The sequence below is a fragment of the Rattus norvegicus genome, chromosome 20 (genome assembly GCF_021556685.1).
Source record: "Rattus norvegicus strain SHRSP/BbbUtx chromosome 20, alternate assembly SHRSP_T2T, whole genome shotgun sequence".
NCBI classification, from domain to species: Eukaryota; Metazoa; Chordata; class Mammalia; order Rodentia; family Muridae; genus Rattus; species Rattus norvegicus.
This window is the reverse complement of record NC_141553.1, coordinates 1,869,637-1,941,725: the sequence shown is the minus strand read 5'-3', so window position 1 is coordinate 1,941,725 and position 72,089 is coordinate 1,869,637. Positions and strand designations below refer to the sequence as shown.

General features: G+C 43.8%; 8 pseudogenes; 7 read left to right on the top strand and 1 right to left on the bottom strand.

Moving 5' to 3' along the window:
* RT1-M7-ps (RT1 class I, locus M7, pseudogene) lies at positions 2,552 to 4,735 on the bottom strand (annotated as a pseudogene).
* RT1-M8-ps (RT1 class I, locus M8, pseudogene) lies at positions 5,151 to 6,368 on the top strand (annotated as a pseudogene).
* On the top strand, positions 7,921 to 8,111 carry 3252a3 (RT1 class I pseudogene 3252a3; annotated as a pseudogene).
* Positions 13,717 to 13,901, top strand: 3258a2 (RT1 class I, pseudogene 3258a2; annotated as a pseudogene).
* On the top strand, positions 31,563 to 31,807 carry 3281a3 (RT1 class I, pseudogene 3281a3; annotated as a pseudogene).
* On the top strand, positions 36,431 to 38,038 carry RT1-M10-ps3 (RT1 class I, locus M10, pseudogene 3; annotated as a pseudogene).
* On the top strand, positions 48,920 to 49,182 carry 3298a3 (RT1 class I, pseudogene 3298a3; annotated as a pseudogene).
* RT1-M10-ps4 (RT1 class I, locus M10, pseudogene 4) lies at positions 57,420 to 59,549 on the top strand (annotated as a pseudogene).

Here is a 72,089-nt window from a genome sequence, read left to right as displayed (position 1 = left end):
TGAATAGGCCTCGATGTAATTTTGCATATATGGATGTTTACCAATCAATATTTTCCCTGCTGTGAACCAAGAGACTTGAGACATTTGCTGCATCGAAGATTTTGTAACTGCTTGAATGCAAGAATGATATTTTAAAAGAGAACCAACCATTTTTTAAGCATAAATAAGGTGGAAAAAAGATCTTTTTTGAATGTTTACATTTATATTTTATATGAATATTATTAAATTATCATTATAATTATTATATAATTGCTAATAATATTAATTTATGGTTAACATTGGTATTAATATTAACATAATGCTAGTAAGTATTTGTTAATAATTAATACTATTATTGTAATTATTATTTGATTTTATTAAATATTATGTTTATTTTTTACCTTTATATTTCTCACTAAATAATAGTTGGCTGTGTCTTTAAACTTTGTTCCTATTTCAATTTAAGAAAATGAAATTTGGGGCTGGGATTTAGCTCAGTGGTAGAGCGCTTACCTAGGAAGCGCAAGACCCTGGGTTCGGTTCCCAGCTCCGAAAAAAAGAACCAAAAAAAAAAAAAAAGAAAGAAAGAAAATGAAATTTAACAGAAACATAGGTTATATAGTATATATTATATTTTTTTATTTATATTTATAACTTGTAGCGCTGTGTGTGTCTTTTTGTGTCTCTCTGTTTGCCACTGTCTCTCCATCTCTGTCTGTTTCTCTGTCTCTGTCATGGTCTCTCTGCACATATGTATGTGTAGTGTGTATGTGTATATGAGTGGAGGGGGAGTAATAGAGTCATTTCATGTAAAAGACAAAGTGTTCACCATAAACAGTGGAAGTAGAATTATAGAAGCTTATTTGTGGCTTAAAGTCTGTGCCAGGAATGCAGTGCTCCCCCTTTTCAAGAACAACAACTCAATTTCATTGCTAAGCCATCTTGCTAACAATATTTTAGTAGTACTAAATCTTTGTTTTTTAATAATTTAAAGTACATTATGTTATAAATAAATATTTTATTAGTAATCATCAGAAGGTGGGATTTTTTGGTTTCTATTTTTATATTTTATTTATTTGTTTGTTTGTTTGTTTGTTTGTTTGTTTGTTTTGGAGATAGACCTAATTATAGAAAGTTCACTGACCTGGGACTTCCTAATATAGATCTGGAACACAAAGATCCCTTTGCCTCTGCCTTCTCAACACTGAGCTTAAAAGCAAAAATATGAAACTGGAGAGGAAGTTCAAGAGGTAAGATCACTGCCTCCTCTTCCAGGGAACTTGTGTTAGATCCTAATATCCACATGACTGCTTACAACTCTTGGTGTCCCCTATTCCTGAGGACCCTATTCTTTGTTCTGGAGTTTTTGTGGTGCAGAGACATACATATAGGGAAAAAACTCAGGCACTAAAAGTCATTAAAACATCAAGATAAATTCCAGTCATTACGCATTGTGTCTGGTTTCTCATCACATGGTGCCTTCTCTTCATACCTCTGATTGTGACTATGTGTCTGTCTCCCCTGAGCACATTGTAAGCAGGTCCTGGAGAGCAACAGTCCCTGGTTGGGTATCACATTGGGTCACCTGTCTTAACCTGTAGATAAAACAAACATGGAAGAAACCCATATGTGTCTTTAAATTGCATCACTCAATTAAATGGTCCTAAACCCAAGAGTCCCTATTCCACAAGGTTTTATCCTCTGCCTGGTTCACTGGTGAGCACCAGGCCCTTGTGGGTGTCACTTTTTAATGCTGTAACAGAAAGCTGAGCATCATAGAAGTTTCACCTCACAATGGAAAGCAAAGAACACTGGGTTGCTCTTTTCTATATTAGTGCTGGCTTCTCATGGATGAGCCACAACTATGATTACTGACTAGACTGAACACAATTCTTTCGTGTTTAATCTCTGGCGATATGCTTTCTATTGAAAATCATAGAGACAGCATAGTAAAGATGGCCTAGAGGAATCTCCTGATCTTTATCTCAGATAAGTGTCCGGAACTGTAACTCCAGATCCAGATAAACATGCTAGAAACCTGAACAAGAAATGTGATATCTGTAACACTGGGTGTTTATTCTAAATAGGAAATTTCTCTCTGACATCTGAGAGATGAGAATGTGTTCTTTTCCATCTCTGTCATTGTAGTTGTGATTCTGTTTATTATTTTCTTTATGCTTAACAGTGGAGTTACTCTCAGCACATCTGCCCTGTATGAATTATAGCTGCGCGGAAAAAAAAAATCTGCTGTCATGTGGCAGATCACTCACACAGCTTGGGCTTGTTATATGTGTGGAAACATAAACTAAGACCCTGCCTGTTGGGCACGATGCCCTTGAAACCCTCCATTATTGATGTTAATATTATGGTTAGAATTAAGTATGACTGAGTTCATGGAAAATCCCCAGCCAGATGCAGAAGACCAATACAAATCTGGTGGTCAGGATGAATAATGATATGATTAAGTTCTGACTTTTCTGAGAAGTACATTTGACGTCAAGATACCCAATGTGATGACCTGTAACCTTTCTGAAAAAACCAACATCCTGCTGACTAATAATAAGACAAACCTATAACCTTTCTGCAAAACCAACATCCTGTTGACATCAGCTGACCACACGAATATTGTGTCCTTGGCCTGCGTAAATGTTTCCCACTTACCCCTTTCTCTGTTACCCCTGTTATCGTATAAATTCAGCCTTGGGAAAAAATAAAATTGTCGCCTTGATCAGACTCTTGTCTTGGCATCCTTCTTTGTGTCTCTTGTCCCCCATTCTCTTCCAGGCACCCTCAGCACCCTCGTTGACACCTGCCCTTTCTTACCTCTAGCCATCCTCTTCCATATAGGAAAAGTAATCACTGCCCCCACAAGCAGAGCTCCAAGAACCACAGCAATAACACCAGCCATGATGGGGACCTGGGCTAAGGAAGCTCTAAGAAGGAAATGAAGGGAAACAGAGTGAAATTCCGACTTGCAGCTCTCTATCTTGACCCTGCTGTAGCTATCCCTGAGAACACTAACTCTCTCAAAACAGTGTTTATGTTCACTTCCAGTCCTTACCCCATCTCAGAACAATGGTTTCAGCCAGCCCCCCATGCCCCAAGATTCTGTGATTTACATGACATGTGTATCTGTGCTCTTCTCCAGGAGAGCCCACTTCAGGAAGGTTCATCCCCCGAAGGCCTGGTTTTGGACAGCTCCATATCTGAGGTTTGGCTTCCCCATCTCTTTCAGGTTAGGGTGATTACATCAGGGTAGAAGTTGAAGGCCCAGCACCTCAATGTGATTTTTTTGTTGGGTCTGACCATATGGATCACATGTATTTTAGGGGTGTCTGCAGGAAATTTAAGGTATTTAGCATTCTTCCTGTGGATCAATCAATGCACATGTAACTTTGTGTGAATAGAGGAGATTTATCTTGAAGGAGAGATGCCAACACCACCCAGCAACCTAAATCAGGATATTGATGGGGTAATCTGTTCCTTGGAATGTTTCAGAATCATGAACCAGAACAGAGGAGGAAATGCTGTATCTCCCTGAAGTAATATTAAATTCTGGTTCTGATTGGGAGGAAATTAAAGACTCAAAAACACTGGGATAGACATCAAAGGCATTATTCATTGACAGTGAACAGGCCTGAAAGAGATCATGATCCACAAATTAAGGGAAGAAATTGTTGCTTAATTCCCAGACTGAAATCTCCTGAGAGAATGAATGCTTAACACTAGGGAGACTCTCTTTCATGAAGATTCAGGAAAACCACAAGCTCTCATTGCACTTTGATGCAAGACAGAGTTAGTATTCCAGCTTCTCCCTGATGAGGGGAAATTCTCAGGGGACAGAAGCTCCAGTCTCAGAACAGGTGGAGCAGTGTGTGTTCTTGCCTGTTCTCAGCAAATATGCCTGCCCATATTCCAGCTCTGTGAAGAGTAAATCCACACAACTTCCCAACAGGTAAGTCTACAAAATGTGTGCAAAATCTGATGAATTCCACAATACCTAAGCATCAAAGCAACCTTGCCAACTGTGATCCAAGTCCTCAGGTCTTCATTCAGCCTGATATAATCATGGCCATTGAAGGCCATTTCAAAAAATCCATGACCGAAGTCACATTGAAGCAGGGTGTAGCAGCCATACCTACTCTTGATTGTGTGATATTCTGAGCAAGAACACACTATCAGCCACTCCTACAGGTCCCAACAGGTGACAGGCTTCTGCAGAGAATTTGTCCCTTCGATATGCCCTTTCTAAGTGGACTGATTTGGTATTAAAGTGGACAGAAATTCAGAAGAGTGTCCCATGGCTCTCTAGTGCCATGAATCACTTTTTCCAGGGGAAATACTTGAACATGGAAGTCAGGAACAACCCCATGGAGAGCTGGAAATGTGGGAATTCTGACTGGGGCTTGCTCACCAGTTGCATTGAAATTGTAGATTCAGAGCATTCTTTACAGTCACTCTCTGAATTCCTGATAATAGCCCAAAACAATGTCTGTGTTATTCTCCCAATACTCTGGTTTCTTTTGATCTACACATGGTGCACACTGCTCCATCCACTGAACATCTTTTCTGTTGTTGAATCTCTCAAATTGGTGTCATCCAGAAAACCAACACTGATGAACTGAGGATCAGGAAGCCCAGGCCAGGTGAAGAGAGTTTGGTAAAAGCCAAGAAAGTGTGTACCTAGGTATAATGAGTCTTCAGGTGTTAACCCCACACTAGGAACCTGTGATGCTCCACAAAAAAAGCCCCCAAGGATAGCTGGGATTAGGGAACAAGGTGCAAGGTTACGAAGTAATATAAAGAAGCAAACATAGGTTCTAGCTGGACAAGGGAGAAGACAGAGTTTCCTGATCCCCCACCCCTGTGGATGGAGTCTTTTGTTGCTAAAGTACTTTCCTTATGGACAACACCACTCAGCCTTTCAACTGGTTATCAGGACCAGCATACTTTGCATCAGCAGGGGGAGAGCCTTGGGAACAAATATCTTCATCTTGTCTCAAGAGTGGATACAAGAGACTCAGACGCTGCTATTGTGTGTTTGTTTCATAATCTTGAAAGGAGGAGCCTGATTGGTTTGTTAAGAATTTCCAAAGGTAGTGATAGAGGTCATTTGGGTTTAGTGATGGAAAGATAAATGCTAGGAATAGAAATTTCTAGGGCCCTTCCTTTACAGCTCCGATGTGCTGCCCCTAGTGAATTTCAGTCATTGATTCTTAGAATTCTTAGTCATCAATGGGCCTGATGATATCATGATGAATGAAAACCTGAGCACTTGGACCACAGTTGGCCAGACAGCTGAGATATTCAGACAACTGTGGGAGGGGTTAGATTATGCATAAAATATGAAAACTTACCTGGAGATTGAATGTGGGAAGTCACTCCTCTCACAGATGGACTATGGGAAGGAAATCTTGTTCAGATGAGGACAGAAAATGTTTCATGTGTTCTAAGACTGGAGCTCCTGTCCTCTGAGGATTGGTCCCAGAGGGCTAAACCTTCACTCAGGACAGGTCAGTATGTCAAATAAACAGCAAGTTCTTCCATTTACTTTGGGAATCATGATCTCTCTTAAACCTGTTCTAATGTCCATGCACAATGACTCTGTAGTCTGACTCCAATGTTTCTGAGTCTTTCAACTCCACTCAGTCAGTAAGTCCATATTCCTAAAGGGATATTCATCATCTCCTCTTTTCTGGTTCATGATTCTCAATTACCCCATCCATACCCTGAATTTTGGCTACTGTGTGGTGTTGGTACTCATCCTTCAAGCCAACTCTCTTGTCCCTTCATAAAAACGTAACTTGAGCACTAATGGAACCTCTGGAAGACTGAAAAAATGCCTTTTAAGTTTTGAATTGTTTTCCTCAGACATACTAAAAGTACATGTAAACCCTAGGGACAGACCTGACAGGAAAATCACCCTGAGGTACCGGGTGCTGAGGTGCTGAATGTCTCTCAAAATGAATCAACCCTAACCTTGCAGAGGTATGAGAGCAATCAGACCCAGGACATGGAGGTGGTACAGCATAGGCCTGCAGGGGATGGAACCTTCCATAGAAGAGCAGTGTGGTGATGCCCTGGGGAAGAGCAAAGATATAGAAGTCGTGTGAATCATGAGATGAGCCCATTACACCAAGATGTGGTAAGGATTGGGAGTGAGCACAGAGACTATAAAGAGGGAATGGGGATCTGTTGGATAACTAGAACAGGGTCGAGATGGAGAGCTGGAGGTCAGAGGCCTCATACTTGCTTTCTTTCCTTTCACTAACAAGAGCTGCCCCTGTGTACCTTCTCATTCATGGCTATTGTGACTGCTCTGGTTCTTAGAGCCCTGCTTATGGGAACAGTGGTGACTTTTCTGATAGGGAAGAGAAGTCCTAAAAGTAGGCAAATGATGGAATCATAATTCAAGTCTCCATGGGAATATCAAACCTGAGATGAGCATGTACCATGCCACATGATAACAGATTTCCTCTGCACAGTTGCTAATTTAGCCTGTGGTTTATGGGCTGACATCAACTCCATTGTGAAGCATGAAGAAAATAGTGGACAGATTCATAGCTGCAATGACAGAAGTGGCAGAGATGTGATGTTCAAGTTCTCAGAAGTCTGAGGAAAATTTCCTACTTAGAATAAAATCCCATGTGGCCAATTATCTCTTTATGTACAGTCTTCCATCATGTTTATTTGAATCTGCAGTCAGAGTTCTGGATACATATCTGAGATAAGAATCGGGAGATGTTTTGAGGCCCTCTGGATACTGCTGCTCCATGAGCTCTAACAAAAGGGTTTATTTCCAAGGGTAAAACAAGAGACAGCTGTGTTCACTCTTGCCAGTAATAACAGTGATGGCTATTCCCTGCACTACTTAGTACAGAAAGGAGCCCATGGAGAATCTCAGCCAGCCAATATCCCCTCATTTAGTTCTCTCTTCAATGGATTTGACATGGACTTAACTTTCTTTCCACTGGGAGATAAAGTTCCTAGGATATCCAGCTTTCTAATACAGCATTAAAAAGTGATACTCTAAAGGGGCCTGGTATTCAGGAGGAAGCCAAACTGAGGAGAGATCCCTGTGGTAGAGAAACTCTTGGAATTAGGATAGTGTGCAACTTCTTACCAGATTGTGTAATTGACTCAAATGACTCATGCACTGAGAAAAATTTGTAGAGAAAATATAGGCTCAGATCATTATGAATTCTTTGTTTGTTGTGATAAATCCTTTGTGGACAAGGCATAGGTTGTTTTGTGGAATCAAGTCAGGTCATGCAGAGTTCTCTCCTGAAGTATTTTTCATGGTTCTGTAGAGTCAGTGACTTATGGAGTGTGTGTGTGTGTGTGTGTGTGTGTGTGTGTGTGTGTGTGTGTGTGTGTGTTTGTGTGTGTATGTTTGTATAAAGGGAATTTCTTGTAATGACTTACAGTCTGCACTCCAACTAATCCAACACCTGTGAATGGGAAAACCAAGAAGATATTAGTTGCTCAGTCCCAGGAGGCTAGATGTTTCAGCTGGTCTTCTGTATAAGCAGAATCCTAAAGAAATGAGTTCCAACAGCTGTACTGGCAAGCACATCCAAGCAGATGAAGAATAGCCTTCCTCTCTCCTTTGTGGTTATATACATGGATATCATATTCCCCATAGGGACAGAGCACATACATTGCTTATGTTTGACATCCCAGTTAAAGAAATCATGGACCTTGACCACACTTTGCCTTTATTGCCCTTCTTTATCACACAATGACCACAGCTGCAAGAACCTGCCAGACACACTTGCCATGATGGAGATGGTAGGCTGAGGGGCACAGAAGGAATAGTGGTTTTTTTTTTACCTCTTTCTCTCAATCCTGACTCTGCTACAGTACTTTCAGGGGCTCCCACTTTCTCAGACGATGAGCTTTGTGATCATAGACAGTACTGTCCCTTCTCAGGCTGACAAGTTCAGTTAGCAGTGCATGACTCACATGACATGTACCTTGCCCCTCCCAGGAAGCCACAACCACAGCTGTCCACTAAATGAAGTTTCCATCCCTTACAGCCCTGGTCAGCACCAGTTCCAGGTCATGAGTGTGTTTGTTCCCATCCCTCTACCAGCTCAGGGTGAACACAGGGGCTAATACATCAGGCTAATTTTCTTAAATACACAAGTGTGTGTATCACAAGTGTTTGAAGGGGGTTCTTAAGAGAAAAATGGGTAAAATTAAGGCAATTAAATTTTATCCTGGAAAGCCAATAGTGCTCCCAGGACCATCCCTAAAGAGAAAGGAAAAGCTAGGCTGTAGGAAGGGTGCATGCTCCACAAAGCAACCCAAAGCATATATTCAGTAAATTATACGAAGAAATGTACAGAATCGGCATTAGCACACAAAGATAAGGACATTCTATGTCATAAAAAAAGAAAAAAAGGACTCTAAAAACAAACAAACAAACAAAAAACTGACTTCTGGTTCTCTCTGAGCACAGGCTCAAGAGACAGAACAATCCAGGAGTCAGACTTCCAATGTCATTATGTTTGCATAGGAAACAGTCCTGAGAGAGGTCACGTTTCCAAGGCAGATGGAAAGGAACTGCTACTTAATTGACAAGGTAAACTGAGCTGAAAGAAGTGTGATCTCTCTGGAGAGCTCCTCTCTCCTGTTGAGTCAGGATACCCATGATTGCGCTTTCCCTTTTATGCTACTCATAATAACTACTCAAGCTACCCACTTCTGAGCATGAAGCCTCAGGAGACTGGAGCTCCAATCTCGGAGCAGATGTGAGAGTTTCCTTCCTTACCTTCAACTTGGGGGAGGAGCATAGTATCAGGCTGTCAGAAATGCTGATGGAGAAGTAGCTTAGAGCTCCTATGACCTGCAAGCTGCAAGCAGAGAGAGACAATATTTTGCACTATGCTTAGTGTGCTCTTTGAAACTCCCAAGCCCTCCACTCTGACACACCTCACCCGTCAAGGCATATCTCCTAATCTTTCACAAATTGTCCCAACAACTGAAACAAAGCATTCATGTGATCCTATGGACTCCATCTGATTCAATCTACCACACATAGCATCTCTGGACAGCCACCAAGCAGCCACCTATCTTTTAGACTGTGAACGTTCCTGTGTTAGATACAGAAGTCGTGTCAACTACATGGCCATGCTATGTCCTTCACTCCTGTGGGATTTAAACACAAACTAAAGTGGAAACTAAATCATGTCCCAGGAGCATTCAGGTCCAGGGTCTTTACAATTTCCACAGCCTAGGGCCTAACTTGAGAATTAAATTCCAGGTTATTCCCTCAAGTTTTTGGTGTGGGAGACTTCTGTAGCCGGTCATACTCACCGTCTTTAGTTTGGAACTAGTGGTCTACAGGCTACCTCTCAAATTATTCAGGTTGTCTTTGTCTCCTGCTCCCATTATGCAGGCCCCTACTTCATCTAACCAGGCATTTTGCTCTTTTACTTGAGTTCAGTCAGTGTTGGTCCCGAACTTTTCATGATCTATTAAATTCTAAGACAACAAAACTAGGTTCTCAGAGGCTCTGACTGAACCCAATGATGTGTAAATACCTCATGGAGTATGAACTGGAAGCAGTGTAGACAATGAGACGCCAGCTCTACTCCTGGGAACCCAGGCAGGTTCGCTAGCTTGAAGAGGGATAGAGCTCACAGCTTGGAGAAGGGGTGGAAAAGAAAGCTGCACAGGACTGACCAGCAAGCAAACCCACAAGAGTTAGGTAAGGTGACAGTGGAAGGAAGGCTTGTTCGGTGGTATATCTCCTCAAGCCAATTCACTTCAGCTGTGACACTCACAGGCTTTGGTTTGGTTCTGATTTAGGGTCATCTTGCTTTAAAAGTGGAGTCATGAAGCATAGTGAACCTCAACGTAAGTAATGAGTAGAGGTCAAATCACGACAGTTTCCATTTCATTTCAGAAGCCTGACATCATGGATGCCCCTATCCTTAGAATTTTCTATGAGAGTGATATGGACAGGTGTGCGGGTAATAGAAAGATGAACTCCTGGGATCTTTATCAAGGAACAAGTTCCTTACCAAAATCCTTGTGCTGAGCATGTTTACATCATCTTTCTGCATCCATCCTGGGGGAGTGTTCAGCAATTCTCAAACATTTTGATGTCAGGATTTCTACATATGTAGGAAGTGAATGGACTTTGAGTAATTTTGCATATATCAATGTTTTCTCATCCATATTTACCCTGAACTGAACCAAGTATCTTGTGATGTTTGTTATATTGAAGGTATTATATCTGCTGGAATGAAAGAATGATATTTTAAAAGTGAGTTTATCGGATAAATGCAAATCAAAACAACCCAGAGATTCCACCTCATACCAGTAACAATGGCTAAGATCAAGAACTAAAGGGACAGTAGATGCTGGCAAGGATGTGGAGAAAGAGGAACACTCCTCCATTGTTGGTGGGATTGCAGACTGGTACAACTCTGGACATCAGTCTGGAGGTTCCTCAGAAAATTGGACATTGAACTACCTGAGGATCCAGCTATACATATCTTGGGCATATACCCAAATGATACTCCAACATATAACAAGGACACATGGTCCACTATGTTCATAGCAGCCTTATTTATATTAGCCAGAAGCTGGAAAGAACCCAGATGTCCTTCAACAGAGGAATGGATACAGAAAATGTGGTTTATCTATACAATGGAGTACAACTCAGCTATTAAAAACAATGACTTCAGGAAATTCATAGCCAAATGAATGGAACTAGAAAATATCATCTAACCCAAACACACACACACACACACACACACACACACACACACACACAGAGAGAGAGAGAGAGAGAGAGAGAGAGAGAGAGAGAGAGAGTAAGTATACACTTACTGATAAGTGAATATTAGCCCAAAATCTAAAATTCCCCAAAATACAATCCACAGACCACATGAAGCTCAAGAAGAAAGACGACCAAAGTGTGGATGCTTCAGTCCTTCTTAAAAGGCAGAATGAAAATATTCATAGGAGGAAATATGGAGACAAAGTTTGGAGCAGAGACCGAAGGAATGGCCATTTCAAAGCCTGCCCCAAATGGGAATAGAGCCCATATACATAAAGCCACCAAACCTATACTACATTACTGAAGCCAAGAAGTGCATGCTGACAGGAGCCTGATGTAGATGTCTCCTGAAAGGCTCAGCCAGAGCATGACAAATACAGAGGCGAATGCTAGCAGCAAATTATTGAACTGAGGGGAGGGTCCCAATTGGAGGAGTTGGACAAAGGATTGAAGGAGCTGAAGGAGTTTGCAGCCCCATAAGTACTACAATAGCAACCAACCAGAGCTCCCAAGGACTAAACCACTACCCAAAGACTAGGCATGGACTGACCCATGGCTCTAGCTGCCTATGTAGCAGAGGATGCCTTGTTGGGCACCAATGGGAAGAGAAGTCCTTGGTCCTACCATGGCTGGCCCCCCAGTGTAGGGGAATGTCAGGGCGGAGAGGCAAGATGGGGTGGATATTTGGGGAGGGGAAAGCCCTGGTAAAAGAAAGGGTAAGAAGATGGGATGGGGGTTTATGGACAGGAAACCAGGAAAGAGAATAACATTTGGAATGTAAATAAAAAGTATCCAATAAAAAAAAAAACTGTGAACGGAGTTCAAATAAAAAAAGAGAGGAACCTGAGAGACACAACCAGAGCACGTCAAATACAGAGGTGAACACTAGCAGCAAACCACTGAACTGAGAATGGGACCCCCACTCGGGGAATTAGAGGAAGGATTGAAAGAGCTGAAGGGGCTTTCAACCCCATAAGAACAACAATGCCAACCAATCAGAGATTCCAGGGATTAAACCACTACCCAAAGACTATATACATGGATTGACCCATGGCTCCAACTGCATATGTAGCAGAAGATGGCCTTGTTGGGTACCAGTGGAGGGGAAGCCCTTGATCCTGCCAAGGTTGGACCCCCAGGGCAGGAGAATGTTGGGTGGGGGACTGGTTGTAAGGGAGGATGAATAGGGGGAACACCCTTATGGGGGAGGGGATAGGAGGCTTTTAGACAGGAAACTGGGGAAGGGAATAACATTTGAAATGTAAATAAAGAAATATACCCAATTTTAAAAAAGACAGAAGTATGAAATTGATGTAGCTCAGTGAAAGCTAAGTTCAATCAGGAATAGAGATGTCTCAACTTTGCCTGTGGTAAATACACAGAATAAGGGTAGGGAGGGGGTTTATTCATGGCCCTGACCAGCTTACATTGTGGCTAGAGGAGACAGATACATATTACAGTCAGATATAGAAAGAAAAGCCACCATGTCTTGAAGCCACAGTGGAAGGAGGATACAGAACAAATATTATATGGCTCAGTACCACCTTGGATCATCTGTCTTATCCTATAGATAAAGAACAAGGAAGAAATTCTGATCGGTGTCTTTAACAGGTGACAGACTGAACAGTCCATGACATATTCAAACTGTCCTAATTCCCAGAGTTCTCCTCCTCCAGGGTTCTATCCTATGGTTCTCCCCCTTGAAACACACCAGGGGCCTTAACATGTTACTTTTTGATGCTGTAACAGAAAGATAGCCATCCTAGAAATTTTACCTCGCAATGGAAACTAATGAAGACTAGGTCAAACCTTTGAAGATAGAAGTAAATGAGTGATTTTGGGCTGGCTGAGATTCCCCCATGGGATCTTTTCGATATTACTATAAGTTCCTCAGGGATGACCCACCAGGATTATTACTGATAAGGCAGAACATAGGTGTCTCCTCTTTAACTACTGGAAATAAACACTTTTATTAGAGCAAATGGAAGCAGTAGGATCTAGAGGGCCTAAAGAATCTCCTTGTCCTCAACTCAGATAATTCCCATAACTGTGACTGCAGGTTCAGAGAAAGATGAGGAAACGTGATAGAAGAGTATACAGGAAACCAGATAACTGGAATCTGGGTATCTATTCTAAATGGGAAAGTTCCCTCTGACCTCTGAGAGCTGAGACAGGTCTGTGCCTCCTCCATCACTGCACTTATGGATCTGTCCATTGTTTCCTTTATGCTTCACAATGCAGTTGATATTACCACATCATCCCCAGGCTGAAACCTGCTGTCATGTGACAGGGCACACTCACAGCTTGTCCTGATCTTCCCATGAAGACACAAACTAAGACCCTGCCCTGTCTTTACCTTTAATCCTCCTCTTCCATATCAGAGAAGTCACCACTGCTCCTGTAAGCAGAGCTCCAAGAACCAGACAAAGAACAATAGCCATGACGGGGATGGTGAACTGAGGAGGCTCTGAGAAGGAAGGGAAGGGAAGCAAGAGTGAGGCCTCCGACCTCCAGCTCTCAGTCCTGACCCAGTTCCAAGATTCAGAATCAGCATGAGCCAGCACAGAGCAGGAGATGCTGAATCTCCCTCTGGAAATATGAACTTCTGATTCTGACTGGGTGGAAATAAAACACTCAGAAACACTGGGTCAGACCACAAAGTCATTGGGCATAGACAGTGAACAGGCCTGGGACAGGTGGTGATTCACAATGTAAACAGAAGGAACTGCTGCTTAATTAACTAACCTAACTGTCCTGAGAAAATGCTTAGCCCTCTGGAGACTCCCTCTCTCTGGTTGAATCAGGAAACCCATAAGCCCCCTTCCCCCTATTATACATGACTGAATTAATATTCCAGATGCTCCGTGTTGAGGGAGAATCCTCAAGGGTCAAGAGCTCCAGTCTCAGAGCAGATGGGGTAGTTTTTGTACTTAATTTTTCTCAGCAAAATCTCCTTCCCATAATCAACTCTTTGAGGAGGAACTCCAAGCATTTAAGCTCCAAATAATTCTCTACAAGTTGTGATAGTTTGACTCCTCATATACTTGTTTGGGCATCTGAGCTGCCATGGCAACTGTGGTCCAAGTCCTCAGGTCCTCATTCAGCATGATGTAATTGTGACCACTGAGGAAAAAGAATTTTCAACAAATGGGACTGGTTCAACTGTTTCAATATCTAATATCAGTCCGGTTGTTCCTCAGAAAATTGGACATAATACTACCTGAGGACCCAGCTATACCACTCCTGGGCATACACCCAAAAGATGCTGCAACATATAACAAGGACATATGATCCACTCTTTTCATACCAGACTTATCTATAATGGCCAGAAGCTAGAAAGAACCCAGATGTCCTTCAACAGAGGAATGGATACAGAAAATGTGTACAGTTACACAATGGAGTACTTATTCAGCTATTAAAAACAATGACTACTCTGCTCCCAAACCCCGTGGGAGAGAGACCTCACCGCCTGGTCAGGTGGGCACTCCTGAGGCTGCAGAGCGGAGGAGACCACCAACACTGCCCACCCCTGCCCACATTCCCGGCCCAAGAGGAAACTGTATAAGGCCTCTGGGTTCCCGTAGGGGAGGGCCAAGGAGCGGCAGGACCCCTGCGCCTGAGACACCGCCGGAACCTGAAGGAAACAGACAGGATAAACAGTTCTCTGCACCCAAATCCCGTGGGAGGGAGAGCTAAACCTTCAGAGAGGCAGACATGCCTGGGAAACCAGAAGAGACTGCACTCTGTGCACATCCAGACGCCAGAGGAAAACACCAAACGCCATCTGGAACCCTGGTGCATGGAGGCTCCCGGAAAGAGCGGCGCAGATCTTCCCGGTGGCTGCCGCCTCGGAGAGGACTTAGGCAGTACCCCACGAGCAAACTTGAGCCTCCGGACCACAGTTAGGACCAACTTTTCTGCTGCAAGTGACCTGCCTGGTGAACTCCAGACACAGGCCCACAGGAACAGCTGAAGACCTGTAGATAGGAAAAACTACATGCCCGAAAGCAGAACACTCTGTCCCCATAACTGGCTGAAAGAAAACAGGAAAACAGGTCTACACCACTTCTGACACACAGGTTTATAGGACAGTCTAGCCACTGTCAGAAATAGCAGAACAAAGTAACACTAGAGATAATCTGATGGCGAGAGGCAAGCCCAGGAACCCAAGCAACAGAAACCAAGACTACATGGTATCATCAGAGCCCAATTCTCCCACCAAAATAAACATGGAATATCCAAACACACCAGAAAAGCAAGATCTAGTTTCAAAATCATATTTGATCATGATGCTGGAGGACTTCAAGAAAGACGTGAAGAACTCACTTAGAGAACAAGTAGAAGCCTACAGAGAGGAATCACAAAAATGCCTGAAAGAATTCCAGGAAAACATAAATAAACAAGTAGAAACCCATAGAGAGGAGACACAAAAATCCCTGAAAGAATTCCAGGAAAACACAATCAAACAGTTGAAGGAATTAAAAATGGAAATAGAAGCAATCAAGAAAGAACACATGGAAACAACCCTGGATAGAGAAAATCAAAAGAAGAGACAAGGAGCTGTAGATACAAGCTTCACCAACAGAATACAAGAGATGGAAGAGAGAATCTCGGGAGCAGAAGATTCCATAGAAATCATTGACTCAACTGTCAAAGATAATGTAAAGCAGAAAAAGCTACTGGTCCAAAACATACAAGAAATCCAGGACTCAATGAGAACATCAAACATAAGGATAATAGGTATAGAAGAGAGTGAAGACTCCCAGTCAAAGGACCAGTAAATATCTTCAACAAAATCATAGAAGAAAACTTCCCTAACCTAAAAAAAGAGATACCCATAGGCATACAAGAAGCCTACAGAACTCCAAATAGATTGGACCAGAAAAGAAACACCTCCCATCACATAATAGTCAAAACACCAAACACACAAAATAAAGAAAGAATATTAAAAGCAGTAAGGGAAAAAGGTCAAGTAACATATAAAGGCAGACCTATCAGAATCACTCCAGACTTTTTGCCAGAAACTATGAAGGCCAGAAGATCCTGGACAGATGTCATACAGACCCTAAGAGAAAACAAATGCCAGCCCAGGTTACTGTATCCTGCAAAACTCTCAATTGACATAGATGGAGAAACCAAGATATTCCATGACAAAACCAAATTTACACAATATCTTTCTACAAATCCAGCACTACAAAGGATAATAAAGGGTAAAGCCCAACATAAGGAGGCAAGCTATACCCTAGAAGAAGCAAGAAACTAATCGTCTTGGCAACAAAACAAAGAAAAGAAAAGCACACAAACATAACCTCACATCCAAATATGAATATGACAGGAAGCAATAATCACTATTCCTTAATATCTCTCAACATCAATGGCCTCAACTCCCCAATAAAAAGACATAGATTAACAAACTGGATACGCAACGAGGACCCTGCATTCTGCTGCCTACAGGAAACACACCTCAGAGACAAAGACAGACACTACCTCAGAGTGAAAGGCTGGAAAACAACTTTCCAAGCAAATGGTCAGAAGAAGCAAGCTGGAGTAGCCATTCTAATATCAAATAAAATCAATTTTCAATTAAAACTCATCAAAAAAGATAAGGAAGGACACTTCATATTCATCAAAGGAAAAATCCACCAAGATGAACTCTCAATCCTAAATATCTATGCCCCAAATACAAGGGCACCTACATACGTAAAAGAAACCTTACTAAAGCTCAAAACACACATTGCACCTCACACAATAATAGTGGGAGATTTCAACACCCCACTCTCATCAATGGACAGATCATGGAAACAGAAATTAAACAGAGACGTAGACAGACTAAGAGAAGTCATGAGCCAAATGGACTTAACAGATATTTATAGAACATTCTATCCTAAAGCAAAAGGATATACCTTCTTCTCAGCTCCTCATGGTACTTTCTCCAAAATTGACCATATAGTTGGTCAAAAAACGGGCCTCAACAGGTACAGAAAGATAGAAATAATCCCATGCATGCTATCAGACCACCACGGCCTAAAACTGGTCTTCAATAACAATAAGGGAAGAATGCCCACATATACGTGGAAATTGAACAATGCTCTACTCAATGATAACCTAGTCAAGGAAGAAATAAAGAAAGAAATTAAAAACTTTTTAGAATTTAATGAAAATGAAGGTACAACATACCCAAACTTATGGGACACAATGAAAGCTGTGCTAAGAGGAAAACTCATAGCGCTGTGTGCCTGCAGAAAGAAACAGGAAAGAGCATATGTCAGCAGCTTGACAGCACACCTAAAAGCTCTAGAGCAAAAAGAAGCAAATACACCCAGGAGGAGTAGAAGGCAGGAAATAATCAAACTCAGAGCTGAAATCAACCAAGTAGAAACAAAAAGGACCATAGAAAGAATCAACAGAACCAAAAGTTGGTTCTTTGAGAAAATCAACAAGATAGATAAACCCTTAGCCAGACTAATGAGAGGACCCAGAGAGTGTGTCCAAATTAACAAAATCAGAAATGAAAAGGGAGACATAACTACAGATTCAGAGGAAATTCAAAAAATCATCAGATCTTACTATAAAAGCCTATATTCAACAAAACTTGAAAATCTACAGGAAATGGACAATTTCCTAGACAAATACCAGGTACTGAAGTTAAATCAGGAACAGATAAACCAGTTAAACAACCCCATAACTCCTAAGGAAATAGAAGCAGTCATTAAAGCTCTCCCAACCAAAAAGAGCCCAGGTCCAGACGGGTTTAGTGCAGAATTCTATCAAACCTTCATAGAAGACCTCATACCAATATTATCCAAACTATTCCACAAAATTGAAACAGATGGATCACTCCCGAATTCCTTCTATGAAGCCACAATTACTCTTATACCTAAACCACACAAAGACACAACAAAGAAAGAGAACTTCAGACCAATTTCCCTTATGAATATCGACGCAAAAATACTCAATAAAATTCTGGCAAACTGAATCCAAGAGCACATCAAAACAATCATCCACCATGATCAAGTAGGCTTCATCCCAGGCATGCAGGGATGGTTTAATATACGGAAAACCATCAACGTGATCCATTATATAAACAAACTGAAAGAACAGAACCACATGATCATTTCATTAGATGCTGAGAAAGCATTTGACAAAATTCAACACCCCTTCATGATAAAAGTCCTGGAAAGAATAGGAATTCAAGGCCCATACCTAAACATAGTAAAAGCCATATACAGCAAACCAGTTGCTAACATTAAACTAAATGGAGAGAAACTTGAAGCAATCCCACTAAAATCAGGGACTAGACAAGGCTGCCCACTCTCTCCCTACTTATTCAATATAGTTCTTGAAGTTCTAGCCAGAGCAATCAGACAACAAAAGGAGGTCAAGGGGATACAGATCGGAAAAGAAGAAGTCAAAATATCACTATTTGCAGATGATATGATAGTTTATTTAAGTGATCCCAAAAGTTCCACCAGAGAACTACTAAAGCTGATAAACAACTTCAGCAAAGTGGCTGGGTATAAAATTAACTCAAATAAATCAGTAGCCTTCCTCTACACAAAAGAGAAAGAAGCCGAGAAAGAAATTAGGGAAACGACACCCTTCATAATAGACCCAAATAATATAAAGTACCTCGGTGTGACTTTAACCAAGCAAGTAAAAGATCTGTACAATAAGAACTTCAAGACACTGAAGAAAGAAATTGAAGAAGACCTCAGAAGATGGAAAGATCTCCCATGCTCATGGATTGGCAGGATTAATATAGTAAAAATGGCCATTTTACCAAAAGCGATCTACAGATTCAATGCAATCCCCATCAAAATACCAATCCAATTCTTCAAAGAGTAGACAGAACAATTTGCAAATTCATCTGGAATAACAAAAAACCCAGGATAGCTAAAACTATCCTCAACAATAAAAGGACTTCAGGGGGAATCATTATCCCTGAACTCAAGCAGTATTACAGAGCAATAGTGATAAAAACTGCATGGTATTGGTACAGAGACAGACAGATAGACCAATGGAATAGAATTGAAGACCCAGAAATGAACCCACATACCTATGGTCACTTGATTTTTGACAAAGGAGCCAAAACCATCCAATGGAAAAAAGATAGCATTTTCAGCAAATGGTGCTGGTTCAACTAGAGGTCAACATGTAGAAGAATGCAGATTGATCCATGCTTATCACCCTGTACAAAGCTTAAGTCCAAGTGGATCAAGGACCTCCACATCAAACCTGATACACTCAAACTAATAGAAGAAAAACTAGGGAAGCATCTGGAACACATGGGCACTGGAAAAAATTTCCTGAACAAAACACCAATGGCTTATGCTCTAAGATCAAGAATCGACAAATGGGATGTCATAAAACTGCAAAGCTTCTGTAAGGCAAAGGACACTGTGGTTAGGACAAATCGGCAACCAACAGATTGGGAAAAGATCTTTACCAATCCTACAACAGATAGAGGCCTTATATCCAAAATATACAAAGAACTCAAGAAGTTAGACTGCAGGGAGACAAATAACCCTATTAAAAAATGGGGTTCAGAGCTAAACAAAGAATTCACAGCTGAGGAATGCCGAATGGCTGAGAAACACCTAAAGAAATGTTCAACATCTTTAGTCATAAGGGAAATGCAAATCAAAACAACCCTGAGATTTCACCTCACACCAGTGAGAATGGCTAAGATCAAAAACTCAGGTGACAGCAGATGCTGGCGAGGATGTGGAGAAAGAGGAACACTCCTCCATTGTTGGTGGGATTGCAGACTGGTAAAACCATTCTGGAAATCAGTCTGGAGGTTCCTCAGAAAATTGGACATTGAACTGCCTGAGGATCCAGCCATACCTCTCTTGGGCATATACCCAAAAGATGCCTCAACATATAAAAGAGACACGTGCTCCACTATGTTCATCGCAGCCTTATTTATAATAGCCAGAAACTGGAAAGAACCCAGATGCCCTTCAACAGAGGAATGGATACAGAAAATGTGGTACATCTACACAATGGAATATTACTCAGCTATCAAAAACAACGAGTTTATGAAATTCGTAGGCAAATGGTTGGAACTGGAAAATATCATCCTGAGTGAGCTAACCCACTCACAGAAAGACATACATGGTATGCACTCATTGATAAGTGGCTATTAGCCCAAATGCTTGAATTACCCTAGATCCCTAGAACAAAGGAAACTCAAGACGGATGATCAAAATGTGAATGCTTCACTCCTTCTTTAAATGAGGAAAAAGAATACCCTTGGCAGGGAAGGGAGAGGCAAAGATTAAAACAGAGACTGAAGGAACACCCATTCAGAGCCTGCCCCACAGGTGGCCCATACATATACAGCCACCCAATTAGACAAGATGGATGAAGCAAAGAAGTGCAGACCGACAGGAGCCGGATGTAGATCGCTCCTGAGAGACACAGCCAGAATACAGCAAATACAGAGGCGAATGCCAGCAGCAAACCACTGAACTGAGAATAGGTCCCCCATTGAAGGAATCAGAGAAAGAACTGGAAGAGCTTGAAGGTGCTCGAGACCCCAAAAGTACAACAATGTCAAGCAACCAGAGCTTCCAGGGACTAAGCCACTACCTAAAGACTATACATGGACTGACCCTGGACTCTGTCCCCATAGGTAGCAATGAATATCCTAGTAAGAGCACCAGTGGAAGGGAAAGCCCTGGGTCCTGCTAAGACTGAACCCCCAGTGAACTAGACTATGCGGGGAGGGTGGCAATGGGGGGAGGTTTGGGAGGGGAACACCCATAAGGAAGGGGAGGGGGGAGGGTGATGTTTGTCCGGAAACCGGGAAAGGGAATAACACTTGAAATGTATATAAGAAATACTCAAGTTAATAAAAAAAAAAAAAGAAAAAAAAAGAAAAAAAAAAGAAAAAAAAAAGAAAAAGAAAATTGGACATTGAACTGCCTGAGGATCCAGCTATACCTCTCTTGGGCATATACCCAAAAGATGCCCCAACATATAAAAAAGACACGTGCTCCACTATGTTCATCACAGCCTTATTTATAATAGCCAGAAGCTGGAAAGAACCCAGATGCCCTTCAACAGAGGAATGGATACAGAAAATGTGGTACATCTACACAATGAAATATTACTCAGCTATCAAAAACAACAGCTTTATGAAATTCGTAGGCAAATGGTTGGAACTGGAAAATATCATCCTGAGTGAGGTAACCCAATCACAGAAAAACATACATGGTATGCACTCACTGATAAGTGGCTATTAGCCCAAATGCTTGAATTACCCTAGATGCCTAGAACAAATGAAACTCAAGACAGATGATCAAATGTGAATGCTTCACTCCTTCTCTAAAAGGAGAACAAGAATACCCTTGGCAGGGAAGAGAGAGGCAAAGATTAAAACAGAGACTGAAGGAACTCCCATTCAGAGCCTGCCCCACATGTGGCCCATACATATACAGCCACCCAATTAGACAAGATGGATGAAGCAAAGAAGTGCAGACCGACAGGAGCCGGATGTAGTTCTCTCCTGAGAGACACAGCCAGAATACAGCAAATACAGAGGCGAATGCCAGCAGTAAACCACTGAACTGAGAATAGGACCCCCGTTGAAGGAATCAGAGAAAGAACTGGAAGAGCTTGAAGGGGCTCGAGACCCCATATGTACAACAATGCCAAGCAACCAGAGCTTCCAGGGACTAAGCCACTACCTAAAGACTAAACATGGACTGACCCTGGACTCTGACCTCATAGGTAGCAATGAATATCCTAGTAAGAGCACCAGTGGAAGGGGAAGCCCTGGGTCCTGCTAAGACTGAACCCCCAGTGAACTAGACTGTTGGGGGGAGGGCAGCAATGGGGGGAGGGTTGGGAGGGGAACACCCATAAGGAAAGGGAGGGGGGAGGGGGATGTTTGCCCGGAAACCAAAGAATTATTATTAAGTATTAAATAAATTAAAAAAAAAAACAATGACTACGTGAAATTCTTAGACAAATGCATGGGACTAGAAAATATCATCCTGAGGGAGGTAACCCAGTCACAAAAGAACACACCTGGTGTGCATTTACTGATAAGAGTATATTAGCCCAAAACCTTGGAATACCTAAGAAAAAAAATCCACAGATCATATGAAGCTCAAGAAGAAGGAAGACCAAAAGGTGGATGCTTCATTCCTTTTTAGAAGCGAGAATAAAATACTCACAGGAGGAAATACAGGGACAAAGAGTGGAGCAGGGACTGAAGAAAAAGTCATCCAGAGACTGCCCCACCTGGGGATCCATCCCATATGCAGCCACCAAACCCAGTCACTATTGTTGATGCCAAGAAGTGCTTGCTGACAGGAGCCAGATATGAGTTTCTCCCGAGAGGCTCTGCCATAGTCCTACTGATACAAATGAGGATGTTTGCAACTAGCCATTGGACTGAACAAGAGAACCCCAATGGAAGAGTTAGAGAAAAGACTGAGGGAGCAGAAGGGGATTGTAACCCCACAAGAAGAACAAGAATATCAAACAACCAGACCCAGTGAAAAATCCCAGTTACTAAACCACCAACCAATGAATGCACATGGAAGGACCTATGACTCCAGCTGTATATGTAGCAGAGGATGAGAGTGACCAGCGGCAATAGGAGGGTTAGGGTTAGGGTTAGGGTTAGGGTTAGGCCTTTGATCCTGTGAAGGTTCATTTCCCCAATGTAGAAGAATGCCAGGATGTTGAGTTGGAAGTGGGAGCATCCTCACAGAAGCAGGAGGAGGCAGTATGGATGGATGGGTGGAAAGGGCATAACATTTGAAATTTAAATACATTAAATATCCAAGAAAAATAAAATTTAAAAAAAGAAATAACAAATAGGAAACAGGGGACACTTTATATTATAGTAGAAACATCATAGGGTTCTTAGGTATGTTGCAAATACCTACTTGGTGGGCAGGATGAAATACCCACTGTGTGTGGCAGGGGTTGTACGGTTTCCCTTTAAACAAGCATTGTTCACTTAGGGACTTTGCTTTTGTGAAGGTTCCTGGAATGTTTTTCACTCTATGTGAATGAGGAAGTCCATTTTGGCAGACACACAGGTGTGGCAGATTAGCATGAGCCAGGGGACCTGAAATGCTGTGGTCCCATGCGTGAAGATGGTTCTTTTACTAAGTACTTACTTTATTTATTTACATCCCAAATGCTGCTCCAACTCCCCAGCCCCCACTCCCACCATCTCTGCTGGTTAGGTGCATGAGGATGGCTCTTGATCCTGCATAATGACCCATGTCACTCTGGGTCCTGCCTTTGTTTGGAATGGTGGAACGGGATCCTCCACTCAGTGACGGGAGCTGTGTGGGCTGGTTTTGTGTGTCAACTTGACACAATGTGGAGTTGTCACAGAGAAAGGAGCCTCCCTTGAGGGAATGCCTCCATGAGACCCAGCTGTAAGGCATTTTCTCAATTAGTGATCAAGTGGGGGGATGCCCAGCACATTGTGGGTGCTGCCATCCCTGGGTTGGTAGTCCTGGGTTCTATAAGAAAGCAAGCTGAGCAAGCCAGGGAAAGCAAGCCAGTAAACAGCACCCCTCCAGGTCCTCTGCATCAGCATCTGCCTCCCCAGTTCCTTCCCTGTGTGAGTTCCAGTCCTGACTTCCTTAGGTGAAAAACAGCAATGTGGAAGCACAAGCTGAATAAACCCTCTCCTCCCCAACTTGCTTCTTGGTCACGGTGTTTGTGAAGGAATAGAAGCTCTGACTAAGACAGGAGCTGCAGGGCTTTCAGACTGCACTGCTCCCGTTATCCCTTCTCTACCCACCATTCCTCTGACTGACCCATGGTTTAGGTTTTACTGCTATGAAGAGACTCCATGACCAAGCCAACACGTATAAGGACAGCATTTAACTGGCGCCAGCTTAGTTTCCAAACATTCAGTTTCTTATCCTCAAGCAGGAACCGTGGCAGCATTCTGGCTGGCATGGTTCTAGAGAAGGAGCTGAGAATTCTACATCTTGTTCCAAAGACAAACAGGAGAAGACTGGCTCCCACGTGGCTAGGAAGAGGGTCTAAAGGTCACACAGTGACACACTTACTCCAACAAATCCATACCAACTTCAACAAGGCCCGACCTCCCTATTGTGCCACTCCCTAAGTCAAGGATATCCAAAACACCACAGACTGTATCATGGGAATATGTCCCTCATTCTATAAAACAACAAAGTAAAGGTTGTTGATTTAACTGAAAGTAATGACAGCAGTCTCTAGGAGCCCAGTTCTGTATAGTAAGATGTAAAGAAAACACAGAGATTGTGAGCCTAGAGTTGGCCAGTGCTGACAGCCAGACTCTCCCCTGAGCCAGATACCCAATAGGTGAAAAAAATCAGGAGGGGTTCAGGGCAGGAACCTGCCTGGCTGAGATAGCAGGAGGCTCTGGTTGGCAAAGAGCAAAGAAACTTCTTACCTTGCACCCTTGCTCAGCTCTGCCGAGGATTTTCCTCTGGACTCCCTCCTGTGTCCGATGTCACATTTATGTGAGACTTGGAAGACAGCACATTTCTTCAGTGCACTGCAAAGCGATGCAGGGTGGGCAGGAAGGAGAGCAACCACAGCAAAGGGAGCCACTGGCTTCAGAGGAGAGGGAAATGGTCATCACCATGACTGCTGGGTCAAGGCAGCGGCTGCACTGCTATCGTTTTAACTTACACTCTTGACTCCAGTGAGGTTGAATGTTTTCCCTAAAATGCCCCAGTGCGAGTGACGGGGATCTGTGGCACTGGGTAATGGAAAAATTACCTCCTGGGAGCAGCATCTCTAGTGTCCTGATTCCCCACCTGAGATCCAGGCCTGGAGCCTGTTATCCTTGAGCAGTATCTGGGGACACATTGCTTCAACTGATATCTGTCCTCATGGTTCTTCTAACAACATCCTTCTGAGTTCAGGCTGGATGCCAGGAAGTCAGCTTTCTCAAATTAGTTGGCATCGGGATCTTTACATTGGCCTAGAAGTTACTTGGATTTTCAAAATGGCTAATATCAAAAACTCAAGTGGCAGCACATACTGGTGAGGATATGGTGAAAAGGGAACATTCCTCCATTGATGCAGGAAATGAAAACTTGTAAAAATCACTCTGGAAATCAATCGGGCAGTTTCTCAGAAAAATGGAAAGACCCAAGTCCCAGCTAAACCACTCTTGGGTCTATACCCAAAAGATGCTCCACCATAACCCCAAAGACATGTGCTCTACTATGGTCATAGCAGTTCTAGTCATAACAGCCAGAAACTGGAAGCAACCCAGATGTCCCTAAAAAATGGATACAGAAAATGTAGTACATTTACACCGTGGAATACTATTCAGCTATTTAAAGCAAGGACATCGTGAATTTCATTGGCAAATGAATGGAACTAGAAAATATCATCCCGAGTGAGGTAACTCAGGTGCAGAAGGACATTCATGGTATGAACTCACTAAACTGTGGATATTAGCCAAAAGGGTTTAGAACACCCAGGATATACCCCCTCAGACCCAAAGAAGTGAAACAAGAAGGAAGGCCTAAGTGATAATGCTTGAGTCCCAATTAAAAGGGTGAACTAAACGGTTATGGGAGGCCGAGAGAGGGAGTAAGGAACCTGGGTGAATAGGGGGAAGGGAAGGGGGGAAATGGGGCAGGATAAGGCATGAGGAGAGACAGGATAGAGGCCCAGAGGGCCAGGAGAATGAATAAAAACACGAAGCTGCTGGGGATAGGGGTGCAGGATTATTGAGGAAGTCCCAGAGATCCAGGATGAGGGAGGCTCTCAGGAGTCAGTGCAGGTGACCTTAGGGAAAATGCCCAACAGTGGGGATAAGGAACCAGAAGAGACCACATCCAGTAGACAGACAGGATGTGCAGTGGAAGAATGGGGACATTAACCCACTTACAAAACGTATGACCCCAAATTGGTCCCATCTAAAACGAATGAAGGACAAAGATGAAGCAGAGACTAAAGCAATGGCCAAAGAGTGACCAGCTCATCTTCAGGCCCATCCCATAGGCAGGCACCAGTCTCTCGCAGTATTAATGATGCTATGTTGACCTTGCAGACAGGAGCCTAGCATATCAAACCTCTGGGAAAAACTGCCCAGCAGCTGACTGAGACAGACGCAGATACACACATTAGACAAACATTGTACAGGACACTAATGGAGAAGTTAAGGGGAAGGACTGAAGGCCCTCAAAGAGATTGCAACCCCACAGGAAGACCAAGAGATCAACTAACCTGGACACTTGGGAGCTCCTGGAGAGCCAACCATCATACACTGCTGGCTCGAGGCCCCCAGCACATAGGTAGCTGCCTTGTCTGACCTCAGTGGATGAGCCTAATCCTGACGAGACTTGATCTACCAGGTGAGGGATACAGGGTTGGGGCTGCCCTCTCAGAGGTGAAGAGGAGGAAAGATTGCTGGGAGGAACCCTGCAAGGGTGGATTGGAAGAGGAAGCAGCATTTAGGATGCAAATAAATATTTATAAAAAGAAAGGAAAAACAAAGATGGGTTTCAATAGTAAGTATATGGATGTCAATGCGTGCTCGCCATGTTAAGGACTCAGAATTTTGAGACGTTTGCTTTATGAAGATATTATTAGTTGGTTGTATGCAATCTATTTCAAGAGAGAAAGAGCTATTTTCCAAATTACATTGATACGATAGATAATAACTAGAACGTTAACTTCTGTGCATGTCCTCACCTTTTCCATTTGTATATCCTTGCTTAGCTTTCTGGATCTTTTGAAAAAATCAGGAATGTACGTGTCCACAAAAGTATGTCGGAGGAATGATCTATACACATTCGGTTTTCAGTCCGCCACCTCCACCTTGTGTTTGTATGCGAGTATTACAGCTGCCCTTAATGGCCAGAAGAGGGCGACAGAACCCGTGAACTTGGAGTTTCAGGGACTTGTGGTTTTGGGAAGCCTGGGGCTTATAACCCCATAAGAAGAACAATATCAACCAACCAGACCCCCCCCCCAGAGCTCCCAGGGATTAAACCAACATCCCAAGAGAACCCATGGATGGAACTATGGCTCCATCCGCATATGAAGCAGAGGATGGCTTTGTCGGACATCAATGGGAAGAGAAGCCCTTGGTCCTGTCAAGGTTTGATGCCCCAGTGTAGCAGAATGTCCGGGCAGGGCGGTGGGAGGGAGTAGGTGGGTGAGGGAGCACCCACATAGAAGCAGGAAGAGGGAAGTGGGAAAGGGGATAACATTTAATATGTAAGTAAAGTAACCGATGAAAGAAAAAGATTTAAAAAAATTTTTTTAGGGGTTGGGGATTTAGCTCAGTGGTACAGCACTTGCCTAGCAAGTGCAAGGCCCTGGGTTCGGTCCCCAGCCCCGAAAAAAAAGAAAAAAAAAGAATACTCTGGTCCAGAAGAGGCGCCAGTGTTTCTCGCTGTTGAACCCTCTGTCCATACCAAGGAGGATTTGTTTGCATGAACATCTTCAGAGGTTCAGTGGAGTGTGGTTTATTTGTTTTGTTTTTCTTTTTGTTGTTTTGTTTTGTTTTGTTTTGTTTTTGATACAGAGTATCACCACGTATCCCTGCCTGATCTGGAACTAGCTATGTAAACCTGGCTGGCATTCAGCACTGAATAATACACCTGCACCTTAACCCAGTGTTCTAGGATTAAAGGCATGAGTTCTAGCTCCGGCTCACCGTGCATCTTTACCTCGACACTTCGGTAAAGTGGCACAGATGGCGTTTTTCAAGGCTTTTTAACCGTGAACCTGAGGCGTCAACGAACTCTTCACAGTCTGCTTCCTTCCTGTCCGCCATTCTATTTCTGCTTCCTGGAGCCCACCCCACACCCACCCATTCCCCATTCCCTCACTAGCTACCTAAGCTCTGCAGGTATTATAAATGAAACCCACATATATCAATCATCAAAGCTGGCATCCGCAAAGGAAAGAAATACACAATATTCACTTTTCTGGGTTTGGATTCCTTCAAAACGATTGTTTCAACCATTTCCTAACATTTCATAATCTTTTTCCCAAATGAAGTATTTATTTGAAGTAAAATTTATTATTTCATCTGCTTTATTTCTTCATTCATTTCCTACTTTATTCTCTCATAAATTATATCAACACTGTTGTTTTGCCTCCCTCCTCTCCTTCCAGTCCCTACCCCTCACCTACCTTGCCTCTCTCAACAAACCAAAGATCGGTAAAGACTAAGAAAGGAGACCAATGAGGCATTGCAAAGCTACCTATGCAAGCACACCATCACTGTCCGTTGAGTCCTATTATACTCTCTCCAAACATCACATGTCCTGCCACAGGTCTTGCCTCAGCAAAACACCAGGGGAGTCTGCATGAAATGGCATATCCAGAAACTTCCACTTCAGTTGCACAAGGCCAGTTGCACAAGGCCTTTGGAGGCCTCTGACTGCAGGAGTCTCCATAGTATTGTCATCCTGCGTAAGGTCAAAGATTGCTGTCTGGCAGCCCTGAAGAAACTAGGCTTGGCCATCCATCCATAATAAGTCACCTAAAGAGACAAGGACTGTGAAAAGAACTGGAGCCTCACTGGAAAGGTAAGCTGTGAGGGAAAATCTGCAGGACAATGAATCCAGCTAGATTTCAGTCTTAATGACATGTAATGTCCCCTAGAAATGACGACAACTGGAGAACAAGTGTTCAAAAATTTGAGCTGATAGAGGACATTTCTCAATCAAAGTACCACAGGACATATCTGTAAACTTCACAATCAACAACAACAACAACAAAAAAAAAACAAAAAAAACAAAAAAAAAAAACAAAAAAAAAAAACAAACCCTTGATTTTGAACACGCCTTCTTTTAAGATCAATTTTTATCCTTTTTTTTTACATGAAAGTCAATGTATGTATGAGGAAATACACAGTAACACATGGTATACTAGATGTCCCAGTAGCTGGAGCAAGAGGTGTTTGTGAACCACCTGTTGATAGTGCTTGGAACTGCTAACCCAACAAGCTTATAGTAGCCACTCATTCAACTCTATGACCCCAGGGACACAATTTTGGAACCCAAGACATGAAACACGACCGGGCAGATGATTGACCCCCCCAAAACTTACTGAGGACTAAATCTCAGGAGCAGGGTGTGGCTGCCTAAAGACGGACCAGGAACAAGAACATAGTGGGGATTGTCTCTCTCACATGGACATGTGGGACATCCTATTTATTCCCAGGTAAGAGACCTTGTCCCACAAGTTTTAGGACCCCTGGCATACCTGAGACACAGCACTGAACCTCCGCACAGGAAAAGAAATCTGAGTCACAGATTACCTTATACCTTGGGTAGTCAGAATGGAGAGAGCATCTCAGGTACAGGAAGTCCTCCTCATCCAGAGTTCCTGCTGCATCCCAACTCTGAGCCCTACGAAAGTCACAGATACACATGCATGGAAGCTGCCCCATGCCACACCCCAAACTAGGGCACCACAATTAGGGGCCAATATCTCATCAGGACCAAGGAATGATGATTGTGAAGACATGGATGTGACAAAGTAAGTCCACATCTGCATAGGACCCAAGAGAGTGAAAAGGTATAGGGTGACTGGATCCTTACTCTGAACTGTAGAATCATGATAATTGAATTCACAAGGTAGATGGTCTGTGTCCTTTAGGTCTACCATGCATACAAGGAGAACTGTGCTATATCTTCATTTGGAGGTTTAAGCAGGGATCATATTGGTGTCATGGAAGGACAATGAGTTCATGTCTGGGCTGGGACTCATGAGACACATTCCAGTACCACATTATCATTCTCAGCTCATGCTGTTTCTAATCTAGACTCTCTGAAGGCACAGTCTCCATGACTAATGACAGAGCACCCAACTTGCATCCCAATGTCCTTTTTCTCCCTTAGATCCTTGTGATCTAATATAAGCAGAAATCCAAGGCTTAGTGTAAATATCCTGGAACCGCCAAAGAAAACATCACATTGTGGCACAGTAAATAAGACTACAAGGACCCCAGAATCAGGGACCAGAAATAGACATAGTCCTCACTTCCCCATTCCTAATTTGATTCTGTCTACCATACCTGCATCTGGGATTGGAGCCAGAGGATATTGTGAACAGAAGAAGGAGACAAGGATCCACGTAAAGGAACTCATCCCCAGATACTGCTCCCAGGATACCAGGCCTAAGACCTGGCTCTAATTGAAGAAGCACTGCTCTAGAAATGCTGCTCCCAGGAGTTACTCTTTAGACTACTGAACCAACCACACACTCTGTCCTTCCCACTGGAAACATACTACACCTTCCGCCCTTCTTCTCATCCACACAGCTCCTCAAATTGCAAGGGCAATGACCCTGAAGCTAGTAGCGTGGGGTCATGAGTCTCGGGAGGAAGGATTGAGAATGAATCTTCAGAGAAGACTTGTCTCTATTTGCCCCACCACATCCTCCCTGTTCCACCTGTTGGGTAGCACCTGAGTTCCCAGAGCATCCTGCTCCCCCCTAGATTCAAGCCTCAACAAGGTGTGGTAGGAGAATGGGGTCTTACCACATAACTTCCCAAGGCTTACAATCACTGCTGTGTGTCTATACCCTCTTGTCAGATGTGGGCCTCATGTAGAAGCTATGTGGATGGTACTCAGTTTGCAGAATTCCACAGAAACAGGACTGAGTCACTGGGACCCTTAGTACATAAGGAGAGGCAAAGGGATTAGAAGGAAAAGGCTCAAAAAGTCCTGAAAACCACAGGAGGTATTGAAGAAAATTTGAGAAAATTGCTCGACTTCTACAACCATAGCTCTGCAGGTGAGTGACCCCAGTTTAGAAGTCAGGACCCCTCCTTATCCCAACAGACAGAACAAAGCCATCAATTTCACACTACTTAAGGGCAAGGCTCCATCAAATAGACTTGTGGATACTCTGGAACATGAAGGGACTTAGTGACCTCAACAGGTTTGACTGCACTTGAGTCGGAAAGGGTTGATGGTGTGGAGGAGGCAAGACTGACATTGTGTGTGGTATTGGCAGGCAGATATTCTGACCTGAATGCCAGGACTAGGATATCATATTCTGAAGAATATGCATGGCTGTGAATTGTCCACAAAAGGGTGCTATCCATGAAGGTGCTATGAATGGGCCTACCCTAGTCACATGAGCTCCTAGACTGAAGAAAGCGGGACAGCTCAGGTGCTCAGGCACCAGAAAGACTATGGTGACTTGGCCCACAGCTGAAGAGTTACCAGAAGGGAGGTGGATGGTGAGTCCCACACAAATGCATGGAGATGCTCCACACAAGGCCGGGGATTCAGTAGGAGATGTCTCTGCTCACAGATAAGGGTGGCAATGAGGAAATCCCTCCATTTTCTCTCCAACTGGGGTTCAAGTATCCTAAAAAGAAGGACAATGTGATAACCTTAAATACTGATTCTGTCTCTCATCTAAGAGGGAAGAGGTCTCCAGGGGTTTCTGATTCAGCATGAGGAACTCCCCAAGGGGATCACCCTTCCCCAAGAAAGTGTCTACCAGCCCATCTGTCACAAGCAATTCCCTTCAATGTGCATTCCAGGTTGAACCATGACCTCTCAAAAGCCTGAGTTCTGACCAATCACAATGCATTTAGAGTTTTGACTCTAGCGTGACCATGTCTTTCTGAATCACCCACTCAGAACCAGCAGTCTGTTAGTCCTAGAGGGAGAACCAGAGTCATCTGCTCTGTGACGGCTTATGATAATTCACAAACTTTCCAAGGAATAGAGTATCCAGAAAATGAGTCAGAGTCTGCACTCTCCTCAATCCCAGACTACAACATGACTGACGTTCCAGTTCTACTCCCCAAACTTACCCGAAGACACATAGAACCCATCAGATCAGACCTGCAGGTGATGTCACTCCTAACTGTTCAGCTCACACTCGGCAGGCAAAAGGATGGGAACAACCATAGCAAGGACATGGAGCTGATAGACCCCAGTCCTGGAGAGGAGTGAACCTTCCATAAGTGGCAGCTGTGGTAGTGCTTTCTGGGGAGGAGCAAAGATTCCAATGTTATGTGAACCATAAGGGGCTGCCTGAACCCCACACCCTGAGATGTGTAAGGACTGGGAGTGAGCACAGAGCCTAATCACAGCGACCATGGGACCCATTTTAAAGAAGCTGAGCAAAGTCAGGACTGAGCTAAAATCAGAGGTTCTTCGGCCAACCATCTCTATCAAGGCAATTGTTCTCACCCTGATCCTTAGGTCTGTCATTATGTGATCTGTTGTGATGGTTCATAAGAGGAGGAGTAAAGGTAAGGAAGGGGTAGGCTATGAAAACTAGTCTCTCTGGGGATTCGAAGTATGAGCTATGGGCAAGATCTGCCCCATAAGATAAAAGAGGTTTGTACACACAGAAACTTACTGCTGGGGCCTGCACATGGGGATTTACTCTACTGTAAAGAAAAGCCTTGATGGATTCATCATTCTGATGATGGAGGTAATAAAGAACTGATTCTAAGCAGAGGTTATGCTGGAGGTCCCCATGGATAACAGAAATCCAGGAGGCAGCTAGTTAGTCCTCTTAACATACAATCCCACATTCTGTTTTCTTGTCCTCCCCTGAGTCTACAGTTACACGTCTGGAAACTTCTCTGACATAAAGGCTAGGGGACTCCTCTGGACTACAATGAATCTGTTGTCTCACAAAATGTTTCCTTCCCAAACATGAAATATAAGGAGCCTATGCTCAGGTCAACAGTAAGTACTGAGGGGGCCGGATATCTTGAGATTCACGGTAGAACAGACAGGAGCCTATGGAGGAGCTCAGGCTAACATTAATCCATCTCCTGCCACGTTTCCTAAGCTCATGGTTCATTTGGTCCCAGTCATGACCAATGACTAAGATACAAATGTTCCTGTCAACGTTTTATGACAATGTGACCATGAGGGGGCTATGGACTTAGGGGGAGTCCTAGAATGAGGCCATGAATTATCCTGACTCTCAGGACAGGAACAGTTTGAGCATGTGATGGGCTCCTCGAGTGTCACCACACAGAGACACTGATGTGAGTTTATTCCCTGCGCTTTTATTTTACAAGATGGGAGATCTGCCTTGTGTCAGAATGAGCCATTGAGGATGTTCAGGTTTCCCCTTTCCCATGCTACTTCCAAAGCTCCTGTGTTTTCTCTCTGCAATACCTCTGTCACTGTCTCCAAGTATCTGTCCTCTTCCATCAGCACAATGTTATCAAGAGAGGAACCAAGGATGGTTCAGAGCACTGAACCCTCCTGCTGACCTGTGCTGTTTCCCAGCCATCTCTCCCTCCCTCCCCCTTAAAGGGGTCTGGCAGTGCCCCCTTTAAGAACTCTGGACTTTTCCCTCCTGCTTTATAAAATTTCCTTTTATTATTTGCTAATAAGGTGCACGATTCTTGCCACCACAAACTGCTTCTAATGTTTTTATCCAAGTCACCATAGCTTACCCATGGCATATTTTTCCATGTGTGTCCATGTGTCCCAGCCCCATCCAGTTTTGCTTCGTGCTTCTACAGAGAGTTAGACAGGTGTTCAGTGCTGCACACAAGGCAGGTGTCACTCTACTGTTCTTAGAACAGGGAAAAGGAAAAAAAGAAGTCAGTGACTGTTGCCTACCCATCAAGTTCACCTGTAGGTTCATAACATGAAGGTTAGCTTTAAGTATAGGACAGAGAGGAGTATTCCAGGTATATTCTATATCATTATCTGTATTTCTTTACTAAGAAGTTAAAGGTTTTGAGCCATCATTCACTGCCTCTGATCACTATTGTATAACATTCCCCAGTTCATTCTCCTGCGTCTTGTGAACCTGTGTCTTCCCTTCCATCATAGATCTCTGTGGTCTTGAGCTCCTGATCCTCCTGTCTGCCACTCCCAAGTGCTGGGTTTGCTTGGGTATGTCATGACAACTCACCTGATATGATCTGAAGTATGACTACTCATCTGAGTTGAGACAAGATTGCAATAACTTTTCAAAGGAGGTTGGTAAAGAGGGAGTGTTTAGTTGCCCTGTGAATTTTTCTCATTGTTTTTGCCCTTGGAAAAATGAATCTCCTCAATCTTAGGAAGGCCTTAAAACCCTCTGCTCCCCAATCATTAGGATTACAGTAAGGCACCATCGTGTTCTGCTACATTAGAAGAATTCTGTTAGAGAATTTTTTTAGCATTAAAGAATATTTTATATTGTCTTAGGGTTTCTATTGCTGTAAAGAGACACTGTAATAGTCTTATCTTCATGGAATCCATGCCAATTTAAAAGAATCAAAGAGAAATTAGGATTCCCTGGTCTTACATACATAAATACGACTTAGTTCTTAAGAATGACACCACAGCACTTTAAATCAACGGTGCTCGACAAGAAGGTTGCCACCACATTGGCAAACCTCTGTAACCAAAGTGCTTTCAGTGTGATCAAAATACAAATTACAGTTATGAAGTAGCAACAAAAATAATTTGATGGTTGGCGGGGGGATTTCAACACTACATGAGGAACTGTATAAAAGAGTCCCAGCATCAGGGAGGTTGAGAACCACTGCTTTGGATCACACACTGACTAACATTTGCCAGCAGCAGTGGGAAGGCGAGTAATAAGAGATCAGAAAACAAAACAGGTTCTCACTAGGGAATCGCTGAAGCTTCTTGCAAGACTCACAAAAGGGAAACCTCACCTACAGTCCAACTTACGGATTGCTGGAGCCTGACAAGTCAGAGCAGCATTTTCAGCCCTGGGCACGAAGCTGGTGACCAGAACTGAATCGTGATCAGCCGGGACTGAACTCAGAGACCCAGAACTGGAAGTGACATGAACAGAGGTTTAAGATAACCTCCTCACAGAACCGTACGGCAGTCAGTTTGCACCTCCCCTCACTCACAGGTAGTGGATCTCATCCCAAGATGCTGATTCAAGGACCTGCCTAAGTAACAATTATTTCCCCAAGATGTGAATCCTCCACCTGCTTCCACACTGGGCTCCTGGAGCTCTTCTTCCTGCCCACCCTGAACTCCTGTGCAATATACCTAGAAATGTATTGTCTTCCTCCTACAACATAAAAAGTATAAAAATTCACTCATTGTCCACCAGTACGTTCCCCTGTTGACTACAACTAAGATACTCTCTAAGCTCTTAAGAAAGCATTAGTGATTTTGAGCAGTTGACTTCTGTACCATCAAACTAAGGGCTTCTTTATGCTTCCAAGGATTTCTGTATAAAATATGTGATTATATTAATGACTGTGTTTTTGACAATTTGTACTAAAAGGGCTTTGTCAAAGAACATCCTACTCCAAAATAACAATTATTAATATTAACCTAGCATCCATTCACTGTGTGAGATCCTTTTATGGACATGAAGGCAGCCAATAATGAAAGATTCAGTGACGTTTGAAGTCTTGTGGTAGACAACACTGAGGAAGTGCTACCTGTGCCCGTTTAGTGACTTACCAATGAGAAACATTTACAATTAGCCCACTTGGTTGGCAAATTCCTTTAACCCCAGCAATTAGGAACCAATAGCAGATGGATTTCCGAGTGTTAGTCCAGCCTGGTCTACATAGTCATTTCCAGGGCAGCTAGGGGTACATACTGAGAGGCTGTCTCAAAATAAAACTAATGTGAAAGGACCTTGCTGCTCTTGCAGAAGACCAGAGTTGATTTCCCAGCACTTGTCTGGCAGTTCACACATTCCTGAACTCCAATCCAGGGTTTCCCACTACCTCTTCTGCAACCCATGAGTACCTACCCCTTGCATACACAGAAAGATTCACAAAAATACATGCAAATGAAACGGAGTCTTAAGATTCTTTCTCCTAGAAGCCCTTGGTCCTGCCAAGGCTGGATCCCCCAGTGTAGGGGAATATCAGGGTGGGGAGGCCGGAAGGGGAGGTGACTGGGGAGGGGGAACTCCTTTATAGAAAAAGGGGAGGGTGATAAGATAGGGGGCTTATGGACAGGAAACGAGGAAAGGGAATAACATTTGAAATGTAAATAAAAAATCTCCAATTTTTAAAAAAATAATCTAAAGCTGAAAAAAGAAAAAAAAAGATTCTTTCTCCCAAAATATATCAGTGAAACCGCATTTTTTCAGTATTTCAAATTAAAAAAAAATACTACTAAAAGGAAGACACAAAATCCTATGATCTAGGATGGGGAAGTTGAAAATAAGGACTCCCAGAAATGTTAAATATCCAAAATGCTCTGCTGAGAGTACCTTTTCATATTGGAGAAGGTTCCCATGGTTTTCTCTCTTGGTACTCAGCTTACATCCAATTAGTTATCAATATCTGCATTGAATCAAGACTCTCAAAATCTCCAGTTCCTACCATGAGAGAAGAGGATTGATATAATCCACACAAGTGCAGTCACCCCTGAAGAGTACCAGTGTCTAAGCGTGTACGAAGATTCTGACATGTAAACTTTTGACAATTGCTGACTCACTGGCTTTCTAGTACTAAAAGATGTTGTGACCTGGACCAAAAGGACAGATTTGTGCTTAGACCCTAATGACAGACTGCAGCCCTGAGTGCAAGGTGGGGAAGCAGGGGTATAGAAATCCCTCCACCCCGAGGAATTAATCTCTCCCACCCCATCAGGTCTACGTCACTACCTTTGGGAGATCGAAGAGAAGCCAACCAGCATCAGCCACATCAGGGTTATAAAGTGAAGAGATACCAGTCCCGATCGAGACTCCATTTATCTCAGAGGATGAAGAACCGTGGATCCTGGGCCTTCCTCCTCCTCCCCTTGGTGGCCTTGGACCTGGCCAAGTATTGTGCAGGTAGGTGAGGGGCTTGGAGAGAAATGGCCTTTTGGGGAGCAGGACACATCACCTGGAATTCGCATCTGTGCATCTTCTTCCTCGGCTAACCAGACCCACCTGATCCCCTAGCTACGTGACCCCTGACTCTCTCCTTTATTTGAACTCCAGAGGCCGACCCCCACCCCTGCTCAGCTCCTTACCCACCTGCTCTGGGTCCAGGCTGGAGTCAGGGTTTGAATGTGCACCACCTACAGGTTCACACTGGCTGCAGATTTTCAACGCTGCGATTTTGGAGCCTGGCATGGGGGAGGCCCGGTTCATCCAGGTCAGCTATGTAGACTCCATCCAGTTTCAGGCATTCGACAGCAAAGCAGGGATTATAAGGATGCAACCTCGGGCTGCTTGGATGGAGCAGGAGCCACCTGAATATTGGGATAAGGAAACAGCACAAGTTGTGCACTTGTCACGGAAAGACAGAAAATTTCTTCAGTTCCTGGTGAAAAACAATAAGGACAGCAATGATGGTAAGTCATCTCAGGGATGAGAACATGACCCCTCAATGCCCACAAAGGTCTGGTCCTCAAGACAGTAATCAGTCATAGTTGATGGGACTTCTGGAGACCTTTGATCAGAGAGAACCACAAGAACCTGATTAGGGGTTTAATTTGGGACAGAATCCTGGGAGGGGGAGAAGCCTCACAGTAACCAGAGGCCGAATGGGGTTGGGGCAGAATATCACACCCTGCAGGAATTGTTTGGCTGCAATGTGGCAACTGATGGGACCTTCCTTCGCGGTCAATACCGGTTCACCTACTATGGCTATGATAACATCACCCTGAAGGAGGACCTGAGCTCTTGGATTGCAGAGGGCCAGAGAGCTCAAATTCTGAAGCGTGCCTGGGAGCGTCATGGTCTGACTGAACAATGGAAGACTTACCTGCAAGGGGAGTGCATAGAAAAGCTTCTTAGATGCCTGGAACTTGGAAATGAGACTTTGCTGCGCACTGGTAAGAGAGGCCCTTGCCAACTCCTGCTTCTGAGATTGGAGCTCTTCTCTCCCTGAGCCCTCCTTCTAAGCAGGGAGCAGCTGGAATACTTACACTGCCTTGCATCAAAGAGGAAAGATAGCTCCTCAGGTTCCTGACTTAACACGAGAGAGGAACTCTCCAGAGGATTCACACTTCTCCCAGGATAGTTCAGTGTGTCAATTAAGCAGCAGGTCCCTTCACTCTGCACTGTGCATCATGGTCTCTCTCAGGCCTGTAAACTATCCAGACACGATAATATTGAATGTCTGTTTCCAGGATTGCTGAGTCCATTAGCCCCCATGCCCAGTCAGAACCAGAAGTCTATTTACCTAGAGCAAGACCACGAGTGTCCTGATTTCTATTGGCTCATGGTTATTGTAAAATATTACAACCAATAAATCATCCACATCCTGAGTTTAGGGTTCCCTGTGGTCTTGGATCCCTCCCTTGTCCAAGTCTACTATCCTTCCTAGGGATGGTCACTTGAGCACTGATCAATCCCCAAGAAGAATGCAAAATACATGAATCTTCCAATCTTTCCCCTCAGATGCCCCCAAAACACATCTGACCCACCAAGTAAGACCTGATGGCAATGTCATCCTGAGGTGCTGGGCCCTGGGCTTCTACCCAGCTGACATCACCCTGACCTGGCAGAGGGATGGGATCAACCACACCCAGGACATGGAGCTGCCAGACACCAGGCCTGCAGGGGATGGAACCTTCCAGAAATGGGCGGCAGTGATGGTTCCTTCTGGAGAGGAGCAGAGATACACGTGTCATGTGCACCATGAAGGGCTCCCTGAGCCTCTCACTCTGAAGTGGGGTGAGGAGGGGATGTGAGCACACACTCTGCTGTAAGGGAAAGTGAGCTCTTTAAAGAACCAGAGCAGGATCAGGGTTGAGAGCTAGGGTCAGACTCCTCACTCTTCCTTCCCCTCCCTCACCAGAACCTTCAACAACCATCCCCATCGTGACAATTCTCATCGGCTTGATTGTTGTAACATTGGTGATAGGAACTGTGGTGATTCTTCTGATATGGAAGAAATAAAGGTAAGGAAAGGGCAGCTTCTGAGTTCTTTCCCCTCCAGAACTCAAGGCCAAGACATAAATGTACCCTGCCTCATTCGAGGAAAGATGTATGCACAGAGGCACTGGGGACCGTGGGCTGACACTAACTCTATCATAAAGCATAAAGGAAATAATAGAAAGATCCACTGCCCTTGTGATGGGTGTGATGGAGACCTGATTCAGATTTCTACAGAGAGATGTCACAAAGATGGTCCATGCTGAGGACAGAGCTAGAGAAGGCCAGTTTGCCCTCTTTTTTTTTTTCAGTTTGCCCTCTTTATGTGCAATCTTCCATTATGTTTTCTCCTAAGTCCACAGAGCTTCAGTCACACTTCTAGGAACTCCCCTGACACTTGACCAGGAGATTCCTCCCACTCCTGCAACTGTACTCCTTCCTCAGTCTCTCACTGTGTTCTTCCCAAAGGTGGGAAAGAGGCATCCACACTCTGGCTGCAAGTCATTAAGTGTTGAGTTGGTTCCTGAGACCTTGCATTAGGGAAGACAGGTACCCATTGGGGGTGATCACATTATTTTCTCTCTTGTGGGCTCTTAACAAGTCTAATTCTGTACTGCCATAGGCATGGACAGTGCCCGGAGATCTGATGCATCTCTCCCAGTATAGTAGGAAATAATAAGAAAACACATTCCTGAGCTGGGTTGAATTTCTATACTGGAATTGTTTTTAATATGTCTGCCTGTTTGGTATCATGGTTTAGCAATCATCAGCCAGAATTTGTTGTTAATTATTTCCTTCTGTACTGTGAGATACCTACCTTGTTTGACTTCAAAAGCTCCTGACATTTCTTTCAATGGCTGGCATCTGTGTCCAGGTCTCTGTCTCCTGTCAGTACGAAATAAGAAAGTGAGTTCGGCCCACTCCTCTCCATGCTGACCTGTGTGTCTTCCACAGTCATCTCTACTGATCCAGGAGACGTAGGCCTGGAGACCTCCATCACAGACTGAACGTTAGTTTCCCTTGAGCTGTAAGTTTGTTATTTCACCTTGAACATGATGATTTGGGTAAAATTTTTGGTGAATTCTTCCCATGGTTTACTTAATGAGTAAACCCAATAAAAGCAACAAGGGTAAAATAGTAACCATGTCCAGTCTTGGACTTATCTATCCTTTCCTATGTAACGCTCTTTCTAGTCAATCTCATGTTTAAGTCTATGCATTTCTCTTCCTAATAAACTTGAACTTTGCTTCATACTGGGTATCCTGAAATTCTTTTCTTTTTCAGTCAAGAATCTCATCTTCCCCTAAAGAGAGTTCTCTGAACAAAACACCTTAGCTGACACACATGCAGCTTGAAGCAGTCTCCACCCTGCATCAAACTGGGACTGCCATTGTTCCTGCTTGCCACAAAGGACTCTCTGAAGTAATTAGGGCCAGGTTGCTTGGATGTCATGGAGCTGCTCTTTTGCTTGGCCTGTTACCTACAATCATTTCCTTTAACTATCTGAAAGTCGATAGATTTTTTTTTATTTTTATGTGATTTTTATTTTCTTGTACTTCTGTCTGTGTAATAGTTGCATGCCTAGAGTCCATGGGTATCAGAAAGGTTCCTCAGTCCTGGGAAATGGGGTTATAGACAACTGTCAACTAACATGGAGACAGTAAGTACAAACACAGGTCTTTTGCTGCAACAGTCTGTACTTTTAGCTGCTATGTCTTCTGAATGCCCTCAAGACCCACATGGTATTTCATGACCACTCCTGTGCCAAAGATGACCTTACAGTCACCCATATCCCTCTCTCAGGTCAACTGGAAATAGGCATTGATTCCCAGAAAGGCATTCGCTGTTTCCCTAAAGTCTTTCCTTTTGACTCAGGAAAATTTTCTAACACTAAACTGAAGTAAAGTGACTATAGGGTCACCCAGGGGAAAATCTCAATGAGCAGAACCTTACGCTAAGAACAACTGATTCTTGAACAGGAAAACTGTCTCAGAGGTTAAGAACACAACATGGTCACTTATACAAGCCTGGGTGAAGGTTCACTAAAAATATGAATGACTCTCGTGTAACTTCAGCAGTAAAAGCCCAAGTTACAGGCAGCTTGAGCAGCCAAAAAGTCTTCTCTCCTGACAATTTCTTCCTGTAGGGGAAAGAGCCATTGAACCCTATGTGTTTCAAGAGCTTCCTGAGCTTGTTAAGCCCATTAGCTTTCTGAGTCTTAAGACCCGCACTCCACCACTCAAAAGGGAGCACTTCCTAAGTTGAAATAGCTGCAAACACTGAGTTACATAAGGCTCTGTCCCAAAAACCCAAAACATGGGCCTAGGAAGATGTTTCAGTGGATAAAGCATTCACTGACCAAGCATGAGGATGGTAGTTTGGATCTCCAGAACCCATTGAAAAGCCAGTAGGCACAGCTGGACCCCCAACAGCAATCCTAGACCTCTGGGAGTGGAGGTGAAGGAAATCCCATGGCAAGCTGGCTGGGCAGACTATACAAATCATTGAGCTCTGAGTTCAACAAGAGACCATGCCGAAAGAAATAGTGTGAATTGTGATTGAGGAAGACACTCAGTGTCAACTCTGGTCCCCACGTGCACATTACCCACACACATGTTAGAACAGACATCCCCATGCAGGTGCACACAATACACATGGGTACATACAGAAAAGCATGAAACCAAAAACGACAAAGTGACTTAGGTTTTTATTTGATCAGAAGGTACAGTTCATTAATCAAAGATCATCCCTTCTGAAGAATATAAAAGTAATTCCTCGGCTGGTGATTCAGTGGGTAAATGTACTTGTCGCCACGCCTAGGGACGTGATTCCAATCATCTGATGGTGGATGGACAGAAGGATCCCCAGTTGTGCTCAGAACTCCATGCAGGTGCTGTTGAACAGCACTTGGTAGAGTAGACCAGGATGAGTGCTTAGTGTATGAGGACTTTGTGCCACAGCTGCTGGCACAATGTTTACTGACCATTGTCTACATGGCAAACAATTTTTCCAGCATAATACACCAAAGGTCAAAAGGCCAGTATTTCTAACAATGCCCTAGTGGAAGAGAGAAGGCATTCAAGCAAAGTATCCCTACCAGACAAGTGAAGTGTTAGGTGATGGGTAGTACAAAATATGGATGTGGGACAAGGAATGTTATTGCTTTTACTGAGGTGCTCATCAAAGGCCCCATTGTGAAGGTTGACTGTAAAGAAAGAACTGAAAGACATGGAGAAATCTGTCAAGTGTTTGCAGGATGTTGTGGTTGTGCTGTTTGTTATTTGTGGTTGTTCCTATGTTCTTAATAAGCAAGAGGATCTTTCAGTGCCTACACCCAGGAAAACATCCTCTCTACGTTCTAGGAAAAAAATGGCTCCAAGCATGTGTTGAGTAGTCTTGTGGGTAGGAAATGTGAGGTACTGCCAGGACTTGCAGGTCTGGAAGATAATAAAAGCATCCTTGCTTAAAGCATGGACATTTTGAATGAGGTGGTAGAGAAAAGTTTAGGACAGAGTTTAGTCGTCCAGGTTGGACATGACAGCCACTTCAACTGGCAGGACAGCAATGGAAACAGCAGAAGGGACTGAATTCTCTACATACTTTGAAGACAGGCCCTAGAGTATTTGTCAGTGCATTGGTTCTGTGGTACAAACACAGAAAGGAAGACACGGATGGCGTGGTGTAACTGAGAGACGCTGTCTCCCTCAGCATCTCCCTTCCAGAGTCTGGAAAGGCCATGTATCCAGAAGAGAAATGGCAGGTGATTGCTATAGAAGTGATTGATCATAGATGCCCAATGGAAGCACAGGGGTCTGCAGTGATGGCACAAGCCGGAGATTCTGACACTTTTGGGGGCTTTTATGGGAGGATCACATTGGCTCAGAGACTTAGCTCATCCTGTATAATAAGACCACAATCTCCAGAAGAAAAAAAAAGAAGAAAAATGAAAAAGACAGATGTGAACACACACACACACACACACACACACACACACACACACCATACACACAAACACACTTGGGAGGGAGAGGCAGGAGCTTCAGGAGTTCAAGTCCAGCCTTGGTATAGACGCGGTCTATAAAATAATATATGAGAAAACAATTAATTAAAGAAAAATTAAATAAATGAAGTGGCCAGGTTGATGGTCTGAAAATATTGAAGACCTCTAGATGAAACTAGAGAGAAGGAGGGAGTGATATTGAATTAATGACACTTAAGGCCATTGACATTAGTTAAGGCTAAAGGAATGATGGTTACAAGAGAGAAAAGTAGAGCTGACCGAACATTGTGCTCCAATACAAGTGGTCTGATGAGGTCAGAGGTCAAGAGTTGGCTGCACCATTCTGGTGTCATGGCAATGATGAAAAAACACAACAGAAGGTGCACAAGAAATATGAAAGCCATCTTTTGGTGAGAAAGAGGAATAGGGTAGAGGAGGGAGATGAAAGGGAATGTACTGGAATGGAAAAAGAAATGGAAAGGAATCCATGAGAAAGGGAAAGAAAGACAAAGAGAAAATAAAAGGAAAGAGTAAAAAATATTGGAAGTGAATAAGAGTGGAAAGAGAAGGAGAAAAGAGAAAGTATTGGGTGTCTTTGGAAAAGAGGAACAGACATTTGTTCATTTGAGATTGGACATCTATTCATTCAAGGTAGACAAAAGATGATCCTGTTGGGACAATCAGCTCATCCTTAAGGTGCAACCAACTGCTTTCTAGTTGAAATGCAGCTTACTGAGCTGGTCAGTTTGCTGGGGTGGTTCATACTACTGTTCAGGGTTACTTACAGGTCCATGGATGATTCAAAGGCAAATGCATCCCTAGAAAATGCCCACCAGCACATGAAAGTGGAATCCTTATCATTCCTGCACAAAAAATAAAAAATAAAAATAAAAACATGCAATGTGCTGGGAGGCAATTCTTTTTTCCCTGACTGCTTATGTAATCTTTGGAGAAGTCTTTTGTAAACCTTGACAGTTTCAAGGGCTTCCAGAGGCCTCTTTCTAAAAGGAAGTGTTTCATAACGCATACAAAACTCTACTCCACTGTCTCCTTCATTCTCTTTGTGCATCTTGTGTGATGTTGCCTCTAAGCCTTGGATGTGAGTGAGTGACAGATGTGCAACTTCCCTGCTCTGCTCATGGCTAAGCATTGTGATGCCACAGTAAAAGCAATTGTTCTCAGGATCCTAACCACTTATGAATCTCCACCATTGCCCAGAAAAACTTTCTCTCCAGGACTGAGTGAGGCTGACAACACAATCTGAGTATGAACACAAATGTCCATAAGGCCGTTTTACAGATAAATCATGTCCATTTAGCAAAACGAGAGCAGTGGCCTCTCCACTGGGACCTATGGGAGTCACAGTCTTTCCCACTGACTTACTGGCTCTCAGGGCCCGATTTGAGTTTCCACACACACACCCCTTAGCCCAGAAATTAAATCAAACTTGAAAGTAGTTGGTTGCACCACAGCAGAAAAGTCACTATTGCACCAATGGGACACACCTTACCAGGTATGTTGGTACTGGAGCACGCAGGGTCTATACCCAAGCGGGTATGATGATAGCAATTCTCTCCCAGCAAGCCTACATATCTGGGTTCAAATTCAGGGTCTTGTGCACATAAAGAAAATACTGTCAACACTGCTAATGGGCCATATCTCCAGATGTATAAGTAATATATATATATATATATATTCTATCAAAATGCTATATATTGAATATATTTTTGAATATATGTATATAATGCTTGAATTCTCTTCCTTGGGACAAAACATGATAGAAGATATGGAAGATGGCTCTTACTTTAGTACAATGTAAATTTCAAGTGCTGCTGCTTCTCTAGAACCACTCCTTGGGATTGATGACTCACCTTTGTCTTTCTGTAAGATTAAAGATTATAAAACCGTAAACACTGAGGGAAATTTACATATATGTATGTGTACTGTGGTGGTTTGAGTAGGTACAACCCCCATAGACTCATGTGTTTGAATACAGAGTAGCACAACTGGGAGGTGTTGAAGTAGGTGTGGCCTCGTTGGAGGAAGTGTTTTCACTAAGGGGCTGGGCTTAGACATCTTCGATGCTCAAACTAGGTCTAGTGTGATATTCAATTCGTCTTGCCTGCCCATCAGGGTGTAGAACTCTTAGCTCCTTCTGTAGCAGCCACTCTGTCTATATGCCTCGATGCTTCCAACCGTGATGATAATGGACTAAACCTCTGAAACTGTAAGCCAGTCCCCGTAAATATTTTCTATTTTAAGAGCTGCTATGGTCATGGCATCTCTTCACTGTAATAAAGCCCTAACTAAGACAATATTGTCAATAACCTTATTTGAATAATTACACAGATTGGCACACAAAGCTGGCCACACAGCTAAAAAAAAGAATCAATGGTTTCTCCTCACTTGAAGTCTAAGGTAGGATTTATGATACCTGTCTAAACAAATATTAATGTATCTTTATTTACTGTAGTATCAAAGATGAGTATACAAAATTATCTGATAATAGCATTAAAATATTTCCCCTACATATTTGTGGAAGGCAAGTTGGTTTTTTTTTTTTTTATTTTCATATGACCCATGCTGGTGAATGCAGGTTCCAGAGTGAAAAGGCCTGACTTCTGCACACAGGGCACAAGAAAGGCCACCCCTTCTCCACCTGTGTCCCCAAGCATCACACCCTGATTCCCTCCAGCTATGTGCACCTACCCTGGATCTGGGAGGAATGGGGAATGCATGTCAAACAAATTCATTTCAGATGTGAAACTCACAGGCTTCCATCAGTTTCTGAGTCAGGGTCGTCCTCCTTAAAAAGTGGAAGCATGGAGCTTATAGACCTCAGCCTGAGGGATGGGAGATATGGATCAAGACAGTTCCCAGTTCATTTCATAAGTCTGACATCAGGGAGGCGCCCTGCCTGAGAATTTTCTATGGGAGTGACATGGACAGGTGGTTGGGTAATAGAAAGATGAACTCCTGGGATCTACATCTGGGGACAAGTTGCTTACACTATTCCCTGTGCTGGTCCTGTTGACAACATCCTTCTGCAGCCATCTTGGGAAGAGTAAGTCAGCAACTCTCAGACATTTTGATGTCAGGAACTCTACACATATAGGAAGTGAATGGACCTCGACGTAATTTTGCATTTATTGATGTTTACTGATACATATTTACCTGCAGTGTACCAAGTGTCTTGAGACATATGTTATATTGAAGATATTGTAACTGCTTGAATGCACGAGTGATATTTTAAAAGTGAGCTAACCATTTTTCAAAGCATAATTGTGGTGGAAATGAAAGATCTATTTTTGGATGTTTGCATTCCCTTAAGTGCCTTTATTGTTCCCATTAAGTAATGGATGGTTGTGTCTTTAAACATTTTTTACTTAAATATGAGAAAATGTAGTGTAACAGAAACATATAGGCTATATATAATGTATCTGTAGATTTATGTATATGTGTGTTTTTGTATTTCTCCGTCTGCCTCTGTCTATCTTTGTCAGGCTCTCTCTCTTTGTCTTTGGCCCGGTGTGTGTTTGTGTGTGTGTGTGTGTGTGTGTGTGTGTGTGTGTGTGTGTGTGTGTCTGTGTCTGTGTCTGTGTCTCTGTGTGTGTCTGTGTCTGTTAGTGTGTGTATGTTTGTGTAGGGGGTGTAATGTAGTCAGTTTCCTATAAAAAAGAGGGCACCCTAAAGAGTAGAAGTGGAATAATAGAAGGTTGTGTGTGGCCTAAGTGCATTCTATGCTAGGAATGCAGTTCTCCTTTGCAAGAACAAGGGTTTTTTGTTGCTGAGATAGCTCACTAGCTATAAGAACAATATTTTATTATTAAATAATTATCATTAAACATTTATTTTAATAGAGTTAAATATTTTATTATAATTAAATATGTTTGTTAATATTACCAGAAGACTTTTTGGAGACAGGGTCTAATTATATGGAATTCTCTGGGCTGGGAATTGCTAAGGAGTTTATGCTGATCTGGAATAGAAAGAGTTTTTTGCATCTACCTTCTGAATGCTCAGCTTAAAAGCAGAAAGCATGAACCTGTTGAAAGTGTTCAGACAGTAAGGGCACAGATTCCTCTTCCAGGGAAGCTGTGTTGGGTTCTTAGTATCCACATGGCTGTTCACAGCTCTCTGTGACTCTGATCCCTGGGAACCCCATTCTCTCTTCTGAAGAGGTTGTGATGCGGAGACAATCCTACCAGCAAAATACCCATGCACCAGTAAGCAGCAGTGCTTCATGGAGTGTTCCTGTCTCCACGTTCTTCCCTTGAATGCCTACCTCAATGTTGAAATGTGTCCTGGGACTCGTCAGATGAAATAAACTTTCTTCCTCAGGTGATTTTGTCACAGCAATAGCACAGCACACTAGTTGGCCATATGCAGCAATGTCACAACTAGCTGAAACTTGTTTTAGAGAAGAGTGCATGTTTTAAGGTTAGTTTTTGTTTTACTTCGAGGTGTGTGTGTCTGTGTGTGTGTGTGTGTGTGTGTGTGTGTGTGTGTGTGTGTGTATTACATGCCAACTGATTAGAGATGGTTTTGCAATCCAGAAGACAGCATCTAGTCTCATGGGGCTGGAATAACAGGAGGTTGTGAGTGGCCCTTTGATGATGCACAGGAATGAACTCAGGTCCACTGTTATTTTCAAAGCTAAGCCTTAATTCCAACCACAGGGTAGTGAATTTCACCTGCTTTTTTTTTTTTTTTGCGGATCCCAAGGTCCGGAAAAATTTGATTCACCTGACAGATTCTCAATCACTTACTTAGGGAGGCCTAATAATGCTTGCGATCTTCTGATCACATGACATATTGAAAGAGGTACCAAGTAGACAAGTAGTGAGTGACAATGCGAAGCCCATGTGGACGCAGCAACAACTGTACACAGTCAGGCCTAGCTTGACTCCACGCGGCAAACAGTGCACTATAGTCAAGAGTATATCACAACGAACACTAATTTCATAAGGTGCTGAACCTTTATTTTCTCTAATTAAGCATTTGTTTATGGTTGTGCAACTTCTGGCCAGATTGTGTGATTGATTCATGTCCAAAAGGTGAGTAAAATCAATAAGAACAGAAGCATGAAATTGTATGTAGCTCAGTGAAACCAAAGTTCAATCAGGAATGGAGATTTCTCAGCCCTGCCTATGGTAAATAAACAGAACAAGGGTAGGAATGAAATTTTTTGGTGCTTGAGACCAGGCTACTGTGTGGCTAGAGGAGACAGACACATGGATACAGTCAGATGTAGAAAGAGAGGCAACAAGGTCTTGAAGTCACAGAAGGAAGAGAGACCAGAACAAATATTAGATGGCTCAGTACCACCTCAGGGCATCTAACTTATCCTGAAATGAAGAACAAGGAAGAAACCCTGATCAGTGTCTTTAACTGTTGATGAACTGAACAGCCCATGATACATTCAAACTGTCCTAATTCCAAGAATTCCCATCTGCCAGGTTTCTATCCTATGGTTCCCACTGGTTACAACCCACATGCCTTAAGGTGTTATTTTTAATGATGTAGCAGAAAGAATGACATCGTAGAAATTTTAGCTCCAGTGGAAAACTTACTAAGACATTAAAAGCCTTTGAAGATAGGAATAAAGGAGGCATTATGGGCTGGCTGAAATCCCCCCATGCATTCTCTCCTATATTACTACTATAAGTTTCTCAGGGATGACCAACCATGATTATTATGAGCAAGGGTGAACATAGGTGTCTCTTCTTTAACTCCTGGAAATAAACACTTTTTGGGGGGCTCATGGAAGCAGTAGGGTCTAAAGAACCTAGACAATCTCCTTGAACTCATCTCAGATAATTTCCATAACTGTGACTGCGGGTTCAGAGAAAGATGAGGAAACATGATAGAAGAGTATACAGGAAACCTGATAACTGGAATCTGGGTATCTATTCTAAATGGGAAAGTTCCCTCTGACCTCTGAGAGCTGAGACAGGTCTGTGTCTCCTCCATCACTGCACTTATGGATCTGTCCATTGTTTTCTTTCTGCTTCACAATGCAGTTAATATCACCACATAATCCCCAGCCTGAAACCTGCTGTCATGTGACAGGGCACACTCACAGCTTGTCCTGATCTTCCCATGAAGACACAAACTAAGACCCTGCCCTGTCTTTACCTTTAATCTTCCTCTTCCATATCAGAGAAGTCACCACTGCTCCTGTAAGCAGAGCTCCAAGAACCAGACAAAGAACAATAGCCATGACGGGGATGGTGGACTGAGGAGACTCTGAGGAGGAAGGGAAGGGAAGCAAGAGTGAGGCCCCCGACCTCCAGCTCTCAGTCCTGACCCAGTTCAAGTTCTCCCCAAAATAACCCACTTCCTCTGAGGAGTCTCTGTGCTTCCTGCCATTCCTTACCCCCATCTCAAGGTGAAGGTGTCAGGCAGCCCCCCATATGGCATGGGTAAGTCTACTCTTCCCAACAAGGCAGCACCACAGCTGCTCACTTCTGGAAAGTTCCATTCCCTGCATGCCTTGTCCCTACCGCCTCCATGTTCTGTATCTGGTAACTTCCATCCCTCTGCCAGGTCAGGGCGATTACAACAGGGTAGAGGTTCAGGGTCAAACACCTCAGGGTGATTTTTCTATCAGGTCTGACCTTATGAGTCATGTGTATCTGGGGGATGTCCGAGGAAATTAATTGAAGACTTAAGGCATTTTGCATTTTCCTGATAATCTATCAATGCTCCTGTAACCTTGTGATGAATGAATAGGAGAGTTAGATTGAAGATGTGTGCACTGTGCACAGAAGCCTACACTCAGCATGTGAATGGGCTCATCTACTCCTTGGAAAGATTCAGAATCAGCATGGGCCAGCACAGAGCAGGAGATGGTGGATCTCCCTCTGGTAATATGAACTTCTGGTTCTGACTGACTGGACATGAAAGATTTAGATACAGTAGAGTCAGAACTCAAAGTCATTGGTCATGGAGAGTGAACAGGCCTGGGACAGGTGGTGGTTCACAATGTAAATGGAAGGAACTGCTTCTTGATTAACTAAACTAACTGTCCTGAGAAAATGCTGAGCCCTCTGAGGATTCCCTTTCTCGGGTTGAATCAGGAAACCCACAAGGCCTCTTTCCCCTTGGTGAGTGGGTTAGTATTCCAGCTGCTCACTGCTAAGGAGAATTCTCAGGGGTCAGGAGTTCCAGAGCACATGGGGCAGTTTCTGTAGTTACCCTTCTAACCAAAATCACCTTACCATAATCCAGCTGTGTGAGGAAAAACTCCAACTATTCAACCTCCAGGTAAGTCTTTACAATTGTGCATTATTTGAATCCGCATACACTTGTTGGAGCATCTTAGCTGGCTTGCGAACCATGGTCCAAAGCCTCAGGTCCTCCTACAGCATGATGTAATCATGGCCACCGAAGGCTGTTTATAGTAGACTTATTTGTAATAGCCAGAAGATGAAAAGAACACAGATAGCCTTCAAAAGAATAATGAATACAGAAAATGTGGTACATCAACACGATGGAGCACTATACAGCTATTAAAATCAATGACTTGGGCTGGAGAGATGGCTCAGTGGTTAGGAGCACTGACTGCTCTTCCAGAGGTCCTGAGTTCAAATCCCAGCAACCACATGGTGGCTCACAACCGTCTGTAATGAGATCTGATGCCCTCTTCTGGTGTGTCTGGAGACAGCTACAGTGTACTTATATATAATAATATAAATAAACCTTTAAAATCAATGACTTCAGGAAATTCTTAGGCAAATGGATGGAACTACAAAATATCATCCAGGGTGAGGTAACCCCAAAACAGAAGAACACACATGGTATGCACTCACTGATAAGTGGATATTAGCCCAAAAGCTAGGAATAGCCAAGATACAATTCAGAAACTACAAGAAGAAGGGTGCTTCAGGCATTCTTAGATGGGGAAACAAAAATACACACTGGAAGAAATATAAAGACAAATTGTAGAGCAAAGACTGAAGAAAGGCCATCCAGAGACTGTCCCACCTGGGGACGCATCCCATATACAGCCAAAAAACCCAGACATTATTGTCTATGACTAGATGTGCGTGCAGATAGAAGCCTTATATAGCTGTCTCCTGAGAGGCCCTGCCAGAGTTTGAAAAAAAAGAGGAAGATTCTTGCAGCCAAACATTGAACTGAGAACTGGGTCCCCAAGAAGGAGTTAGATAAAGGACTGAAGGAGATGAATAGGCTTGCAACCCCATAAGAAGACAATATCATCCTATCGGATGCCCCAGAACTCCCAGGAACAGAACCACCATCTGATGACACACTGTGGACCTATGAAACCAGCTGCATATTTTACACATAATGGTTTTTTTTGGGGGGGGGGCATCAATGGGAGAAGCCCTTGGCCCTGTCAAGGCTTGATGCCCCAGTGTAGGGGAATGTCAGGGAGGGGAAGCAGGAGGGAGTGGAAGGCGAGAGCACCCTCGTAGAAGCAGGGAGAGACTGCAGGTTTCTGAAAGGTAAACAGGGATAGGGGATAACATTTGAAATGTAAACTGAAATGCAATAATAGAAAAAATGATGGAATGTATAAAGAAAACAAAAGAAAAAAGAAAAGAAAAGAAAAAAGAACCCATGACCAAATTACCCTCTAGGCAGCACATCACAGTTGTACCTCCTCTTGATTGTGTGACGTCCTGGACAAGACCCCTCTCTCAGCCCCTCCAACAGGCCAAAACCCTTGGTAGGGCCCTTCTTAGACTTGGCACCTCACATCTGCCCTTTCTTAGTGGAATGGTTGGTATTAAAGTGCACAGACATTCCGGAAAGTATCCCTTGGCTCTCTTGCAAGATGGCTTGCATTTCCAGGGTAAACCTTGGACATGAGGAACTATGGTAACCCCATGAAAAGATGTAAATTTAGGATTTCAGAATAGGGCTCACTCACGAGTTGCACTAGTGTTGTATATGTAAATCAGTTTCTGACGTAATTTTCTGAAAACCTGAATATCATCCAGGGCCCCCTGTGTTTTGCCTCCCAGAACTCTCACTTCTGCTGATCTATCCATGGTTCACAGTGTACCTTACTTGGAGTCTCTCTTCTGCTGTTGGTTCTCTATAACTGTATATCATCCACAAAGGCAACAATGATGAACCGAGCTCCAGAAAGCAAGGCCAGGGCAAGAGAGTTTGGAAAAAGCCAACACCGTGCAACACTAGGTCAGTGGGTTTTTAGAAAATGACCCTACACTAGGACCACATGGTGTTTGACAACCAGGCCTCTCAGAATACCTGAGATTAGGGAGTACTGGGCACAGACAGGATGTAAAGTGAAGAAAGGCACAGAAGGTTATGGCTGGGCTAGAGAGAAGACAGACTTTCCTGGTGCTTCACTCCTAGAGATGGAGTCCTTTTGTCTACTCTGCTGGGCCCTGTTCCCGTGGACACCCACTCTCACCCTTTGAATGCCTGTTCAGGGCCAGCTTAGCCAGGAGCCGCAGGAGGAGGAGAGCCTGAGTAACAAAGGTTTTCATCCTGTTTGAAGAGTGGAAACAGAGACTCAGACTCTGCTATTATGTGTTTATTTCCCAATCTTGAACAGAGGAGGCTGGTTATTTTCTCTTAAGAATTCACATAAGTGGTGGGAGAGGGTGTTTGTTTGGGTCATGGAAAGAGGAAGTGCTGAAATAGAAATCTCTTGGGCCCTGCCTCCCCAGCTCAGATCCAGGTCTGGGACCTGGCATCCTCAGGGGCAAGTTACTCACCCTGATGACTGTCCTGCTCATTCTGACCACGATATCCTCTGAGTCTAGGTCAGAAGCCATTAAACCAGGAAGTCTCAAACATTGACATACCAGGTTATCTACTGAGTCTTACAAAGAAAGGGACACTCTATGAGTTCTAGTCTTCTGGGTATGTCAGGTCAAGCTATGTGCATGATCTGTCCCATAAGAGGAAAGTGGTTTCCACACATAGGAGGTTACAGCTGAGGCCTGTATGTGGAGATTTACTCTATGATAAAGGAAATCTTTGAAGAAATCATCATTCTGATAATGGAGGCAATAGAGACCTGATTCAAAGCAGAGGTTATGGCAGAGGTCCCCACTGGTAACAGACATCCAGGAGGCCAATTATTCCTCTTCGAATAGTATCTTCATTCTGGTTTCTCATCCGTCCATTTGTCTATACTTACACATCTTGAAACTTCTCTGAGATAAAGGACAGGGAATTCCTCTGGATATTCCTGGATCTATTGACTTCAAGGACTCTGAAAAAGTAATTTCTTCCCAAATATGAAATATAAGCAGCCTATCCTCAGGCTAACAGTAAGTACTGAGGGACCTGCTACCCTGAGGTTCACAGTAGAAGAGACAGGAACCTATGGAGGGGCTTAGGCTGACATTAATCAATCCATGTCCTGGCCGGTTTCCTAAGTCACATTTTGCTAAGTCCCAGTCAAGAACAGTGTCTAGGATAAAAAGGCTCCTATCAAAGTTTTATGACAATGTGACCACAGAGTGGGCTGTGAAGCCTGGGGGTAGTCAGAGAATGATGTCCTACATTATCCTGACTCTCAGGACAGGGACAGTCTGACCATTGGATGGGCTCCTCAGAATGTCACCACACACACACACACACACACACACACACACACACACACACACACACACACACTAGTGTGAATTTATTCCCTGTGCTTTTCTTTACAGGATGGGACAGCTGCCTTGTGTGAGAATGAGCCATGCAGGATTTGTTCCGATTTCCTCCTTCCCCATGCTACTTCAAAGACTCATGTCTTTTCTCTCTGCAATTTCTCTGTCACTGTCTCCAAATATCTGTCCTCTTCCATCAGAACAATGTTATCAAGGGAGGAACTGAGGACAGTTTGGAGCTCTGGGCACTCCTGCTGAGGTTAATCATGTGTATTGTGTGTTGACGGTTTTTGCCATGTTAGGTGGCTGATTCACATACTAAAGAGGGGAAAACCTGATAGAGAAAATGAAGTGTGATATCCTGGTGTAACCTATAGTTGCTGCTCTGAATGCATTGCGTCCTGGGACAAGACAGAAGCAGTGTAGAGCCAAAAGTGTCATAAAAGCAGAGGGTTAGTAGGGAAACAGACAGCCATTTGGGAAGTAAAGTCTCACCTGCTTGCTGGTTGCAGCCTTGATGTCCCTGGGAGTCCTTACTGGGTTCCCAGATGTCTACTGTACCCTGGGCAATCCTTGGCAGTCTCACACCACAAAAGATAGACGACCCACCACTAGGAGCAAACCCATGGTTGAGGTCTCAGATGCTGCCCACACTCTGGACATGTCTTTGTCAGTCTCCTTTTGACACAGGATCTGACCTTGGCAAGGATCTTCCTGCCATCTTGTGAGTGCACAGATGGAACCCATGTCAATGGTGGTTGCAGATTCTGGGTCTGACCAGATTTTTATAACACTGAATTCTGCATGGTCTCATTTAAATTTTCTCCCTTCCTGTGTATGTGATCCACACAGGTTCCAGCATATATTCCAATGCTGTGATTGCCCTGAGAGTGTGGTTACTGGAGGGTCTGGGGCTAACAAACACCAACTCAGTAGAGGTCTTTGAAAAAAATGTGCTCAACTGGGAGAGGGATTTCCACTATCTCTCCTGCTGTGGCTGCTTGCAACATTTGTCTCCCTCTCTCCTGCCTTGAAATATCTGGTACTGAGAGGACTGTGGATTTTTCAACGACCTTCTGTCTTTATGATAGCTCTGGTCACTTCAGTCCCCCCTTTATGAACTCAGGACTTTCCCCTTTTGCTTTATTATGTGTCCTTTCACATGTTGCTGATACAGTACATGATTCTGAACATCACTCACTGCTTCTGTTAGTTTTCATCCAAGTCACCATAGCCTAACCCTGAAATTTTTTTCCATGTGTGTCACAGTCCCATCCAGTTTGGTCTCATATTTCTAACAGAGATTTAGACCTGTGCTCAGTGCTGCACATGAGGGATGTGTCACTCTCCTGTTCTCAGAAAAGGGAAGAGGAAAAAAGAGGTAAGTGACTGCTGCCTACCCACCAAGTTCATCTGTAGGATCTTAACATGAGGGTTAGCCTTAAGGATAGGACAGGGAGGACTCTCCCTGGTGTACTCTGTATCATTTCCTGTATTTCTTTGCAATGAAGTTAGAGGTTACTGGCCATCATTTACCTCCTCTGATCACTGTTGTGTAACATTCCCCAGTTCATTCTCCTGTGTCTTGTGAGCCTGTGTCTTCCCCTTCAGCGTGGATCTCCTTGGTTTTTTCCCGATCCTCCTCTCTGTACCTCACAAATACTGGGTTTCCTAGGGTGTGCCATGAAACCTAGCTCACCTGAGGCTATCTGAAGTGTGTCTACTTATCTGTATTGAGAAAATATTACAGTAATATTTGGGATGAAATTGGTAGACAGGAAATATTTAATTACTCTGTAAATTTTTCTCATTGTTTTTGGTTTTTGAAAAATGAATTTCCTAGATCTCAGGGAAGCCTTCAACTCCTCTGCTTCCCAACAGCGAGGATTACAGTCAGGTACCATCATGACCTGCTATATCAGAAGAAGTCTGTTACAGAATATTTTAGAATAAATAATGTTTTATACTGTCCTAGGGTTTCTATTACTGGGAAGAGACACTGTAATAGTCTGATGTTCATGGAATCCATGCCAATTTAAAAGAATCAAAGAGAAGTTAGGATTCCACAGACATACATAAATATGACTTAGTTCTTAAGAATGACACCATAGCATGTTAGGTCAGTGGTTCTCAACAAGTAGGTCACCACCACCTTGGCAACACTTGGTATACAAAAGTTCCTACAGTGTGATTTAAATACAAAATTACAGTTATTAAGTAGGAACAAAAATAATCTGATGGACGGGGCTCAACATTACATGAGGAACTGTATTAAAAGGTCCCAGCATTAGAAAAGGTTGAGAACCACTGCCTTAGATAAAACACTGACTAACATTTTCTTGCAGCCAGTAATAAGAGATCAGAAAGCAAAACAGGTTCTCACTAGGGAATCACTGAAGCTTTGTGCAAGACTCCTGAAAGGAAAACCGAACCTCCAGGCAAAGAGTAGGCTGCAGAATGCTGGAAACTGACATCTCAGAACAGCCTTCCCAGCCCTCGGCACAGAGCCTCTGACCAGGAAAGAGTTGTGATCAGCAAAGACTGAACGCAGAGACGCATCACGGAGATGACATGAACAGAGATTCATGCTAATTCCCCAGAACTGTACAGCAGTCGGTTTAGGCCTCTCCTCAATCACGGGTAGTTGATCTCATTCTAGGATGCTTAATAAAGGACCTACTAAGTAACAATTATATCCCCAAAATATGAATCCTCCATCTGCTTCCACACCAGGATCCTGGAGCTCTTCTTCCTGCCCACCCTGAACTCCTGTGCAATATACCTAGAAATGTATTGTCTTCCTCCTACAACATAAAAAGAACAAAATTCTGATCATCATCCACCAGTCCTGTCCCCAGTTGACTGCAACAAAGATAATGTTCAACATCTGAAGGAAGCATTAGTTTGTTGTTGTTTTGTTTTGTTTTGTACTGGAGTTGTGCACCATCAATATTAGGGCTTCTCAATGATTCCAAGGATTTTTATGTAAAATATGTAGCCATATTAATGACTGGGTTTAGGCAATTGTATGAGAAGGACTTGGTAAAAAGACATTCCACTTCAAAATAACCTTCATTTACCTAGAATCCATTCAGAACACAAGATTCTCCTATAGATGCAAAGGCACCCAATAATGGAGGATTCGCTGATGTTTGAAGACGTCAGTGTAGACAAGCATTTTAGTGACTTATCAATAAGGAAAAACTACAATTAGCCCACTTGGTTTGCAAATTCATTTATCCCAGAAATTTGGAGCCAGTAGCTGATGGATGTCTGTGTGCTAGGCCAGGCAGGTCTACATAGACATTCCCAGGCCAGCTAGAGATAAATACTGAGATGCTGTCTCAAAAGAAAACTAATGTGAAGGGCCCTTGCTGCTCTTGCAGAAGACCAGAGTTGATTTCCAGGCACGTGAGTCTAGAAGTTCGTGTGTTCCATGACTCCAGATCCAGGGTTTCCCACTACCTCTTCTGTGACTTAAGAGTCCCTACTCCTTGCATGAACACAGAGACACAAAAATACACGCAAATGAAAGTGAGCCTTGAAATTGTTTCTCCTAAAATAAATCAGTGAAAGTGCAGTTTTTGTACGTTTCAAATTAAAAAAAAATACTACAAAGAAGACACAAAATCCTAAGAACTACAGTGGGAAGAAGAAAATAAGGACTCCCAGAAATGTTAAATATCCAAAATGCTGTGCTGACAGCACCACTTCATGTTGGAAAACAGTTCTTTCTCTTTTTACTCAGCTTACATGCAATTAGTTATCAAGATCTGCATTGAAACAAAACTCTCACAATCTCAGGTTCCTAACATGAGAGATATGGATTGGTATAATCTAAAAAAAAAAAAAAAACCACAGTCACCATGGAAGGCTATACAATGTCTAAGCATGCACAGAGACTCAGACATTGAACGGTTTGACAATCACTGACTTACTGGCCACTGGGCTAGGATTCAAGGATGCTATGACCTAGACTGAAAGGACAGACTTCTGGTTAGATACTGCAGGACACCAGGAGGGAGAACGTGGTAAAAGGTGGAGAAGCAGGACTCTAGAAACGCCCCACCCCCAGGAACTGATCTCTCCAAGACCCACCCCATCAGGTCTACGTCACTACCTATGGGAAATCTAAGAGAAGCCAACCAGCATCAGCCACATTAGGGTTATAAGGTGAAGAGATACCAGTCCTGATTAAGACTCTACGCATCTGGGAAGATGAGGAATCTTATACCAAGCACCCTCCTTCTCCTCCTCCTCCTACTGTTGGCGACCTTGGACCGGACCGGGTATTGTGCAGGTGGGTGAGGGGCCTACAGAGAAACGGCCTTTGGGGGAGCAGAATGCTATGCACCTCCTGGAATCCCCATCCCTGCATCTTCTCCTTAGCCTGAGCAGACCCTTTCTGATACCCTAGCTGGAGGACCCCTGACCCTCTCCTTCACTCAGGTCCAGAGGCCCCACAAAACTCCTGCTCTGTTCGCTACCAACCTGTTCTGAGTCAAGGTGAAAACTCAGGGTCTCAATGTGCACCACCCACAGGTTCACACTGGCTGCAGACTTTCAACACTGTGATTTTGGAGCCTGGAATGACAGAGCCCCGGTTGATCCAGGTCAGCTATGTAGACTCCATCCAGTTTCAGGGATTCGACAGCCAAGCTCCCAATGCGAGTATGCAACCTCGGGCTGCTTGGATAGAGCAGGAGCCTCCTGAATATTGGGAGAAGGAGACAACACAAGTCGTGAGCCTGACACTGTCAAAAGGACGGATTCTTAGGTATATAGCGAGTGGAAATCGACACAGTAAGAACGGTGAGTCACCTCAGGGCTGAGATCAGGATATCTCATTGCCCTCATGGTCTAACCCAATAAGCTCCACTCTAGGACCCCAAGTCAGAGATTCAGACGTAGTCCAAGGGGCCCCTGGAGACCTTTAACCTGAGAGAACCACAGACTGTGACCTGGTTAGGGGTTTAGATTGAGACAGAATCCTGGGAGGGGGAGAAGCCTCACAGTGACCATAGGCTGAATGGGACTGGGGCAGATTATCGCACCCTGCAGGAAGTTTTTGGCTGCAACTTGGCAAATGATGGGACCTTCCTCCGAGGTGATTACCGGCTCACCTATTATGACTACGATTACGTCACTCTGAATGAGGACATGATCTCTTGGAGTGCAGAAGGCGAGATAGCTAAAAGTTTGTTAAGCATATGGGAAACTGGAGGAGTGGGAGAAAGCTGGATGACTTACCTGAGAGGAACGTGCTCAGAAAGGCTTCTTAGATTCCTGGAACTTGGAAAGAAGACTTTGTTGCGCTCTGGTAAGAAAAGCCCTTGACAACTCCTTCTGCCTCTGAGATTGGAGCTCCTGTCTCCCTGAGGCCTCCTTCTCAGCAGGGAGCAGCTGGAATACTTACACTGTCTTGCATCAAAGGGGAGAGAGGGCTCCTCAGTTTCCTGTATCAACATGGCAGAGAGAAGGGCTCTCCAGAGGATTCACACTTCTCCCAGGATAGTTCAGGGCATCAGTTAAGCAGCAGGTCCCTCTCATTTGCATGGTGCATCATAGCCTCTCTCAAGGCCTGTTCACTGTCCATGCATGATGACATTGAATATCTGACCAAGGGTTGCCAACCCCTCAGACCCCCTTTCTAGTCATAACCAGAATTATATTTGTCTAGAGGGAGACTATAGTCTCCTGGTCGGTACTGCCTCATGGATACCTCATGGTTATTATAAAATACGGCCATCAATAGATCATCCACCTGCTGAGTTTGGGCTTCTGTGTGGACGCTGCTCCCTCTCTCCTCCACATCTCCCATCCATTTCAGGGTTGGTCACATGAGCGCTGATCAATCCCCAAGAGGAATGCAAAATACCTGAATTTTCCAATCGTTCCCCTCAGATGCCCCCAAAACACGTCTGACGCACCAAGTAAGACCTGATGGCAACGTCACCCTGAGGTGCTGGGCCTTGGGCTTCTACCCAGCTGACATCACCCTGACCTGGCAGAGGGATGGGATCAACCACACCCAGGACATGGAGCTGCCAGACACCAGGCCTGCAGGGGATGGAACCTTCCAGAAATGGGCGGCAGTGATGGTTCCTTCTGGAGAGGAGCAGAGATACACGTGTCATGTGCACCACGAAGGGCTCCCTGAGCCTCTCACTCTGAAGTGGGGTGAGGAGGGGATGTGAGCACACACTCTGCTGTAGGGGAAAGTGAACTCTTTAAAGAACCAGAGCAGGATCAGGGTTGAGAGCTAGGGTCAGACTCCTCACTCTTCCTTCCCTTCCCTCACCAGAACCTTCAACAACCATCCCCATCGTGGCAATTCTCATCGGCTTGATTGTTGTAACATTGGTGATAGGAACTGTGGTGTATCTTGTGGTACAGAAGAAATAAAGGTAAGGAAGGGGCAGGGTCTGAGTTCTTTCTCCCTTGAAAATCCAAGGCCAAGACATAAATGTACCCTGCCTCATTAGAGGAAAGATGTATCCACAAAGGCACTGGGGACCGTGGGCTGACACTAGCTCTATCATAAAGCATAAAGGAAATAATAGAAAGATCCTCTGCCCTTTTAACGGAGGAGATGGAGACCTGATTCAGATTTTCTACAGACAGAGAGATGTCACAGAGATGGTCCCTGCTCAGGACAGACCTACAGAAGACCAGTTAGTCCTCCTTACATGAAATCGTACATTGTGTTCTCTCCTCAGTCCACAGACTTCAGTCACAGTTTTAGAAGCTCCCCTGACACTTGACCAGGACATTCCTCCCACTCCTGCAACTGCACTCCTTCCTCAGTCTCTCACTGTGTTCTTCCCACAGGTGGGAAAGAGGCATCCACACTCTGGCTGCCAGTCATTAAGTGTTGAGTTGGTTCCTGAGACCTTGCATTAGGGAAGACAGGTACCCATTGTGGGTGATCACATATTTTCTCTCTTGGTCCTATCATTGTGGGCTCTTAGCAGGTCTTATTCTGTACTGTCATAGGCAGGGACAGTGCCCGGAGATCTGATGCAGCTCTCCCAGTAGGAGAGGAAGGACTCGGAGAACACATTCCTGAGCTGGGTTGAATTTCTCTACTGGAATTGTTTTTAGTATGGCTGCCTGTTTGGTATCATGGTTTAACAGTCACCAATCAGAATGTCACCAATTCATTATTTCCTTCTATAGTGTGAGTTACCTACTTTGTTTGACTTCAAAAGCTCCTGACTTTTCTCTCAGTGGCTGGCATTTCTGTCCAGGTCTCTGTCTCCTGTCTGTATGACTTAAGGGAAGTGAGTTAAGCCCAAGACCTGAACACCACTCCTCTCCACACTGACCTGTGTGTCTTCCAGTCATCTCTCCTGATCCAAGAGAGGCTGGCCTGGGAGACCTCCATCACAGAGTGAACTTTAGTTTCCAATGATCTGTATATTTAATCTTTATTCTTCAACATGAGAATTTTGGTAAATTTTTTTTGGTAAATTATTCACATGGTTTACATATGAGTAAACCCAATCAAAGCAAGATGAGTAAAATAGTAACCCTGTCTTGAGAAGTTGAAATCCATTATTTTGGTCTTCTCTGTCTTTTTCTAGGTACCTTTCTTTCTATTCATCATCATATTTGAATCTGTCGATTTCTCCTCCTAATAAACTTGAACTTTGCTTTAGACTGGTTGTCTTTAAATTCTTTTCTTTCCAAGTCAAGAATCTCATCTTCACTTAAATAGAGGTTTTTTTTTTTTTGTAAATGACACTGTTATGTCCTCCGATGATGAAAGCTGAACTCACGCTATGCCAGTACAAGGCTGAGCCCAGTAACCCTAACCCTAACATGTCCTTCTCTGTTCTAACTATCCCTAGGCCTAGGCCTGAAAGCTTTCAGCCTCTATACAATTGAATCTTCCAAGATGACTGATTCAATCCAGCTTTTTCCCTGCTTCTGATAGAATTGCTTTCTTGTCCTCATACTAACTTTGGCAATCTGTCCCAATCCTCTGGCTCCTTTCTCATTGTCGGGCTACTTCTGTCTGCACCTGTGTCTTGCATGTTCTCTCTGTAATCTAACTTTGTAAAACTGTCCTGGTAAAAACTACTGTACACACACCACATACCACACCACACTTTTCTCTCTTGCTGCTGCTCTTATAAGAGTTGGGCATATCCTATCTCTGACTTGTTCTATCAAATCTTTCTCTAATCCATCATTTTGTCTGGCCCTCAATTAGATGTCACTTTCAAATGTGGTTATTTCCTTCTACAAACTAACCTCTCCTTCCTTGCTAGGGATTAAAAGTGCATACTAAGGGTGTGTCTGTATTTCAGCCAGATCTACTGAAATCCAGTGTTTGCCCACATTCCAGCCAGATTATATCTTTGGATATGACCCCTTGCCAGAGTAGCCATGTTGATGGATTAAAATTCCTCTACAATTTCTAAACAGAACTCCTTAGCTACTACACATGCATCATGGAGCTGTCTCCACCCTGAGACAAACTGGGACTGCCATTGTTCCTGCTGGCCACAAAGGAATCTCTGAAGCAACGAGGGCCAGGTTGCTTGGCTGTTACTGAGCTGCTCTTTTGCTTTGCAAGTTACCTACAATCCTTCCCTTTAACTATCTGAAGGTCCACAGAGTGGCCTATTTTACTTTTATGTGTTTTCTTTCTGCCTATATGCTTGTCTGTGTAACACTTGTATGTCTAGTGCCCATGGGTATCAGAAAAGGGCCTCGGGTCCCCTGGAACTTGAGTTATAGACAGCTGTGAACTATCGTGGAGACATTAGGAACCAGACACAGGCCCTCTGGAATAATAGCCAGTGCTCTTACCAAGTACCAAGTGCTCCTAACAACCTGAACCATCTCTCTAGGCCCTTTAATTGTGTGTGTGTGTGTGTGTGTGTGTGTGTGTGTGTGTGTGTGTGTGTGTGTGCGCGCTGTGTATATGTCTCCCTCTGTATATGTATGTATGTGTGCATGTGTGAAGGAAAGAAAGAGAGAAGGGGGACATGAAAGGTGGGAGATGAGTGTTTGTACACATGAGTGCAGTGCCCGTGGATGGTAGAAGAAGGCAGTGTGGAGTCCTAGGAGCTGGCTTTTCAGACAGTTGTTGCTGGGAAACAAACTCAGATTCTCAGGAACTGCTCTTCACCTCTGAACCATCTCTCTTACTCTTCGAGTCAGAACCAGACTAAATAGTCTTAGTAGCTTTTATAACACTTCCCAAAAGGAATAAGAGGCACATTGGTTTTATAAGAGAAATATTAGCTTCAGGGAACTAGGAATCACTACAACTTGCCTTCCCACCCAGAGCAAATATTAGGGATCGAATCCTATGTAGTGATTGGATACTAGTTTCTTTAGCCAGATCCATGTCCTCCTGGTCCTGTTCACAACCCCTGCTGAGTCCCAGCACAGGGGCCAATAAGTCAGTAATTCTCAATCAGTTCATGGAAAGATGCCTGTACACACTTAGGGTTTATGTAGATCTCAATAATAAATATGCTCATGTTAGGAACTGGAACTTTTAAGACCTTTTCTTCACTAAAGACAATATCAAATAACTATAATCTGAGGTCAAAAGTGTGACTCGGGGACCCAGCACCATCATGATAGTTATTCGTGGCTGTCAAAATTCCATCAGGAATTAACTGAAACCCAAGGGGACTAGGTACACACCTGTGAGGTGTTTGTTTTCTTCTTCTTCTTCTTCTTCTTCTTCTTCTTCTTCTTCTTCTTCTTCTTCTTCTTCTTCTTCTTCTTCTTCTTCTTCTCCTCCTCCTCCTCCTCCTCCTCCTCCTCCTCCTCCTCCTTCTCCTTCTCCTTCCTCTTCCTCTTCTTCCTCCTCCCCTCCCTCTCCTCTTCTTCCTCTTCTTCCTCTTCTTCTTCCTCCTCCTCTTCTTCTTCCTCTTCCTCCTCCCCCTCCTCTTCTTCCTCTTCTTCCTCTTCTTCTTCCTCCTCCTCTTCTTCTTCCTCTTCCTCCTCCCCCTCCCTCTCCCCTCCCCTCCTTCTTCTTCTTCCCCTCCTCCTCCTCCTCCTTCTCCTTCTCCTTCCTCTTCCTCTTCTTCCTCCCCCCCTCCCCCTCCTCTTCTTCCTCTTCTTCTTCCTCCTCCTCTTCTTCTTCCTCTTCCTCCTCCCCCTCCCTCTCCCCTCCTTCTTCTTCTTCCCCTCCTCCTCCTCCTTCTCCTTCTCCTTCCTCTTCCTCTTCTTCCTCCTCCCCTCCCCCTCCTCTTCTTCCTCTTCTTCCTCTTCTTCTTCCTCCTCCTCCTCCTTCTTCTTCTTCCTCTTCCTCTTCCTCTTCTCCTCCTCCTCCTCCTCTTCCTCCTCCTCCTCCTCTTCCTCCTCCTCCTCCTTCTTCTTTACTAAATCTTGAAGTGGAAAGACCCAATTTTAATTTAACATTTTATTGATTAATTCTGAATTTCACATCATGGACCCCAATCCCATTCCCATTCTCTGCTCTTGTAACCTCTCCCTCCCAAAAGAAAAAGGGGGTGCCAAGAATCTCATTGTGGAAACTGTAATGTGCCACAGTGCGTCTCACAGTACATTTGTTTACACTGCTTCATTTGCAAATATTCACTGGAACGAGTCATTTGTCTGGTTCAAGGCCTCCGGCTTCCGCTACACCATCAATACTAGATCTTCACCAGGACTCCTCTTGGGGACCCTGTTGCTGACCTGTGTCATGGAGATCCTGCAGCTTGAGGTCTGTAGGCCAACCCCTTCATGTGTTCCAGCAGTTCATAGATGGGGTAGATGTTGGGGTGGCCCCTGGATCTGGGCCTGGGTGGTAGGTGAGCTGGTAGTTAACTTGCCTGCTCTTCTGCTCCATCACCGTCAGGGCAAGCTGTTCACCACTGCCCCAGCTAGCTCACCCAATACCACATCCAGCAAGAGACACGAGCTCTGCTCTCATTCCCTTAGAGCAGGTTCACCTGCACCCATGCCAGCAGGGCTGTATTTACTGCCCAGGCAAAGTGCGCGGCCTACTCTCCCAAGTATTGCACCTGGTGGGGGGACAGGGACAGCTCTCCCACACTCTCATGACCTTGGGGCCAGTTCTCCTCCCCTGCTCTAGGTCTCAAAGGATAAAGGGAGGGCCTCTCTCCCTCAACCACTCCACTGCATGGCAGATGTGTGGCAGAGCCATCTTCCCCAAGCTCACACGCTTCGGCCAGCTCACTCGCAACCTCTACAACCAGAGCCAGAAGCCTGTGATTCTTGGGAGAGGTATGAGGCCTGCTCTACTGAGTACTGCAGCTGGTAAGGTGAGGGACCAGCTTTCCTGCTCTCTCACTCTCTCATGATGCCCAGGCAAAGGGTCAGGCCATATCCACAAAGCCCTCAGATATCAACACAGCCCTGGGTGGCAGCCCAGACCAGGGACAGGCACCTCCACAAATCCAGACATGGCCCTTAGCAGCAACATGGGCCAGGACCTCACCATGGCCGTAGGTGGCATCCCCAGCTACTCACATCAGGCTGTTTCTCGCTACCCTCAAGTCTGCAGTTCTGCCTCCCTTCATTGTGTACACATCCTCCTGCTTCTCCTTCTCTCCCATCTCTCCACCATTCACTTGCTTATCTTAGTCATGCCTGGAGCTCCTGGGTCTCTGGGGTCATCTCCAGAGTGCTATGCCCTGCCTGTTCTGCGTGGTACTGGGCAAGGGTCATTTCAGGCTTGGCCTACCCACCTGGGTCACATGATAGCGGTCTTGGGTGTTGCCTTTAGCATGGTGGAAAGACACTTTTAATCTGGATCTTCTGAATTGGGCAGATACACGTTTATACCAAGTCAAACCTTATGCTGGCTGCCTCTATAAATACCATGGAGGAAGGAATGTTCTTTTGGCTCTTTGCCTGCCTGCCCTCACTCTAGCTGAAATCCATTCCTTCACTAGCATGAGAGTCTACCCCAGGATTCCGGTGTATACAGAAGACCACCTGAGACATCTGCTCTCATGAATGGAACTTCTACTGCATTCCTGTACCTTCCTTAAATAGACAGTGATTGTTGGACTAGCTGGACTACAAGCCCATAAGCCATTCTAATAAACCCCCTTTGTATACATACATACATACATACATACATACATACATACACATTCATACATATATACCTATACACATATATACATATATGTACACACACATTCATACATACACACTCATACATACATACCTATACACATATATACATATATATACATACGCATTCATACATATATACCTATACACATATATACATATATATACACACACACATAACATATACAAACATATTTATTCTATAAGTTCTGTTTTTATACAGAACCTTAACTAATATTGTTCTATTGGGGGGACTCGGCATCTGTGAAACCCTGATCCTCATGACTTTTGATCAGAGCAGGGGTCTCCAAAAGACTATTTGTAATTTATCAGAGCCTGGATCTCAGATGTATTGGTAAAGTGTGGGCATGGCCACAGAGGGATCTTGCTCAAATGATATAGCCAAAAGGTATTTTTTTGTGCACACGTGCATGCACATGCACATACACACACACACACAATCCTGGTTGACACACTTCAGTTAGCAAGGGCAGAGCTAGCAAGGAATCAGGCTACAGAAGTCAAAATGTAACATTAGTGTATTCAGGCACTTTCCCAGATCTGTGGACTATGATGGATTTGGTTTTTGGCTCTCATTTTGGCAGGTGTTAGTGTTTCCATGCTGACTCTTAGGTCAGAACGGTGCCTCTAACATTGCATCACTTTTGCAAAGGGCCTGTGGTGCTGCTTCAATATGGTCACCTTGACAGGGGTGATCTTATCCTAGTGTGCAATATCCACAAACTCACTGATTTATACACATCAATAGAACACCTAACCAGGCATGGTTGTGTATTCTGGTTAAAATTAATTGGTGGTTTATAATCACCTTTGATCAGTTAGATCCCAAATAAAAGATACAAAACCTGTATATTTATAATAGGCCTTAAAAGCAGCAGAGCCGGGAAGACATCAACCCTCTATGCTATTTTGTCTACTTCCCTATCAATACCCCCAAGATATAACTTGCCATGTTCCCTCTGAGTCCCTTCTACTCCGACTGGCTGGCCCTCAAGGCCATGATCCCACGATCTAACTACCCCATGGTGTCTTCTTCTTTCTCCCTTCTTCTCTCTCTGCTTTCCTTCCCTGTCTCTCAGAACCCAAGATCAGCAACCAAAAACCCGCCTACCTCTCTTCTGCCGAGCTACGGGATTTCAGCATCTTTACTTAACCAATAGCCTTTTTTTTTCCTTTTTTTCTTTATTAACTTGAGTATTTCTTATTTACATTTCAAATGTTATTCCCTTTCCCGGTTTCCGGGTCAACATCCCCGTAACCCCTCCCCCCTCCCCTTCTATATGGGTGTCCCCATCCCCATCCTCCCCCCACTACCACCCTCCCCCCAACAATCACGTTCACTGGGGGTTCAGTCTTGGCAGGACCAAGGGCTTCCCCTTCCACTGGTGCTCTTACTAGGCTATTCATTGCTACCTATGAGGTTGGAGCCCAGGGTCAGTCCATGTATAGTCTTTAGGTAGTGGCTTAGTCCCTGGAAGCTCTGGTTGGTTGGCATTGTTGTTCATATGGGGTCTCGAGTCCCTTCAAGCTCTTCCAGTCCTTTCTCTGATTCCTTCAATGGGGGTCCCATTCTCAGTTCAGTGGTTTGCTGCTGGCATTCGCCTATGTATTTGCTGTATTCTGGCTGTGTCTCTCAGGAGAAATCTACATCCGTTAACCAAGAGTCTTAAATTAAGGAGCAAAGTTACATAGCATCACCTGGTATACATGAGGATTTCCTTGTCCCTGAGGGTCTCTTCCTCAGGGGGCAGCCAGATCTTGGAGGCCAGTATTTAGCATCACAGTGCATAACAACAGACCAAACTTCAACAACTGTACATTAATCCCAGCACATGGGAGAAGGCAGAAGCAGGGGTAGCAGGATCTCTGTGAGTATGACCCCAGACTCATCTACAGACTGAGTTCCAGGTCATCTGGGAGTTCCTAGTGGTGCATTAATAAAATTGACAAATTAATAAAATGAAGTAGGACAGCTTTTTGCATGTCAACCGTACTTCAGTAAGAATGATTTAAAGGCTGGATTTTTTTCTAAAGGAGTCCTAGAAGTTCTTGGCTATAGAGAGGTAGCCGGGTTCTGTTTGAGTGGATTCTTACCTTATAAGGTAATGCAGACTTCTCCAGGAAAGCAGTGGCTTGGTGTCTGAGCTCCTGCACTGCCAGCATCTAGTGAGTTGGGGTCCCTTGGGTATGGTTGCATTAATCAGGACACAGGGGATACAAAGTAACCGTGAACCCCCGCGTACTTTATTGAATTTTCCAGCATCTTCTATAGGCAAACAGTATAAAGATTTACCACAGCTTCCAGTTATCAACAGCTTCTGATTCTCAAGCTATAGTTTATCTGGGTTTCAAGGTGACCTAAGCCCCCTTGCAAACTGAGAAACTGGTCAGCCGTCCAACTCTTTTATAGGTTGCTTAGTTTAACTAAAACGAAGTAAGTTTCTCATGAGTAAATGTTCATGGAGGCCACTTCCTCGGGCATGCAGCTTACTTGGCAGACATCGGAATTCTCTGCTGAGAAAGTATGCTTTCTCAGTGTCCCAGTGTGCTGGGATTTACAGATATGCTTAAGTCACCTTGCAGCTAGCATTCTGGGAGCAGTCACCTCATGCCATTTCTCTACAGCACCATGCACCATATCTGCTGGCCATCCTCACAGGAGAAATTCAGCTTCCCAGGTACTGCCTTCTCAGCATCTCCACTCTCTGATCAGGCCGTCCGTCTTCCCTGAATTTTATCTCCTCATCCACTGTCCTCCTCCAGAGGTTCACCACCAAGCTAGCCATCCGCCACACATGGCTGACACTCTTTTTCTTCAAAGATGTTTTTCAGATAGAACGACAGAAGAAAGGACTCACAGGCCATGAGGATGCAGTGATAGTGAAAGACGTGGGAGCAATCAGCAGATACCTGATCTTTCTTGTAGTCAAGGTAGATGATACAGACTAACCCACCATCTCAGCACCTTACATGGGGAGCAGAGGCCATGGTCACTGTGCCCAGACCTACAGTAGAGCTCTTTCCCTCAGAAGACATTAAGATAGAAAGGAAGAACTTAGTTTAGTGTATATCAGGAACCTGCTTTCTGAAACCCAGAATTCCTTCTGGAACACTCAGCAGAATGGATTCTAGCCTGCCTCACGAGATCGGTGTCAATATGAGGCAGCTTGTTCCCAGGTAAGCATTTCAATGAGTGCTCACAGATGCAATGAAGGAGAGGGGCTTAGAAGGTTATGGGAAAGTAAATTGCCAACACAAGCTAAAATAGATGTGCCTGACTCATAGGTTAGCCTTTTTTCAGAAGTACTTCAATAGTGGAAGATAAAGAGTTAGATAATGTAAGGTTGCATCTTAAAGCTTATCTAAGACAGATAGGACAAGCAAGGTTCAATCATAAATCTTATTCACATGTTATCTAGCCCAATATTTAAATGAGAACACAACACATACACAAATGTACACACACTAATGCAGGCTCCATCAAATACTATTTATTTTGTATTTTTTGCAATAAATTCTGATTTTTAATTAAAGCCCATATTTTAAGTAAAATGCCAGGGCCAACGAGATGATCTAACAGGTAAAAGCACTTGCTGAGTATCTGGGCTTGATCCTTGGATCACGCGAGGTGGAAGGAACTAACGACTGCAAGTTAGAGAAGAATTTACTGCCACCACCTTACCTACACCAGCATAATTCCTGCTGCACTCTAAATATTTATCCTTAGTCCCAGAGATACATGTAGCTTTCACCCTCACTGAGCAAACAAACAAACAAAAAATTTCTTTGGAGACAGGCAGAGATCATTTAGGAAAGCCACAATCAATCAAAAGCTGAGAACAGCTGATCATGGGTGCCCAGCCCCAATTTATTCAACTACAACAAACCCCCTGGGTCTAAGGCACAGCCAACAAGGCAGAAGAGAACAGAAAGATTGTTAACAGCCTGACAAGCAGGAAACCTGCTGTGAGGTTGTGTCTTCTAGGAAGGAGAGGAAAGCTAACTGATCAGTCCTGAAATTCTACCCATACAAGTAAACAACGCCCAATGAGCTGAATAGGTTGCAATCGTATAGTTAGGCATGTGTAGACAATAAAGAAGAGGCCATGATTTCTAGAGGGAGCAAAAGGCAATACATGGGAGGGCCCTGAGGGGGAGGAGAGAAAAGGAGAAAAACCGCGTATAATAAATATATATTAAAATAGTAACAAATCCGAATAAAAAGAGAACTATTAGAATTAACAATGAGTTCAGCAAAGTTGAAAGGTCAACACAGAAAAAGAAATCTACAAACCGCCAACGAATATACAGAAAGCATTGTAAAAGTATATTCAAGATCAAACTGCTTAGGGCTTGGGTCCTCCCGTATTCCCGTAGGTGACGCAGCCTCTTTACGCTGCCAAAGGAATCAGGTGGTGAAGCTGCCTTCCCAGGAGACCATGTGGACACGATTGCAGAATAGTGTGGATCTTTAAACGGAACTGAAGAGAATCCAAAATAGATTTGCAAAGGTAGAAAATGCAGCAAGTAGTATTTAAGACCGATTTAAAAAAAAAAAAAAAGTCAACCAGAGCCAGGGGAAGAAATATTCCTGACTTCGATTCTCACAGCTGAGATTTTGCGCAGAGGCTCCTTCAAATGCAGTCAAGGGTTGACGCTGTGCAATCCCTACATGGTCTCCTTCAAGTTCAAGGTTTGCTGTACCACTTTTGTGTACCATTTGTCTTTAACTGCAAAAGTAAAGTCCAGTCTCCAGTCCCTGTGGGCACCACAGAGACGTTCGACCCCGTTACCATATAGCGGCACATTCACATTCTGTCTTCGTGCCTCCCGACAAAAGCAGGCTCTAAAAAGGACAGGTGGTGTTGCAGTTTGTCCCCTCTACAAAAGAAAAGGAAGTAATTTAACCGCTAAGTCGGCCGAGAACAGAACTGTGTTTTCAGGACCCCATTTTTCTACTGGTCTTCCTGGGCACGGTGTCCACAGAGGCCCCGATGCTACCCACGCAGGGGGTTATGGAGTAGAGGCTATCTCTCGGCCTCCACTTCAGTTTAGAACAGCAACTAGCAGCTGCTTGTACCAGGTCTCATTGCGATAGCAGTCCCTAGGACATGAATCAGGATTAAGGCTAACTTCTGAAGATCCTGGACTCCTTGCCTTTTCTTGATATTTCACTCCCGTTAGAGAAATGACTGGGTAATTCCAAACAAAGTCAGATGGGTAATACATGGTTTTAATTAGTCTATATTGTGTTTTAAAAGCCTCTTCTATTTTATATTTTAAAATGCGTACGTGCATGTGTGCTCGAGTCGGAGCATGTACACATGAGTACAATTGCCTGCAGTGGCCAAAAAGAGGAAATTTGATTCCATGGAGCTAGAGTCACAGGCAGTCGTGAACCACCAGATGTGGGTGGTGCGGCTGAATTCAGGTCCTTTGCAAGAGCAGTAAGTACTCGTAACCACTGAGCCATTTCTCTAGTCCCATGCCTCCTCTAAATTGTACTGAAAAAGAATGCTTCCGGTTAATAACCTAGGAAATTATTTGAAAAAAAAACTTTTCAAAATATTGACCTGCTATGGAAATTACTTTTATTATAATGTTATTTCTCAAATTTTTAAATTCATTTTGATTGATAGGTGTAGAGAGAATAACTTATGTCTCTATGGGCGTGGCACCTGTCAATTAAAAAAAAAATCTGCTGGCCTATGGCTTAGGCAGGAAATAGGAAGTGGAACATCTGGGAGGAGAGAAAATTCTGGGATAGAAGCATACGGGAGATTTGCCTGGGGAAGGTGTGAGGAGATGGATGCTTGGTACCTGAACAGAGGTCATGTGGTAGAATGTAGGTTAAAATAAATGGGTTATTCTAAGTTCTGATCTAGTCAGAGAAGAGCCTAGCTATATGGCCAAGGTATCTGTAAATTTATTTTGATTCTGAGTCTTGTTTCTGGGAGCCAGGGGCTGGGAAAAAGAACTAGGACCTAACTTCCACAGATAAGGGTCATGAATCCTTCCAAGTGAAAGGCTGAAACAGATAAGCCTAGAATTAAAGTTGCAATTATTCCTAGATACAAGTATCAGTGTTACTATGTAAATGACACAGTGCCCTTTGTCAATGAAAATAATTGCGCTCTTTGTGTGGCACCCATCTTTTTTTGGATAACCAGTCAACACACACACACACACACACACACACACACACACACACACACATCACATCATCACAAAAGCAAACTGAGACCAACACAGAGAACTACAACTGAGCACAACACAGAGACCAACAGATCATGGGGAAGCCAGTCCCTACTGTTACCATCGACATTACCTGACCTGTGCACTCAGGTACAGTGTATCTATGGCTCTGGAGAGGAGGAATGGAAAGATTATAACAGCCAGAACAGCAGGAAGTCTGGAGTGAAACAGTCTCTCCAAAAAAAAAAAACCTGCGTAAACAAGACAGGAGCAACAGCAAAACAAGATAACATGAAAGAGAAAAGTTCTGTGGGGCCCCACCCCTAGAAGAAGAATTGCAGGCAACTGATGGTTGTTGAGCTCGAATTGGCCTCTCCCCAGGGATAAGCCTCTTATTGGTTGGCCAGTGGAAGATGGTCAGCCCTGAAACCATAGACATACAAAGAACAAAAACAGATTCAGCATGTTGCATTTATATATCTATGCATATACACATGGGCACACACACACGTAAGTAGCAATGATAATGAAAGAAAAAGAAGCTATTAATTTGAGAAGAACATGAAAGGGGTTGGAAGGAGAGTAATTGAGAAGGTCTAGAGCAAGGTGAGGTGGGATGATACAATTCTACTTCAAACAAAATACACCT